This window comes from Bactrocera latifrons, unplaced genomic scaffold, assembly GCF_001853355.1.
Source record: "Bactrocera latifrons isolate USDA-ARS-PBARC rearing strain unplaced genomic scaffold, ASM185335v1 scaffold_277, whole genome shotgun sequence".
Taxonomy (NCBI): domain Eukaryota; kingdom Metazoa; phylum Arthropoda; class Insecta; order Diptera; family Tephritidae; genus Bactrocera; species Bactrocera latifrons.
In genome coordinates this window covers 56,531-128,619 of record NW_017536374.1, presented here as the reverse complement: position 1 = coordinate 128,619, position 72,089 = coordinate 56,531, and the positions used below count along the sequence as shown (strand labels likewise).

Genomic DNA, 72,089 nt, shown 5'->3' with positions numbered 1-72,089 from the left:
CTTTTGGTTTAATCGAAAATATCTTAAAGCTTCATGAAAGTTTTATGAATGTGTCCTGGTTATCTTAAAGCTTCATAAAAGTTTTATGAATTTGTCCTGGTTTTCTTAAAAATTTCATAAAGCTCCATGGAAGCTCTGTGAAAGCTTCAGCTTTCCTTAGAAATTTGTTAACGCTTCATGAAAGCTAAGTGAAAGCTTCCGATTTTCTCAAAAAATTCTCAAAGCTCAGTGAGTCAACGAAAGTTCAGTGAAAGCTTCTGGTTTGCTTAAAAAAATTTAAAGCGCTAAGAAAGCTCTGTGAAAAAAGTCTTTAAAAATTATGAAATACATTCATATTTATTTATCTCATTATATCTATGAGTTGGTGATTAAGTTAACTATTCACATTACTTCTTTTCAGAGTTTGCATTCTAAATATAGGAGTCATGATCATCTACAAAGCTTCACATGTCAATACACCTTAGGCGTGTCTCTCATAAATCTCATAAATCACTCATCTGAACCCAACAAATTTTAATTTTTGAATTTCGGACAAAACTCACAAGAAGTAATGTAATATTGCATTTTTAAGGTAAGTAAGAATTAAAAGAAAGCCTCAATACTTTAAGTAAAAACGATCGAGATTTAATTTATCTATAATATTTTGGCATAACACAGCTAACACGCTTCATGTGTATTGTGCCTTACACTGATTTTGGTCTCTGCGTGACTTTTTGAGTATTTTTAAATCCAAGACGATCCTAGCTACATAGGTCTCATATAGGTCTAGGTCTTACATTGAGATTTTTCATGGAGAACCGCGTCTCTAGACAACACATGTATTTTTCTTCAATTCCTAGTAAAACGTGTAAAGTTAATACTTGTTGTTAGGAAAAATGCTCGATATTCTTCTAGCAGCTCATTTGAAAAGCCCATCCTACCATATCAAACCATGTTTGTTTGGCAAAATTCATATTTTTTTGTCCAACACAGTTCACTTCAAGGGTGATACACTGCTTTTAGCGACCCTTCAAATTTTCGGTATAATTTTTGCAGTACGATTTGTCCTTTGTAGCAAAATAGACCGTCTTGGTGACCAGTTTTGGTGTTCTCCTCTTCTTTCGATGACAATTTTTTCTCAGCGAACATGCTTTTTAGATTTGAGAACAGAAAATAGTCGCAGCGTTTCAGATCTAAAGAATACGGTGGATGCGGAAGCTATACGAAGTTTAATTAATGGAACTTTTGCCATTATTTTTCACTGATTTCTTGGAAGGCGCAAGGGTTAGTGAAAATGCGCTTTCATTTTCTTGAAACGCAGGCGTTTTCAGCGTCGTCGTCCTGAAAATGGTCTAATAACGATATGTGAAAAAAGTGTTAAGGGGTTAAGTTAGAAGAATTTTTTACAGGGATACCTAAAATTAAATAAAATAGTAATTGCTTCACTTAACACAGTAAAATTGAATATTCCTAAACTTCAACTCATATCCACAATAAATGCCTTAAGACACATTGAAACCGATTTATGCCATTTCAAGTATTAGTGCATATGTTGCCTACATTTGTGCGCGCCGTAAATTCCTGCACTTGCAGACGTCAAGCGACGCGCAGCCTGAGTACAAGGCGAACCGTTGACCAAGAGCGCTAATGCTCATTTATTCATTTCACTCTGCAAGCGCCAGCGCGGCCTTGATTCGAGAACGCTAACGCTGTTGGGGGGAAATGAAGTAATATGCGAAAAAGTAAACATGCAAAGCGGCAAACGCCGAAACGAGGTTAACACAATCAAAGCGCAAATAGCAAAAGTGAAAATGCAACGCGCAACCGTGGAATACGGAAAGAGGGTGAGACCGGAGGCGCGGCAAAAAGCAGCAAATGTTTGTCAAACAAAAAGCAAACGAAGCACTGCAATGTAACAAATGTGCACGTTTTATGGAAATTTCAATTTAAAAAAAAAAAAAAAAAACAGAAAACGAAACAACAATCCTACAAAAAAAGTCGACCATTTTGCATTTGCGCGGCGTTTGCACCAGAAATGTGCGGAGAGCGCCAAAAAACCCGGGTACGCAGAAATCGTTCAAACAATTTGAAAATGATAGAAATAACGGCGCATACACGCGAAAGAGCGACGAGAAATGGCAAGCCGCTGTAGCATATGCGCTGGCGCCTGGAGATAGGCAAAGCAGAAAATGAAAACGCTTTCATCTAACGACGAAATCGGTGTTTTTTGTGCGGTGCTGCAACTTTTTCTGCAGTTTTGTGCGAAAAAATTATTACTTTTTTGCACTTCGAAGTAAAAAAGAAAATTGCTTAAAAATTGAAGTGCGCGCCAGCCCATACACAAAGTATTTGAAAGAAAGGCCAACAAACTGCCAACGAAAGCGAAATGCGCTGTCCCAATTTCGGCCCATGCAGCGCTGACTGGCTAAGTGCCCAGCTGTATGGGGTGGCTGTTGACCGGCCAGTTTGTTGGCAGCGTGCGGGCACATAAATACATCGCTGTATTTAGTAGTGGTAGTCTTTCTGGCATACGTGCCCCACTTATATATATATGTGTGTGTTTGTGTGTGCGTGAAAGTAATGCGCGCGCGCTTGATAAGCGGCATGCCGTCTTTGCCGCTGTCCATTCCGTTGCTGTTGTATCGCTGGCAATTTACATTTTATTTCGGTGCGCATTTTTTATTGCTTTGCATACAATTTCCTTTCTCTCCACTCTTTTGTAGTGCGCGCATAGATATGCTGCAGTTTTTTGCCACACAGCGCCTGCTTCACATCTGCCACTGAATGGTTTGCTTTCATTTATTTGAATATGATGGATTGTTTTATGATTTATACTTCTGATGCGGCGGGGAGTGCGCCACAGCGTGTGCCAAGTCCGTTTCGAGTGCTGCGATTAAGCTGAAAATGCCGTTGTTGAGTTGCTGGGCCAAGCGCAGATTGATGGAAGTTCAGCAAAACAATGCTGCCTTCAATCGTGACTTTCTCGTGAGCTTATCAACTTTAGTAAGGCAAATTTAATTTTAGCGACTTTAAATTTTTGTTTTCCCTTCTTAGTGACTTAGGAATTGAACTTGAAAATTTCTGTTGACATTACGAAGACAGTTTCAATCGAAGTGTCTCAGCTTTGGCTCAAAGCACTTTGTCGAACTGTTAGTAGCTTCTGATCCAGTTTAGAGCGACGGAATGGCCAATGCTGATCTCAGTCCGCTAAAGCTATCATGTCTCTCACGGATGTCCATTCGCCTACCTTCATATAGTTGACTGGCTCCTAGATATTAGATTTACAATTTCCTGTGAGCCTAAGTGGAACATGAAGCCTCAATAAAAAATGTAAAATCTGATTTTTTTCAAGGTAGTAATTTGATTTCTCTCCTCTATGTGTACGCTGGTCTCGTGCGTCTGCGGTTTTCTTCAGGATTCCAGTCTAGTGGGGTTTTTAAGTAGTCAATTTTTTGGTCAAAACCCCCTTTAGTAACGGAGAATTGAGTGTCGTAAAATACTTAAACCATCCCTTTCTAATGTGATCCCAGTTTTAATTAGTTTCGACATAAATGAGAAGTCTCTGATATGTAAGAGAGGGAGAGAGAGAGTGAGAAAGAGAGAGAGAGATATAAAAAACGATTTTTTCGTGACCTTTTTTTTTATCACAAAATAGACCATTCTTGAGAAGCTTTAGTCATATCTTACCGGTTCATTCATTATTTACCCCCAAGTACCAGCCTCTATATAGTCTCCCGTGCCATAGAGAGAGAGAGAGCAATTTTTCTTGGTTTGGCACAGTCTTAAGTCGGATTATATCGATTCATTACTCATTTACAGATACCAGCCTACATATCTTCTCCCATATGTTAGATAGAGAGAGAGAGAGAGAGTGAGCGATTTTCTTTGGCTTATTCTACCATAAATTAGTTTTTTAGAGACTTCATTCATATTTTAGCAACCTATATATGGCCTTTCATATCATAGAGATACAAAGAAAGAGAGAATGAAGTAGAGCGATGTTTGGTGGCTTTTGAGAGACTTAAGTTATACGCGTTAATCCATTATTTATTTGCTGTTACTAGACAATATAAGGCATCTCATATGCTAGAGAGAAAGGGAGAGACAGTATGACAGAAAAAGAGGGCAGGAAAGCGCTTTTTGAGGGCTTTTCACTTTCATAAAAGAGAGCGTTTTGAGCGGCCTTCGTCGGTACTTACCGATCATCCCTCGCAAACTTTTTTGAGTATTTTGTGAGCTTTTTATATTCGAGGAAAAAACGAAATGACTTTTTACAGATCCCGAATTAACACCTCACGTAACAACGGCATTCATATGCACAATATTCTTATTATAATGCTAAGTGGAGTAAATTTTTGTTCCGCAAACAATTCTTTGATTTCAAAATTGCTAGTGGAGTAAACAAAAATTAAATTTTAATATAATGCCACCAATTTCGAAGTTGTCAAGCAATTTGCTAGAGCTTACCTAATTTGAGTCCACGTAAACAAATTTCTCATCCAAATGGCTCTTCAAAACCAAAGCGCATAGAGAACGAATTCTTTCGCGAGGCAATATTATTTCAATAAATTTTTGAGTTCTCCCTGCAATCGAGTTAAGAACTGTGGCATCAATATAACATTTGGCAATCGCCCGGACGACAGCTGTAAAAGGCGAAATGAGATCTTCGAAACTGCGGCGCTTCAAACTGTCAGCTGCGTGCATCAAATACAAGTAGGTGAGCAAGTGTGCGCGTGTGTGTGTGTGCTTGCGCGTAACCAAGGCAACGCGATTGCCAATTTTCTATTTATTTACAATCTCCCGCTTTATTTGCAATTGAATGCGCACACAAAATGTCCGCCCTTTTTGTTGGTGTTGTTCGCTTTTCTTCATTTTTGCTAGCAAATACACGAGCACTATGTATGTACTTAGTGTGGCGGAGTATTGAGCTCACAGCGAAATTTTAAGAGTACACGAGCACAGAGCAAATTGTCAAACAAAGTATCAACTTGCAACATCAGCAATGCCAGGGGCAAGTAAGCAATGCAAATAACAACAAAAGCTGCAAGCATAAGCATGCAAATGTGTGTGTGTGAGCAATGCAACGAAATTGGAAAAAGCCAACAAGAGTCAACGTTTCAAAATTTCAAAAAGTGCTCTACATACACATAAATGTATGCGTGTGTGTGTGTTTGGGCGCCTTCGTTGCAGCAACAAATGCGCAGCGCTACCAACTATGCACTTGCACTTGCAACACGACACTTGACGATGGGCGCTTTTAGCGACAAATTCAAATATCAGTTTTGTGATGAAAGCGCCAATGGCGGTGTGAGCGGTGTGAGCGGTGGTGGGGTGTGGGGGGCTGCTGAGTGAGCGGTTGAGCTAGCTGCGGCGCAGGAAGCACATTTCCGTTGTTGGGTTTGGGTAAATGCATATTAAAGTAAGCGCTCATATTGCAGCTTTATGCGTTTGTATGTGCAAATATTTGAAATTCGTTGTTGTTGCTGTTGTTGTAGTTGCAAAAATAAATTGACATCTTACAAATCACATACTGTTGCACGGAGAACAACAACGATTTTGTTTAAGTTATTGCAACACATGCACACACATACAGGCATGCACACAGACAAGTATTTACTCGTCAATGTATTTGTATTGCTTGTTGCAAGTTGTTGAAGACTTTATGCACTTCAGTGATTTTGTTGCAACAGTAGCTGCGGCAGTTGCAATCATAAAATGACACAAGTGGCTGCCACATAGCTCACAAGTGCAAGCGGAAAGATGGCATCTAAATAAATAAATAAATGTATACATACATACATATGTTGCAATGTACATAGTTGCAACACATGCAACAAGAAGAAAAATTATTTGCTGTTGCGCTCCCAGCAGCCATCTTCGTAATTCCATATGTCCTTCATCACTCCAATTCGCTTTCCATCTCTCTTATTTAACAATCAGTTTACCGTTAGCTGGCACTCCCTTGCCATGACACAATTATTGTACAAACATACATCCTTGCATAGTTCTTGTAATTATTTTACAATTTTGAAATGCGATATTTGTATTGTGGATCAAAATGAAAAGCTTTGCGGCAAGGAGTGGTAAGCAATGTCTCATAGAGACGAAGCTCTCTATATAGTCGATCAAAAATGTTGCAACAAAATAAAAAAAAGCTTCATTCTTGGCATTTTGAACTCTTCGAAAGCTTTTGAGTCTAGGGCTTAAAAAGCTCAAAAGCTTAGAAATGGAAATGTGTACTCATATCTACCGTGTGGCACTTTCAGCATTTCGTGCTCTCCGAAAGCTTTTGACTCTATACCTCAAAAAGCTCGAAAGCTTAGAAACGGTGGGGTATACGCATAACCGCTGTGCCATCTTCAGAGTTTTGATCTCTCGAAAAGCTTTTGAGTCCATGGCTTAAAAACCTAGAAAGCTTAGGAACTAGGTTGAATGTATTCATATTAGAAGATTAGAAGTTGTAGAATGCTTACATCTAACTCACTCAGAATTAAGAATTCTATAAAGTATTCACAGCAAGAGTTAGACAATTACGTTTTATTTGAAGCCTCGTAACCTTAAAGAGTGATTTTGTGCTCGGCTTAAGAGAAGTTATAGAAAAGCTTTCCCGAAGCCTTGATATGGACGGTTCCTTGAATAAGTGATGAATAGTTCTTCAGTTCTCCAAAAGGTTTGATCCCTAAATTCGAAAATTCAAGGCTTAATCCAGCCGTCTGGATATAAATTTTGAAAAGCAAAGCTATGCTGAGTTTCAAGCCTTTATTTAGTATGGTCGTAAGTGAACCCAGAAGAATTTCGGGTATTCTTCGTGAACGCTTTATCAATCTGATACTTCATTATTCAAATTGTTAACACATCCTTAATGTCTTGGCTTCACAACTGACCCTGACAATCTGTAAACATTAAATAAACGCTATTGAAACTCTTCTGATATACTCTCTTTCTCACTTTCGTAGAGGTCAGAATTCTCTTTGTAACACTTTCCCTGCCCGCCAACACAATCACTAACCCTTTCACTCCTGCATCAAAGTTCGTAATCCAACCGTTGCGCATTGTTTCATCCTGCATCTTCCAAACACTTTGCTGCTGACCTTTAAGCAAATACACTCACCTGCAAATTGCTCCTTAACTGAGTAGCCTTTCAGACCACTTCTTTGCTGTGGTAACGTTGCTTAATTAACAATTTAAAAAGTAAATAAATTGTTTGAAGAAATTTCACTTTGTACAGGCTGTTTGCAGCTATTTATTGGCTGCTTATTTGTTTGCGGTTTGTTTGTCGTCTGGACCGTCTGGTCGGCAAAGAGTCGTCGTCTGTTCTGCTTCGTTTATCTTTTGCTTTGTATGCAGATTCTATTTGCCAGGGAAAGACGTCAATAACTAGATTTGTATTTAAGTTTATATAATATATATATTTGAAGTATTGAGTGATTTTTAGTTTAATGAGTAAAGGCGGTGGTTAAGCATAGATCCTTCAATAAAATCCTTCTCCATGCTTTAATTTATTTGAAATTATTGCACTTTTTCCCAGAACGAATAGAACAGATGACGTAAGAAAGATGTCGTAGATATGCAAGCTTCTAAAGTAGTGAAATTCTCCATCCCACTGACTATGAGTTCGGTTACATAGAGATCGCGATCTCAGCTACTGCTTGGAGTCTCGTAGGTCATCGTGCTGAAACGAATTGCTTTTTAGCGAATTTTACCCTTGATGGCTGTTAATGACGGAGCTGTATGTTCTTCATTTTTACATAGAGTTCGAACATACAACACTTCACTAATGCCTCCTCTCAATTTCTTGTCATTGTTGCATTATCTTTTTGCCAGCGTTTCTGTGGATTCTTTCCTTATAAACAACAGGATCGCATCGTGGTACTTCTCGCCACTATGCCAGAGTTCTCGACTCCGCTGACGAATCGCCATCCCTCAGTTGGCAGATTGGGATTGCAGGCTCTGGTGAGCTGCATTGTCTGATCCATCTGCGATATTGTAGGCGGCATTCATACCTTCGTCTTTGGTCGACTTCTTGCCAACCGCTGGCAGCCTGGTTCCGGGGTATACCTGCCCAACTTTGGCTATTGCGTACCTTTATGATAGATGGATTGATAGTCATCACCGGCTACCATCTTGATCTGATCCTGGTGCCATTTGGCGTCCGGGCATGACGGTGGCGCAACGTAGTGGCTTAATAGCACTTCCGCCACCACATTTGCCGGAGCAGTTTGCACCCATTTCCATTAGGTTCTGGGGATTTTTCTTTCGGCATCTTTCTTAACTAGCAAGCAAATGGTAGTGGCGTTCCGGTCTTTTGACCGACAGCTTAGCATCTCCAGCTTCAATGCACTTCGAAGTGCTAGCCCCTGCACCTAGACACACTTCGCACTTGCTTTTGCGCAGGATGTTTTTGAACTCGATGCAAACGCTGCTCCCTTCTGGGAACAACTAGTTCCCTACGGCTTTTTTTACACGAAATCGGGACTTTTTAATTCGGACCGGAAGTCGCCAGTAAGTACCCACATTCAAAAGGTAGTCATTAGTTTATTCGCTAAAGAGTTTCGCGAGCCAGGTTTCATCGATATTCTTCTTCTCTGTAAGACTCGTTGAAGTTCGTCGAGGCGTGCTTTGTTGGGGTTTCGGGGTCAATTTGCGATGGAGATAGGATGGGATCGACAACAACCAAGCAAGCTTCTGAAGTTAACCAAAGCTAAGCTTTTAGAAAGAATCGAAGTTTTAATTGGTATTAGTGGCAAAGTCCACCGAACATTCCCATTATCCTCCTCTATTTTATCGATATCCTGCTCTAAGTTTACCCCACAGAAACGTGTCTATGCCCTATTCATACAATACTTCACACTAAGTTATCACAGCCGTGTATTAAAGCTGCTTTTGATCGCTTTCTCCAACTCTCGTAACACAAATCAATTTAACCGCAGGCATTGCGTTGTGCATTTACCACAGAATTTCAATTATACGCCTGCCGTTATGTGTATTTATGAGCAAAAGAATGGAAAACTTTCACCGAACCGCTCGAATAACCCAACAACAAATATGCGCGACAGCACTTGTTGCAACTATGCTGCAACTGCCAACGTTAAATGCATTTTTTCAATCTGCGGAAAAAAACTGTGAAGAAAAGAAATGAAATGCGAATAAAAAGAAACTACATTTTCCATTAAGACATTTCTCGAATTCGCGCAATTTCAATTTCTTTGCTTTGCGCCGCTGCATTTGACATGCCCACGCGCGCCCTGCCACCATGTTGCATGCATCCTTGAAGAAGTTGAAACAATAGAAAAATTCCTTGCGGCCATGCAACACAATGCGAGCGCGCAATATGGCAACATAACGGCGAATGAAATAAATGGATTTTTGCAGTTGCATGTGGCTGGTGGCGCCACACCAGGTGCCATGCGGGTGCGGGTAGGCGCGCGCGTGCTTTCACTGCTTTCACTGGCAGCTGCCACCTGTGTGCCCTACAATCGCTGCCACAAAATCGGAGCAAACAAGCAGTGTCGTCGTCGTCGTCGTCGTCGTCATGGTGCGGCGTCAGTAACGGCATTGTAAAGCATTGTTCGCGTTCACTATACGCTCTTGATTTCATAAACTTGTAATTCGCTTTCGTTGTCGCAAGTCCGTCGCACCGCCCACCGCGCTGCGGCATAGTTGTATTCTACCTCAGCGCGCAGTTTCAGCATCTTAGTTTTGTGCCACTTTTACTTTTGTCTCGCGCCGCTTCCTGCAAGGCCCTCGCACCGCTACTATTTTTCCGCTCAGCGCATTTTTATACTTTTCAAGTTTTTTATGTTTTATTTTTTTATAAAAAAGAAATAGATTAATATGGTTTTTCCGCCTGCTCTTACGTATGCGCCCTTCACTGTCTTAATTTCACCCATTTCTCATTTTCCACATTTTGTTGCAAGCATAGGCGTTAGGTTTGTTACTGTATTCGCTGATTGCCGTTGCAACTCTGTACGAAGGGACGACAATTGGCGTCGGCGAAAGTATGCCATTGAAAGTGAAACCATTAAAAATGCACTCGACACAATCGACGCCGCGGCTTTCATTTTCAACTGCGTCAACAAAAGAAACTATTTGTTTGCTCTCCATATTTACCTTTATATTGCATTTGTTAACAACGCCATTATTTGCTCGTGACGCCCCCATTGTGCCCCATTGTTCTCATCAATATTAACGTCCTTGCCGAAGTTCAAAAACTATTTCTCTTCACTTCCTGCTCTCTCAACAATCGATACTCACAGAAACTTGTGCGATTTTTCATTCCGAACTTTGTCGTATTTGTCAAAGCGCTTCTGGTTTTCAAGTGCTTGCGGTAATGGAACTTGCTGCATATTTATAATGGGTTAATGAGCTGTTGAGAAATGGTGCAACTGTGTTCTACAAGAAAGAAAATAGTTTTTACACTTCAAAGTTGAATGTGGAAGGGCATAATCAACGTCACTTTGTGATTTATTTTTCCTCTTTTCTGCATGTTAGGGACGGATCCAACAACTGTGGGTCCGTTCCCCGTGCTAACTGTGTCCGAGATGTTAGAGTTCTGCAGAGCTTACGGAAGTTACGGCAAATCAAATTCAACCTCAACTCCGCGGTATTTTGTTCAAGCCTTACATTAAATTCATCCACTGGTCAGTCGTATACGGTCTGGACGCATATGCCGGTAATAAAGTTATAGGTGAAAGCTTTGCCCTGAGCTTTTACGATTGCAAAATATATTTCACTCTTTTGCTCTTGCATATAATCTCCTTCATATCTCTTTTGTGCATGTTTTGCAGTAAAATCCTCCTGTAGTCGTATATTTATAGTCAGCCCTACATTTTTTTCGACAAACTGAGATTTTCCACGTGGAATCTGTATTTTCGAAAATTCAATTAATTTTGACGATAACGAAGCCTAGGGGACACCTTCTTCAGGAGAATAAGACTTCAGATTCTCTACTGTCCCTGCTAACAAATGCTTTGGAAAAAGCAAGAGCGGTAACCTATCTATTGGGTAGTCGAAAAAGTTTTTTCGTATTTTGTCAATAGATGCCAATCACATTTGTCATACCATATAGTATTGGAAAGCTGAGACTATAAGCTTCACTTCATTAATTGAAAAAAAAAACAAAAAAAAAAAGTTACAGCTGTTCAAAAATGAGTGAAAATAGTTAAGGTTAGATTAGAAATACATAAAGACATTTCGACTACTTTATATATAGTACATAAGTGTGGTGGAGTTGTAACTGTGAGCCTACAGTAATGTTCGCGCTTAGCTTTTGTGCCGCAAAACTCAGTAATTGCATCCATTGTCCTTACAAATTAATTAAGCACTTGCACTTAAACTAATTGCTATATGAAACACAATAATTTAAGCTTTACGTTTTCTTAATTCCACTTCTCCAACATTTTATATTTATTTTTATACACCAAAGCGCCATTGTTTACAAATTAAGAACTCAAGCGGCTAAAGCAAATGGGAAATATGCTTAAAATTATGCGCTAGCAAAATGAATAAAATATTCTGCTGATTAAAAAAATATTTCGCGCACTAAACGCATAACCTTTTTGCGCCCACTCCCCTCTCGACATTTAGTGAAAGAAAGCACATGAAGTCATGCGTGTAAAATATTTTAGCGTTCCAGCAAAGACGCTTTGCACTAAGCAAGCCAAGCACGGCAGGACTTTGCTGTGGCAACAGACAAATCTTCTCAAGCAGCGGCGGGGCTTATACATAAGTATAAAGTATATATGTACGTTCCACCAGCCGCAACAAACCCACTCATATTTGCCGCTTCACAGCTGCCACTAAGCGCTCCGTTTTCAAGTTAGTCGTCCAGCTACTGGTCAACGGCCTGTCTGTGGAAGAAATTTACTACGAGTATATATATACATATCGGTACATATATATTTTGTATAGTCTAGATTGCACTTGAAATTTGGCCGACGTCCTCATCAAGTTTCACCGCTGCCATATTTTTTTTGCTCATTTTTGTTTGGTCTCTCGTCGAGTCTGAAGCAGGACACGTCGAAAAGCAGCCAGCCAAATAAGCTGTAGCTCAAGTTCAAGCACCACTTCAAGCGTAAGTCGTGTGCACTTAATTCAATTAAGTTAAAAAATTTTATTTGAAAAAAAGAGCGCAGCCATAATAACAATAATAGTAAAGCAATGCAAGAAAATTGGAGAGTAGGAGCCTTTATTAGGGTGTTGAACATTCGGTGAGTGGCCGAAAAGATGCAACTATCTGCAGATGTCTAAAAATGTGGGCAGCGTTTGTAAACATACTAAAAGAAGTCTTTCGTAGAAACGGCGATAAGCAGGAATTTTTAATATTATTGTAAATAACTCAAGTATAAATAATTAAACGAAAAGCGCTTAAAAACGCTATAGCTTTGTGAAATAAAGATTTAGTGTAGCGGAATTAAGATTTGTATAGGCAGCCTGGTTTCAAACCACAAGCAAACAGCTGTTTATATGTAGTAAAGACTCACACCGCGCGGGGTTTGGCTCGTCTGCACGGAATTTGAATTCCTATGGATTATTCAAATCTATCGAGTATTTGCTCTTAATATTTCGATATCTCCCACGAAAGAAGTCTGAAAGGATCCTTGATTAAAATGTATCAGATGAACACTGATTTTCGATTATTTCTCTTACCTAACCTTTTGAGATACAAAATTAAACCGCTTCTACTAATTTAGCTAAGGTTAGCCTTATGGAAACTGATATTACCAACGGAACTTAAAAGCTATAGAAACTAGATACGCGCTAGATAGTGAGAGAAATTGCATCAGTCCACCACGGCACTCTATAGCGTTAAGTATTGTCTGCTAAAACCATTTAGCTCTTGAAAAGTCGCCCAAGCTGCGAAAAACTAATTGGTATGTGATCAAATTTGACCCGGACTGACAAAAAAACAACTTTAGATATACCATTTGAGTCCATAATTTTGCAACCTTGAATATTATTTTGCAACTTTAGATCCACTTTCCCTTTGGAGACTCTAGGGAGCTCCCCTCCTTTTCTTATATTGCTCATTAGAAGATAACAATGACAGTATTGTGTACTGACAACCGTTTAGCCCCCAAAGTCATCCCAGGTGAGAAAAGAAAATATGTACCATCTGATGAAATTTGATGCGGACTGTTAAAAATCATAAAATTTTGGGTATAGCATTGCAGACCATCGCTCCTCGTATGTTGAATATTACTACACATCTTTTACCCCCAATTGACTCAGGAGATTACACAGAGCTCATCTCTTTTTCTTATTTTGTTCATTTTAAAGTAACCACGAACCTTTTACAGGAATTCTGAGCGATAGTTGTAATAATTCGTTTAGCATTCAAAAGGTCGCCCAAGCTGAGAAAAAAAATATTTACCATCTGATCAAATTTAAACCGGACTGATAAAAAATTTGTTAATATACCGCATAACAACATAATTACTCACATACTGAAAAACTGCAAAGTACTTCCTCTACTTCGGCTTCGGAGGTTCTACCAACTTCGCTCTCATTTACTTATTACATCCATGCGAACGCTTTGCTCGCAGAAAACTTTATTTCTCTACCAATATATAGATGTATATATATTCTTAAGTCTATCCGTCATGTACACACATTACTTCATACACTTTTCTTTAGCTTGTTATCTACCTTTCGAAAAGCTTTAGCCAATTAAGCAAAATCGACAATTTCTCTCATGGCAATTAATGCATTTTCAATTGAACTCATAATACCACGCCTCCAACTGCAACATAATTATTTCTTATGGCAACAATAAATACCTGACAATGGCATTATACAATGTAATTATAGCCTTAGGACTAGATCAGCAACAAACTGGCAATTAGTTGATAATCTGTTTGGCCAATGCGATAGAGGCGCTAGGCTGACTTATGTATTAACCCTTGAAACACTAATAACAAGAGGGGTGTATGTGAAGGGGATGCTAACAAATAAGACAGACATATATGAGTATAAGGCTTAAGTACATATTTACGGATATTGTTGGTGGTTATGAGGGATGATACCCCGCGGGAAATTGTTTTCCCTAATTTACTGTAGACCCAGGTTTTTGGGTGAAATATTTGTTCGCTAGCTGAGACTCAAACCGTGAAGTAAGCTTAATTTCCATAAATTTGCATGAAATTCATTGCTCAAAATCAACTGTATTTTAATCTGTTATCGGCCATTGACTAGTTTTCTACAATCTGTAAGGCAATACTTGTGTGCTCCACAATCTTTAGCTTCACCGCGTGAGGGCCAATGGGACAGTGTCTAGTTAGTCGCATTTTTTGAGCCCTTTTTGTAGTTAAGCTACCAACTACTGACTATTATGAGATTCATCTGAGTAGTACGCTTTCCGTTCAGTATATGCAATTAGTTGCTGGTAGCAGGACAGTTTGGAAGCCTTCTGTTTATGGCAGCTCCAATTGAGACCCCGATTCTGCCAAAGATCAAATGTGGCGGTCAAAGTGTAGCCCTGAGGTTCCCACAGTGAATGTATGTTGAGTATGTTGGAACTAAACTCTTTTCAATCACATTTGGTTTTTGCTTTGTTGGTTGGGGTATTTGTGGGTGTCTGATATTAAGATTATGGATATGGATTGGATATTAGCATATTTAATTAAGCTTTTTAAAATTCGCCATAAGTTCCTACAGGGCACGCCAGTTGCGACAGCAATACTTTACAGTGATGAGTGGCTTCGGTTATATGTCTAGATTTGTAGGTAGTTATGTTCTCCAAACCCAGTCAGTTTGATCGCTTAATCCCGCTGCTTGGCAATGTTGCTGCCTTATGCATTGTAACTCAATTAAAATTTAGTATCTAAGCAAATAATTTCGGCAACTGCACACACTTACACAAAGATATACATGTAATTGTATACGAGACTCAGCTCTCACAGCCCAGACCAAGGGTTGCACACGGCAGGCGGTAGACGGTCGCTCTAAAACTGATCAACTGGTATAGGCACATTTTGATGAATTGCGCAGCACAAGCTAATCTGCAACACGGCAAAAAAGCAGTACACTGAAAAACACCGAATGTATGTTGTACGGCTGTGCGCGCCCGTGGGGTGAAGGTTGCATGTTGAGAGCGGCGCGCAAAAAAAGGAAAACAGAAAATCATTCGTAGGCATATTTGAGTTTTATTTGCTGACGCAGTGTAAACGAATGTACGATGAGGCAGCGCATGCAACGTTGTAAACTTGAGGCATGAAGCAGCTATGTATGTATGTGCGGTGGCGGCAGTACGCCAGCTCAGCCGTTCGCAATTGCAGTTTAGCCAGAACAACAATGTTGCAAGGGCTTGGGCGCGCATCAAAAATTAAACAGGCGAAGTGCGCTGCCATGTAGGCTATGAATTTTGTTGCAATAACAGCCGCAACAACAGTTGTAAGTAGTTGTTGCAGGGAAACAATAACGACAAAACTGATGGTAGGACCTGGCAACAGTCAAACAATGCACACACAGCGACGAACTGCAAATCAAAGCTTGCATAAAAACATAAATCGACCGCAGTTTGAAATACAAGCATGCCCCTTGCAGCATGTACACAATTGTTGTGGCATGTTGCAACAGCCTCACAAAGCGCATCAGCCTTAACATCACACTCGTCATCATGCTCAACATTACTCCCGTCATCATCATCATCCTCATCCTCCTGCTCAACCTCATCAGAGAACTCATCAGCGGCATCATCAGCATGCAACATTTCGTGTACCTTGCGGTGCAGCGCTCTCTGTTGTTGTTTATTTGTATTTGTTTTTAATTTGCAACATAAAATACCGCTGTAGTCAGCAGTGCTCACTGCAACAACAAAAACTGTACACATTACTCTGCTCAGGCCGGCTGTCAGCTTAACGCAAATACTCCTGCAGCTAAGCTAAGCTCGCGCTAATTATCCGCGTAACTGCTGATTGCAGTATAACTTAGAGCTTTGCCTGCCACAAACACACGCATATATCTACACAAGTGCTGAGCAGAAATGCGCTGACATATGCAAAAGTATGAAGCAGCAGTGTTGCAATTGCAGCTATGCATTTTAACTAATATTCATAGCTTGTCGGCTGAGTGGGGTTTGGGTCGCGTTGTGCTGCGCTGACGACCGATTAACCTTGCGCCTAATGAGTTCCTAGAATATATGTGTGTATGTGTAGATATTTGCAAGCGCAGTTCATCATTATAGCGTATTGCGTCAGCAGAAAATTTATCAGCGCCGATTGATGTAATAACAAGCAAAAGTTGTTGCATTGGATGGATGTGAGGCAAATTGAAAATCTGCATTACTGGAAAATAAAATTTATAATGTTTGAGAATTGATCGAACCCGATATTTCTGAGCTGCATCAGTTACTCTTATTCAAATGTCTACATATAAATATCGGTCCACGGAAAGTGGTACTGAGGTTCAAAGCAAACAGCTGCTCCTTACTTGGCCCAGCTTACATTATTCAGAAGAGCATATAGTAGAATTTTGTTTAAATTTAGCCAATACAACAACCCTCTTTAAGATATAGAGTCAACGACACCTTTGTATATATTTTATGAAGTCAAAGACGCTATTGTTTACATTTTGTCAAGGTCAGTGATCACTTTTTAACATTTGAGGTCAATGGACGCTTTTTAACATTTAGCGAAGTTCACAACCTTTGTTTACATTTAGGCTAGACAACAACCTTTGTTTACATTTGGTAATTTTGTTGCAAAACCGTTGACTGTGTATGAATGGTTTTCTGTTATACATACTCCTCTACTATTGCTAATTCTTGAGTTGCGCTAAATTTTCTAGGCGCAAGATCATTTTGTGACTTTTCTGTTGAGGTTTGATATGAGGTTTACCTCTACCATCCAAATAAAGTTAATGGATTTCAAAGGCCTTCAGCTATTTTATTCCAACAGACTCTTGAAACACCGCAAATTTAACAGAAAATGGTGGCTCTCGGGTGTACTTGCGGAACAGTTTCAATGGCTTCGCCTACCTTGGCCTTTGAGTTAATTTCTAGCAGCACGATCGCTCTTCTCTCACACAAATATATTCAACTTAAAGTGGATTTATGAAGAAAGAATTTATTTCACTGCTTAGCCAAGCGATTTTTCTACAAATCGGCCATGCAGCAAGGTTAATGATGCTACTCAACCTTCATTCAGTTGTTGCTATTTACTGGTATGTGCTGCTTTGCATTGCTGAATTTTATGACTTTTTGAGTAGCCAGTCGAGTTTGCAAGAGTCAAGTGGCTGCATCAGCGCTGCCAGCTGAAATGCACACGCACACATGCTTGGAAACATACGATATGGAAGAATTGGTGTGCACGTGTACCAATGTAGAAGCGTGAAAGCAGATCAACAACTCAACAAGCTGCAGCAACAGCTAAGAAATAAGCACTAACAACAAGTATCCTTCAAAAGTAGCTATTCGCTCTGTATTAGTTGCATGCAGCTCTATTCAGCTTCGCACCAAAGCTTAGACATTCAGGATTTTCCAGGCGTGTGTGTGTATGTGTTAGTGTGTACATTGTGGAAGTTCACTTGTCCGTGGGCACTTGCTTGAAAGGTTAAGTACTACTTGTATGAAGGCATAGTGTTGCAAGCGAATGACCTTGTAGAGAGTAGTTGAGAGTTTAGCCAGGGGCTTTCGGTGTCCCTGTAGTCGGTGAAAAGATCATTGCTAAATTGAGGAATATTTTCAAGTATTCTTAGATGTTGCTTTCTGCTTTTCAAAACGATCGTGACCAAATCTGTGTGTCTTGGTCTTCTCTACTTACTTTCAGTGAAGTTAGATCAGTTTCTTTACAGACTAAGCAGACCACCAAACGCTTAACTTAAACATTCATTATTTTAACATTCAGTTGAGATATCAAATGACTGCTTTACTAACCTATAAACCGGTTAGTTGTTTGAATCCTTCTTAATTGAGCTTTCTGTTGCTGCCAGTACTTAATATATGATATCGGTACTGAATTACTCTGCCGAGAGTACCGTTAGATATGAGGTGGTGAAAATCCACGAGTTATGAAAATCTTACTTGCTTATTATGTCATTAGCAGGTCTCACTATTATGATCTAGGTTGGAAATTCTTTAATTTTAGGAAGCTTTCGGTGGAGCTCGTATTTCAAAAAAAAGAATGTGAAGTTTTCAAAACCCGGTCTTTACTAACAGGCATTTGTGGTTAAATGTGTCATTTTAAAAGCCTGATATTGAGACACAGTTTGTTTGGATTACTAGGAACTGGTTAGACTTTCTGTAGTTGAGTATAAAGACTCAACAGAGTTGCAATCCACGCTTGTATGGTGTTGACGCCACTTCTGTGCTGCAAAATCTGTGACCACCAAAGCAAATAGTTTATCAAGTTTCACCCGAAAATCGATTCATCATCGAGAGGGAACGATCTTCTTGAGGCTGCGTAGCCTTTAGGTATTCTTAGCAGATTTTAAATAAGTGGCGACTTTCATTTAAAAGTTCTAGCTCCAGAGCTTGAAGTTAGTAAAAGGGTAGCGTCAAAGCTAACATACCGAAAGTTGAACTCGGGTTGTAGTCCATCATTGAACTTACAGCTTAAGTACTTAATGCATACGGGATAATCGGTGTATTGACTAGCAAAGGGAATTATTTCTCAAGTTTCACCGGTAAATCGATTTAGCATAAAAAGCAAAAGGCTGAGTCTTTGAATGTTTTGGGTCTTCTCAGTCTCCGGCAGTAGAATGAAGGTCGATCTCCATTTAAAAGATCTAGGTTTCTAGCTTGACGTTAGAAAAGAGGCAACAGCAGTGCCAATGGACCGAAGATCGATTCACCCCGGCGGTTCGTGCTTGAATTACTCTTAAAAATCCAAACCTGTTTGCAAAAAATGTGTATCGATTCCGTTATTTCGTGACCTCGTAAGCGCATAAGAGGGAGTAAAAGGGAATGGATGCACTTAACTACAAGATAGTTGTTTTTCTTGTTGTTGTAACCCATTTACTTCTGTGCGCAACGAAATTAAAATGGCTCTTGGCTATATTCTTAACTCGCAAAGCGAATACCGTTACTCAACACTTGTATGTGGGAAGCATAAAAGCTACAAAAGCTTGAACACAAATACTACAAGCCCGAAACAACAACAACAACAACAACAAGGGATAACATGGTAACAAAGTACCAACGATTACCCTTAAGCACAGCGGCAAGCAAGCATTGCCATGTGGCATGTGGCAGGAAACTACTAAAACGGGGAGCACAACACAACTCAACTGCAACTCACACCCACACACATGCTTACATAAGTGTGTTGCATAAACACCGACATGGTAGCGCTGACGATTTGCATCAGCCTTTGGCCGCATTGCAATGTTGCACAAGGCTCGAATGCGGCAAGTGTTGTTGCCGCTGCTGTGGCAAGTGTGAATCAACGCCGAAACAGTGAGTGTGGCACATAGTGTTGTATAAATTGTAAGTGTATGTGTGCGGCGTGCATGTCAAGTGGCTCCACGTCGAGTGTGTATGTGCGTGTGTGTGCATGTTGCAACTGAGTTAAACTTTCGCACCATTCAATGGCTAACAACTGCATAACTGCGCGCACTTGCAACACTGCAACATTCCTCTGGGAGTCTGGCTGCCATAAATACAGATGTAAGCTTGACTGTGTATATGTGTGTGCACTTGCAGCTAAATAACTGTTTTATGCAAAGCTCTGCAGTTGTGTTCTTCTTTGCTTTCTTTGCTTTCCGAGCTTTTCTTACTGCTTTTGTTGTTGTCGTTTGCCTGCTGTTGCTTAATAACTCAGACGCACTCGCTTTGGCCTCTTCAACTCAAACACACACACTCACACACATTTCTTGCACTTGTCCTCGTTGCATATTATGACTGCAAAAATAATTGCCCATCGTTATGTTGCTGTACTTTGTGGCCCGCTTTGCTCTTGCAACAATAATAACTACTTAATTGTGGATGCTACACTTTTTGTGGCAATGTAATGGGGTGAAATGAATTATCTGGCTTTGTTGCAGTGTCTCTGTCTGGATTAGCTTCGTTTTGGCGCTAATAAATCATAAAAGAAAGTCTATTAGAATTGAAATTCGAGTTATGATACCGTTAGAGGGCGAATACTGGTTGAATAATTATGTTGTTGATGCATTGTTTTGTGAGTAGTGTTTAGTTAGTTGCCCTCCGATGTTGCTAAGCTGAGTTAGCGAGTTCAAACATTCCATCGTAAACTCCATTTTATAAGGCTAAGCTTCCTTGCTGACCCGATCAAGTCTTCGTTTCACAAAAACTTGTGCTCGAAATGTTGTCCGGATGGAAGAGAACACCGCACCTTTGAAGGTTTTCGATTCAGTACCCTCCGATGGAAGCTGAGTAAGCCAAATATCTAAAAGAAGAAACGACTGGCGCGCTGCAGTTAACTCGGCAACAATGGCTTACGCGACGTAGTTTGAACATCCCACAAATTTTTTGAGGCGGTGAGTCTCAATTCAAGTTACTTCGTTAGATTTGTCGAACTTGTGTCTACCGCGATATATCAAACTAAAGCAGTCGAAAGCTGGGATAGCTTAGGTTATTTAGGTCGTGGGGTTGATACAAAATCGATGGATCTCACATGGATAAGGATTCGTTCTTTGTGTTGCCCCAGAACTCTAAAATCGCATAATCTCGAAAATCGATGAAGTGTCACTTCGCGATGTTCCCCTAAGATGTGTCTACCGAATTGTCAAGATATTCTAATCTCAGTCTAGTTTCGAAGACCTCTTAGGTTTCTCTTCGGTGCAGAAGGATTTCATGGTCGCACAGCTCTCGAGAGGTCCGTAGGTCCAGTGCTAAAGCGTAAGAGAACAATAGTGTATCGATTCATTTCCAATCGAATAAAATGGGAATAAGCTCCCGCCGCTTTCTGCGATTCAACTGTGGCCAGACAACCTAATATGGCTTATACGGAAGACGCGTGATGTTATTGCTGCTCAGGTCATTCTTTCCTTTGCTAGTTCCGAGCACGCACACTCACCGATTAATTTCTTTAGACTCATTCGATTTTAACGTTGGACAAATAGTTGTATCATACTTTAACCTTGTTACTTCCTGTGTAAACAGATCAAATAAACTATAAGGTTCCTCCTCCGAATACAATTCAGTAATCGAGTTTCTTGCAATACCACATGTTTAACTATATATTGCAGGGATATGGGTCAAACAACTACGATATTAACTTCCGTTTTTCCCTCACCCACAAAGTATTTGTACTCCCCTTTTCTTTGGTTTACTTTGACCCAAATATGTTTGCATTAAAATGACTGCTACTGACATGTCTTTAATTCAAGCGCGTCAACTATATAAGCTCACTGTCGTCTTTTTTAGCTACCTGTGTATGTGTGCGTGCAGGTATGCTGTATGTAACTGCTATTAACCTTTTATTGACCATGACATATTATTAATTTTTTCTTTGCTTTGCGCCAGACAAGCAACATTTGACCCCAAAAGGACGTTGAGACGTACTAGGAAGCGCAGGAAGGCGGTAGGGCATATAAAGGCCACCAAGTCAGCAGTGGATAGCAAGCAGCCACCACCAACAATCTGCTGACCCCAGTGACAGCTAGCGAAAGTGAGTGAGTAGGTGTGCGGCGCTATTGCACTTTGGGGAGCTATAAAATCTGCTGATATATACATACTATATAAACTTATCAGCAATATTGGCTGCCGAAACTAGCACACCCACTCGGCTGTCCCTTAGCTGGCGCATTCATGGCATTGGACCAACGTTTTGCGTCCTGACGCTGAGCGTGATTTAATGCATTCGCTGTAATGAACATGTCCGTCGCGCAATTGACCTCATCCCATAAGCTGACTATCGTTCCCCTTATAAATTTTGGTATATGTAACGGTGAAAACTGTTCAACGCACTGACGCTTAGTCGCCTAAAAGTAGACAAACACACACATAAAAACGTAAAAATAAATCAGTTTACAGAAGTAGCAACAAAATGGTGGTTCAGTCTCGTCGCAGATAGACACACCTACACAGGGCACCTACAGACACAGTGCCACAGAATGCCACATAAATTTTGAAAGTGCCAAAATGCAGCGCTTGCCAAAAAACTATGAGTAGACAGCAGCAACAAAAGCGAAAAACATTTCTCATCATCTAAAAGCCAAGCGTTGGCGAGCAGCAATAGCGACAGAACAAAATAACAGCAGCAATGATGTTAACTATCAGCCGAAGAAAAACTGAAAATAAATTTGAAATGACAAAATATATCTCCGGTCCTTTGCTGAGAGGAAAATTAAGAAAATAGTTTTCCTTTCATTATTTGACGCCATTTGACAAGGCTGTATTTCACATCACTTGTGCGTAATTTCATACTGACTGAGAGAGGCTGAAGTAAATAGTTTTTATAAAGAATTAAAAAATAGGGAAAAATGTTAACTTCGGTTGCACCGAAACTTTAAAACCCTTCACATCTGCATTTTTTTTGGCTTAAAGGGCCATAAAGAGATTTCTATCTTCATTTTTATGGGTTAGTTCCTATGACTGCATATATTGGTTCGATCTCAACAATTTCTTCGTAGGTTAAGGGGTTCTCTTCAGTAATATTCACAGTTAAATTTTTTGTCCTCAAATGAAAAAGTTTTCTTTACAAGGACTTTGTTCGGATCGTGTATATTGTATGGTAGCTATAATGCCGTTTCCAACGAATGAGCAGCGTTTTAGAGCGGAAAGTTCCTTTACAAAATTTCCGATACACTTCTCAAAAGCTCGGGGACTAGTTCACGTATCTGCAGATAGACAGATATGCCTGAATGAACTAATTTTTCATCAGAAGCGTGCCATAACTTTCAAAAAGAATAACACAGACTTAGACTTCGCGATGGGCGCGGTACGCTTTTTGAATGAGAGTCAGTCACGGACATTTGCATCAACTTTGAATTTCCGAAATGAGGGTCTACAACACTGCGCGACCTTCTTTTTACATTTTGTGGACAAATGGCCGTTAGTTTTTATATAGCCAGTACAACAACCCAAGGTTAATGACCTTTGGTGAGGTCAATGATTTCTTTGTTTACATTTAGCGAGGTCAAAACCCTGAGATCAATGACCATTTATCTTAGCTGGGACCACAACCATGACCTTTTTGTTTACATTCAGCTAGAACAACGAATTGAGATCAATAAATTCGAAGAGTTTTATATCGCACGTCTGCTTGTATATCACGTTCAAAGTTCAATAATCAATCCTGCATGTTGCTGAAAAATTTACGGTTGTTGTATTCTGCAACTCCTCAAAAAACAGTTAGAGTCAATAACCAGCCGAAAATTTGAAAAAAATTTAAGCTGCAATCTATTAACAGCAAAATCAACACACATAACGCAAACCACATAGCTAACGATTACAGCATTGCTGCCATGTCGCACTGGCCTGCGGTATTAAACCCCCAACTATTTTCACACAAACTTTCGATATTCTCTTTACTGAAGTTTTCCATAATTTTTTCAGCACCCCAGAAACTCAGTTGTTGTTCTTGTTGTTGTTAGTAATGTCTGCAATGTTGAGACTGCATATTGCTGCCAGCCTTTTCATAGCCCCACTGCTAACGCATAAGCTCAGTCTGTCAGCTTTGCCAGCTCTTCGTATGCCTTGATTGTCTTTGTCTGTCGAGCAGGTTATGAGTACCACATTTTTGTTGTTGCTATCTGTAAGTTTTTTTTTTGTTTCGCAAAAACTCATGTGTGAATCTTATCGCCATCACCATGAAGGTGTTTCAAGAATTTGCTGCATTCCACGCCCGCCTCCTGGAGTCTTCAATACACACAAATATTTGTTGGTAGACATTTTTTCTAAACTTCCTTGATACTGCTGCTGCTGCTCGGCAGTAATTTCTGCAGCTTCGGCAAATTACGCTTTAGGGCGAAGTTTACGGTTAATTTGTGGCCATGGCTCCCAAAAACGAAGAACAAAACAAGCGTGATAAGAGCTGGCGGGTGGCGTTGGTTAATGGCAAATGGAGTTGGTATACGGCAAACATTTTTTGGCTATTGTTTGTTGCTGCTATGCATTGTATGCGTTGTTGCAGTTATTGTTGTTGTTTTTTTGTTGTTGTCGCATCGTAACGTAACAGAGTAAATTGCAAAGTGCGAGTTAATTAAGGAAGCTTTGTTATGGCCATAAGTTTATACCGGAGGTGGTGCTTCCTGCCTGGCGGGTTTATTAAGCGATATAGCTGTGGAAGTCCCGTTGTGCTTTGAGTACTCATAGTGACTACAGTGTGTATAAGTTTTTTGTGGTAATTTAGCAGTTATCTGCAAGGATTAATATTGTTGGTGGTAAATTTGTTGAAGATGGGAAAGTTGCAAGGTCCCTTCAAAGTATACTAAAATTGCTTAAGAAACCTGAACATGAGTTAACAGTTGTGGTGCAGAATTTCTTAGTTTTGTTACTGCATTACTTAATAATGCGTTTCTACAGAACAGACTCCAGAATAAGCCACTTTCAAGAAGTAATTTGTTGATATCAAGAGCTTTGACCATTATTTTTTTGGTCTCTTCAAATTCAAGGCAAGTGGAAGTACTGCATTCAGAAATCTAGCGATTCAGTTGATTCGAAAGACCTCCGATGACAAATAACGAATGCTTTTTAACAAAAGGTACTACAGAAAAGAAATATGCTTATTCCTACTTTATCTTTTCGAAGCGGGATCATGCAGGACCAACGAAGTTTTTAATCTTTTAGAAGATCCTAATAGAAATAAAAAGACCATACTATAGTGGAATGAGCTATGTATTCGTAATTGAGTGGTATGGTATAGTTACGACTGAAACTCGCTCATTTACTTTATATACCAAAATCGACTTTATCTTTAGAACTTTTTCCACGAATTGTTGTTGGGGCAATTTGTTAAAAAATTGAGAAATCGATTTAGATACTTCGATATTTCGGCATTTATCATAACGCCCTTCATAAATTGTCAACTTGGCGCTGGAATAAAAGATTTTGCCTCGCTATTGCTTGCCCATGTGACTTATTATCGGCATTTAAGTGGCGATTATGGATTTACACTGCCATGGCTTATGTAATTTATTTTCATTTATTACAACTAATTGAAATGTTTATGATGTCTGCGCGACGAAAACAGACAGACATTAGCAGATATGATATTATTTATGGTTATAAGTCTGATAAATGTATTAAAGGTTTTCAAATTTAATGCCAAAGCTGGTTTCATGAAAAGTATTCACATTTTTCATTAGAAGCGTGCCATAGCTCTCAAAAAGTGTTTTGCAGATTTGGACTTCGATTTGGGTGAGATACGCTTTTTGAATGAAAGACTGCCAATATCACTTACATCTATCTGGAATCCCCGAAATGAGTGCCGATAACCATAGGCAACGTTCTTTTTGCATTTTGTGGTCGATGACTATTAGTTTAGGTTTAGTCAGGATAACAACCTGAGGCCAATAACCTTTAGCGAGGTTAATGAATCCTTTGTTACAATTAGCGAGGTTATTAACCCAGTTCAACGATAATTTTTATCTTTAGCTGGTACACCTACCTTGATTGAGGTGCATGACCATTTTGCTTACAATTAGGGAGATCAGCGAACCGAGATCAGCAGCTTTTGTTGAGGTCAATGACTACTTTGTTCACATTCAACCAGGACAATAACCCTACCTCAGGTCAAAGACCCTTTTCTTTACATTTAAATAAGTCAACAACCCTTAATTAGGTTATGGTTTTTGATTTCGCTAAAGGTTTAACTTTTCCGACTTTTTTTCAAACGCTTTTCATTTAGCACAGTATTTTGGCTTAAATATTTTCCAAGATAATCAGATATGAGGTTAGTTCAAAAAACTTTTTGGCGAACTTTACTCTGATAAATAGTCCTTAAAATAGGCTTCCTTTGAGTAGAAGGTTAGTCTGACTAAGTAAGTCTAGAATAGAGACTTTTTCCATATGAAAATTTGATTTTCCACATTTCTAAATCTTAGCAGAAGAGCTTAGAACTCCCACACGTGCGCATAAAATTGTAAATACTTCCTGCACAGATAATCACACAACTTACACGCGTACACTTGGCACCCTCGCAAATGCTTGAACATGTAAATAACGGTACATGCTGAGTGTCACTTGTCACTTGCCACACTCAGAGTACCGTAAATGCAGTCAAATCCACTCATAAGTTGTTTTAGTGCAAATAACAGTACACTATTTATGCAACATCAATGTTAAGCGCCTTAAAATATGCAACATAATTTCACAAGCACACAAACACGCATGTGTGTATGTGGCCATAAGCTAGCAGCTAAGCGATTGCGAAAAATGTAAACAGATTTGCGAATATTTCAAAGATTTTATGCACTTAAGCATATGTAGCTGTAAGAGTGTATGTATGTATATGTATGTGTAATCAAAGTGGGAATAACCGTGTAAATATGTGGAAAGTAAATAGCGAGGATGTTGGCGAAGACAGCATGCCACTGCAAGCATCCAAACACTTTTGCATAACAAATGATGTGACAACAACAAAAAGAAGGACAGCAACAAAACAGCACTACAAAGCTTACAACAACAAAAAGATTTAAAGCAATGGCAGCAACAAAAACAATTTCTATTACAACAAAAACAAAAATAAAAAGTACAACAACAACTACAACAACAATAACAAAAACAGTTTCACAACAACAACAACAACAACAACAGCAAGCATATAGGAAACTCATTTTTGTTGTTGTTATTGTCGTTTTCTCTCTTTGCAAAATTGCGCACCGTACCATTGATGTCCTTTCTATTTCCTTCGGCGCTTACTACAACGCGCGCACTCGCCCGGCCGGCCCGTTTGTCACCGGCAGCTGCCATAAAAATACCAGACCAATGACGATTGCCACATTGCCAACGAATGCGACGACATTTGTAATGTGGCTGGCGAAAGTGTTCGCGTACACATTCACACATTCGCCTCCTTTTTGCTCTTGCTGTGTTGATTGTGGTATACTCGCCGACTACGAGACCCCACTCTCTCGTTTGCCGCATGAATGCTGTAAAAGGGTAAATATAATTGAATTGCATGGAGCGTCTGATTCGGTTAGAGGCAGATGTTAGTGCAATGACTTGACAACTAATAAAGGGAAAGCTGCGACGCCGACGTCCGTACATAGACGCAGCGCAATAAGGAAGCGCATGTTGGCGATGCCAAAGGACATGCGACGGAAATACTTGTGTTTCAGTGACTGTGTTGGTAGTGGCGCTTACCCTTTCTGCCGCAAGGCCTGTGCAATAAATAAGCGTTGGCTGGCTGGCTGCAAGCAAAATGTACCGCCGAAAATATTCAAATTTTGGGGTGGAGTGTCAAAAATGAGCTAAAAGCGAGTAAAACGAAGAACAAATTTACTCCGTCCACTGCTAACGGCTAATGGTAATACATTTGGCAAATGTCTGTGACGAAGTTACTTAGTACTTTCGGTAGTTTTGGTATTGTCAAGCACACTATTTGCATAGAACCTGCTTTATCAGCCATGTGGGGCTCTCCATTTGTTTTGCACTAGCGGATTTATTGCTCTGGGTTCAGTGGCTGAGGGTTGGAATTCGCAACGCTTGCTGTTTGGGGGGACCACTATTTTGCATTGGGTATCTAATTTGATTTGTTAAAGAGTAACACACAAGCGCTGCCATGCCATCTGTTAGAAAAAGTGAAACCGGAAACCGAAATGTGGGAAATCGTGCTAATAAAGAAGTTGGATGGAGAAACAAAAAATACTGCAGGAAAATTTTAATAATAATAAAATATTAGAGGCTAAGTGATTAGATTAATACAGCTTTTTACATTCTTTTTAAAATTTTTTCCTTTTTTTTTTTTGGAAATGGGGAATTCTGAAAAGCTTTGTTTGAATCATAGGTACTGAGTGACTGTAAGCCTCCTTTTTTTTCTACTGGCCCTTTCCTCTTTTCGGTTCCGACCCTATCGGATCTCTTGATTGTATAGGAGGGCTTATTATCTCTGATGAGTTCCACGGAAATAGATCTCTCTTTCGATGTGAGCGGTTCCAGAAATTCACGGTTTTCGACATCATCGGTTTCTGGTGTGCGTGTGGTGTCCCACTCCGTTACCTTGGATTGTTTTAAAGTGCCTGGAAGTTTGGTTTTACCTCTTCTTTTTCTATTTTCTTGTTTTTGTTGTGTTTTTCTTGTTCCTCCTACCAGTTGGTAGATGACAGAAGCATCCGGTTTCGAATTGGTTACCAGGGTAACTCATAGCTCGCCTCAAGAGACCCACATCCCACAAAGGCCATTGTTACTTCGCAAAGCGGTACGGTATTGGGAAGGCGCCATTCAAATACAACCGATTTTATATCCTGGCTGCAAATCAGTCCGACAAGCATGGTACGCCTAATACCCTGAATTAGGTGGTAGCAGCTCTTGGTCGCTGGCTGGGTCATGTCGTCTGAATGGATGAAAATAATTCAGCTCTGAAAGTATTTGACGCAGTACACGCCGGGGGAAGCAGAGTAGGGGGGTACTGAGATCTCCACTCAGAAAAGGTCATGTGGAGAAGGACATGGCTACACTTGGAATCTCCAATTAGCTTCAAACAGGGAAAAGGAAGAACGACTGGAGCTCTGTTGCAAACTTGGCTCGTAAGATGTGTTTATGGCTATAAAGAAGAAGAAGCACTTGGTATGCATACTGCTGCACAGGACCACTTGTACCACTTGTAACCGAAAGACGCTACGATCAAGCCCTTGTTTATGTGCTTATGCTTGTAAACTTAAGGGCCACATGAAATGGGCCATGAGCTGTTGGAGAAGAAGCGAACATGCTTTGTGTCGGAAAAGTCAACTGAAGACGAACTTGGTCTCTATATGTTATATCGAACATGAATCCAATCAAGTGGTGAAAAGAGACTGGATTTCTGTTGTTTTCGAAGGCAACGAAGTGGACTACTGGAAAAGTGGCTACCCTGGACAAGCAATTTCGAAGTAGAAACCAGCTCCAATCCAAATAGCAATACATAACGGAATTATAAACCCCGAAAGCAAATTTTCATGCATTTAATACATATGGATGTGTACTGTTATCTTGATGGCCCATTAATTTTATGTTATGCATAAATGTTCCGTTTGCTTTTACTTATATGCGATGCTACCAACAAAGTGTTTACTATCGCTTTCACAACTTAACTGCCTTGCATGTGACAAACGCATAGCGGAAATGGTGTTGATGATGGCGCTGATACGATTACAATACTGCAAACATATTGCATTACTTTGCTGCAATTGCTCGTCGCACACGTACACACGCACACACACATGTACGCTAGCAAATTGGACCACCGGCTGATGGCGACGATAAAACGTTTCCCAACACTCGCTGCGACATTTACTTAGAACGCGCGTGTGCCGGCGATGGCCATCAGGCGCTCGCAAACAATTCCAGCAAATAGTCGGTTGAATGGCTGGCTGGCGTGCATTTGAAATGTTAAATAACAGTTTTTCAGGCGCAGCGCGGGGCTTTCCCACTTTTTCATCTAATTTTTTTTCTGACGCGCTGCTTGTTGTTATCAGCAGGGGCACAGCTACCGCGTTGTTCAGTAGACGCTGGCATGTAACGCCGCGCTGCCTGCAATCATGCAACATTGTGGCATGTGGGCTTGTTCGGCTGTGGGTGTGGAAATTGCTGGCAGCGAGTGGCGGCGGCGACGTGTGCGCGCGACATAACCGGCAATTGTGCGGGTATTTCTAGGTTGTGTATGTGGGCGCGCGCGCGCGAAATTCAATTAAACAAATGTCACACGCGCGGGTGAGGGTAGACGGCGCGCGGCTTACACGCACCGTTTGCACACAATCAACCACTAGCTAGCAAACAGAAAACATGTCTATACATATATGTATCTGTGTATGGGTGCTTGGTAAAAAGCACACTAGTGCTTAAGTAGCATAGTAAACAACAACAACAACAGCAAAAAATTTTTGCATTTTGTAAACTAATTTTCACCTACGCGCTATAAAAAGCACACACAGCCACATACGTACAACAGCGCTTGCCACTCGCAACATTGCTGGTGGCATGGTGGTACGGCGGTTCGCTTTGATGTTGGCTGCGTCGCTAAGGGTTGCGCTTTTTTATAGAATTTAAGCGCGCATACAAGCAATTTGGTTCATACAGGCACATAGTGTATTTTATATTCACTCACATAAACACACACACATATGTATGTGCCTTCGCCTTATTTAAATTGCCACACTCGAGTGTGGCGCGCGGGCGTTTAGTTGCAGCATGCAATGCAATTCATTATTGTGGCACAGTGTAAATTATTTTTATGCGCTGTCTCTTGGGTGTCTTCATCGCTCCGCGTCCACTTGAAGCGCTCGCCATTATTGTCATAATAGAAAGTCCGCTTTTCTTCATATATTTATATGCGGGTTTATTAGCAATAATAATAACAATAAAGCGGATTATGCGTTATATGGTAATGCGCTGAGTGGGGTGTGTGGATTGGCGTGTGTCGCATAGCAAGCGCTAAAGTGGCTTAAGTGTGGCAATACATCGGCATTAGCATACAAATTGTGCTATGTATATGTAAAGTTATCTTAATTTTAGAAAAATTGCTTAACTATGTGCTTCGAAAAGTTCATTTTTTTTTTTTAATTTAGAGAATAGATCGGATATAGCTACCATATAAGTTACTTACTACAAAACAAGTTCTTGTAGGAAAATCTTTTTTATTATTAGATAAACTCGCCAAATTTACCACATATTATTGTTCGCGGCAAGGCTGCAATTTCCGAAGAAATCGTTCAGATAGGCTCACTACAGCATGTAGCTGCCATACAAACTGAACGATCGGAATCAAGTTTTGTAAGGAAAACTTTTTTGTTTATGAGAAAACTTTAGGAAATTTGGCAAGAGTCTTTTATTCTATGACAATACTATAATCTCCGAAGAAATTATTCAGATCGAGTTACTATAGCAAATAGCTGGCATACAAATTGAACTATCAAAATCAAGTTCTTGTTTGGAAAAATTTTTATTTGACAAGATATATTCACAAAATTTGGCATAAGTTATTGCCTGAGGTAGTAATGTAATATCCGAAAATTTTTTTCAAATTGAGTAACAATAGCATACAGCTGCCATACAAACTGAACGATACGAACCAGGTTCTTGTGTAGAAAACTTTTTTGTTTTAGGAGGTAACTTCAGCAAATTTGGCATGAAGCCTTTCTTATGACAATACTACAACCTCCGAAGAAATTAATAAGATCGAGCTACTATAGCATATAGCTGCCATATAAACTGACCGATGAAAATAAAAGCTTCACACAAAATCTTTTTTATTTGGCAGAATATCTTAACTAAATTTGGTTTGGGTTATCGCCTAAGCCAATGAAGCAACCTCCAAGGAAATTGTTCAGATCGAAACGCTTTAGCATATAGCTGTCATAGAAACTGTTCGATGAACTTCAAGTTAAAGGTCTTTTATGTCATAAGAAATGCAACTGTGAAAAGTATTTTTGCTTAATTATCTTACTTTTGGTTGCAAAGTGTTCTTATTTCAATGATATATATATTATATATAATTTATATGTGTAATTAATTTATTGTTTAAAGAAGCTAATAAATTACCAGCAAGCCACCATCTGACGTTAGGCCATAATTGAACCATAACAGTAATCGTATATGGATATTAAACAATTTAGAAATCAACACGCCCACATTTACATATACTTTTATATATCTTAAGACGCACAATAATAATTATATATATTAATTTCACACTAGCAACCATTTTCATGCACCATATCCGATTGCCAATTGCGCACTTTGACTTTCTGCCGCGCTTATGGGACAAATACGAATAAATAAGCGCTTATATAGTGCTGTGTCTTGGGTTGGCTAGCACTTTGGCTAATCGGCTTAAGTAATTGTAATACGTTATGTTTGCAACGCTTGATTAGCGTTTAATTAATTGCATTGGGTATAAACAGCAGCGCGCAAGCCAACACGCATACACAGATATGCGCACACATATGCATTATTGTATATAGTTATGATATATAGTGAGTATATGTATATATATACGGCGCAAACACTACTATTAGCTTAACATAACCAGCAGCTAACGAACACTAATTGCTGCTACAAAGCGAGAATACAGTGATACCGGCTAGTAGATGTACATAGACATATGCTAATATATATATGTAAATATATAAGCATAAATGTGTTATTATTCACATAACAACTATTTAATAGAAATATATGTCTATTATTTTCCCAGGCAACGCAGCAACATGCGCCCTTTATGCTACTTCCTGTCTTATATTCCGGTTCCGCTTCTGTACTCAGCACACATATATGCACACATACATATATATTTGCGTCTAATTTAGTAATCAGCTATGTATGCTAATATAATTACTGGCTTGACGCCACGAAAAGCGTAATAATTCAAATTTCAGTCAATTAAGTAAGAAATACCCCAATTATTTGCATATTTGTGTGTATGTGTGTATGTGTTCCTAACATATCAACTAAATTATTATTATTAATACAACGGTGTGAACAATGCGCCATTAGTGCTTATTATAATATATTCTTAATAATATGAATTCTTAATAAATGAATGCATTATTAATTAAATCGAAAGTATTTGCATTGTGAGAGCCAATGTGAGGTTAGACGACGTGCAGAACAGCGCTGATCTCAAGAAAATGCACTCAAAACAAATTAATTTTGTATATCAAACATTAAGTTAATACTTTTTAACCTCATTGGGAGAAATTTTTATTTCTTCATAAGAAAAAGAGTCTACCTTGGACTATTGGACTACATTTTCTAGTAGAGAAACAAAAAGCTCGTAAGCACAACCTACAAAACTTTCAATAAGCGGTCTTTCAAAAGCTAGTGAAATGAATACCTTTATTGTTAACATAAGAATATCTATTTCATCGTCATCGATTGAAAATTTGGATTCACCGTCTTCCGATGTTATACCCTCACTGCCATTCAACGGGTTGAAGAAGTGTTGCTATCATAAATTCAGCGTGTTGTGGACATCAGACACCAGATCACCTTTTGGGGTTCAACAAGATTATGTTCTCATCTTCCCTGCCGGCCAACTTCTCAAGCTCTCATTTCCTTTTATTCCTTTTTGTGTTTGCATATATGAGCCAATCTTCCCTCTTTAACGCTTCCACTACCGCTGGTGTTATTTTTATCTATATTGCGACACGACAGCCCTTCTAGTACCAGCTGTTCTGAGTATAGGATGCAAGTTGAGTAGAAAACCATTTAACAGTTAGTTGTGATTGTAGCTTCGCGATGCCGTTTGTGATAGTGATCCGGGACGCTGCTAGGCCACCGAAGCGTATGCACGTCAAGAATATATGGTCTACCGATTGTGAATTCATAATAAGCTTGTTAAAAGATTTACAAAGTGCGAAAGTTCAAAACTTGATGGCTTATTCATAAACATTTTGCAGACTAAGGAATATACTTCAAAGGACAGGCCGTAGCAATCTTAAGGAACATTAACATTACCAACTATCTACTCTGAAATGTTAGCTAGGCTTGGTTAGGTTAAGAGGTCGATCCTAATAGGGATCTCCACTTGGACAGATCACTTAATGCTTCTTTAAAATAGTTCACTATAATAACTGAGTTTTTGGTGAAAGGTACTTCAAAGATTAGTTAAAGTTTATGAGATGGCATAGAATAACTATCATAAAACTTGAAATAATTTAAAAGTTGAGCAGTAAAGAATATTAATTTTCAAATAAGTGTCAGGAGCTGTTTTCAATAAGGTCTCCGTGCTTCAGGAAGTGAGAAAGTGAGCACGCCTTTTTTAAACTCTCGCAACATATTGGTATATAGTGTAATAGATTTGTTCATATATTGTCTATGTAGAAAGACAATTAAAGCTCAACCAATAACTCGAAGGTGCTAGGGCTGGAAATATACCACGTTGCTGACTTCGAAAAACAAAGAAAGAGACAAACTTCTCTCGTAAATATCTGTCGCTGAGATTATGCCCCTTTTTCATCCAACAACAACACATTTTCCCTTCCTCACAATTATTTTTTCAAATATTTTCTACACAAGCGGGTTTTCGGTTAATGAAATGTCAATAGCTGTTAGTAAATCAATCCGAAACTCTCGCTCTCTGCTTCTTCAACCTTTGAGCCTAACTCCATTCATACATACATATATATTTACATCTGTTTATAATTTGACTTTTGTTGTTTTTGCACGTTGTAAGGGATTAACAAGATTATTATTATTGTAATAATTTTCTTTATTCCGCTTAATCCTCTCCTGCCTGCTGGGTATTGAACAACAACAATTACTGACTGCTTGACATATATTTCAAATTTAGTTTCGTTGCCCTGGCGCTGCTTCCTGTTATTGTTTTTGTTACCCTATTTCTCCCATTTGTCATTGGCAAGCATTGTTATTGTTGCCAGGTAAGTGAAGTTGGTCAATAGGATTTACGTTTACATAGAAAATTGTGCGTAAAATTTTGAAACTCAATTGAATTTGTGTCGCTTTTGTTGGCGAAAATCATTGCAGTGTGGAGTATAATGCTACTCTTGTTACTCTTCTAATTGAAAAGGAATGGCATAAATTGCAGTTAAGTGTGTTTTGGCAGTTCGACCTATTGGCGTAGTTTAGCCATATCCGGTTTGCTTGTTGTCGCTTGAATTTTCGAGTATATTGTTGACTTTGAGTTTGCAGCTGCTGCAATAAACTCAAAATATTTCTTCAGATTTTGATGTCTTAATCCTGATTTGAATGGCGAAAATTCGGAAGAAACCCATTGGTTGTAAAGTCAGTTAAAAAAAAAAAATTAAGGAAATATTAAAAGGAAAATAGTACGACGGAAGTCTTTGTGAAAGTGTTTGGTTTAGGTGGACTTTTTGATTGTAAGAACCGCACACGAACAAGAATTTTAACCATAAGTGCATTATCCATTCTTATAGATTAAAAAACTTTGTTACAACATAGACTAGAAGCCACTAGAATTGGAGTTTCTACTTAAAATGAACTCTGAAAACTACTTGCTAGCTTCGGAACTGCCAAATACGTTAAAATTTATCTCCGAGATGGTATGAGAAGGCTTTATGGGAGCCGGGGAAAAAATTGTTCGATGGGCCTGGAACCGCCCACTTTTTGATGAAATCACATATCTCGGCATCGACTAAATAGTATGTGGCATTATTTTCATATGCCATATCACAGTGTTAAAATTAGTGAAATCGGAATACAACCATGCCTACTTCTTATATATTATATATATATGTGAAGTTTAGGAACAGGCTGCAATACCCGGTTAAGACTTCTTCCTATTTAGAGAAACATATTGTTTAGACGTGTTGACCAAAATAGTATGTTCTAACCGAAAAGGTTACTTAAAAATACTCACTACTGTACGTATAGTACATGGAAGATCGGGTTTCTACTTTAAGAAAACATATGCATATACAGGGTTTGTGCGGAAAGTAATAAGACTGAGTCGATTTAAAAAAATTTATGGAACCAATCGTTAGAGGTCTTTAAATACTTTCAAAAAAGGCATTTCTCCGTCGTTGCGGCGCTGCCAAGCATTGAAGGCGTCATGGAAGGTATTCTCCGGAATAGAATTGAGAACCGACGTGTATGCTGCTTGAATCCGCTCTGTCGCTTCAAAATGCTTGCCTTTCATCGGCCTTTTCAGGCAAGTAAACAAAAAAACGTCCGGGGGCTACATCTGGGGCGGCTGCGGAAGCGTTGATCGGTATGAGCCGGGGCGTTGTCGTGGTGCAACTTCCAATCGGCTGCGAAGTCTTGTCGGACCCGATGGAACCTTTGTTTGAGTCTCTAGAGGACTTGCACGTAATACTTGGCGTTGATGGTTTGTCCAGGAGGAACAAATTCATGGTGGATGATGCCACTCCCAGGCTACGCTCATTCGTTAGCTAGGAACGCCCTCTACCGAATTCAATCAGTGCGCGCAAGCTACGAAGTACAGATGCGGCGGAAGAAAATCAGTCCAATTACTTTCAGGACAAACCCTGTATAAGGCTGAGCGTTACGATAACAGTCCTTAGAAGTCACTATAGAAAAGTATGGAATTATAGTAATTCGACGATCAGGTTTCAATCTTAAGAAAACATATCAAGAAAGCTAAACCTTACGTTAGGAGACTTTAGGTAGAGGACTTTATAGAAAAGAATTCAGCTTCAATAGACGTAAAGCTCTGCAGCTGAGAGCTTATCTCGAATGTGGTCAAACAAAGACAGCAATGCTCTTTTGTGAACCAAAGAACCAAAATTTTGGAAAAGTAACGTAAAAAACAGAAATGAAGAACAAATTTAAAGCAGATATCTTTACAATTTTCGACTAACGGTAACAATCAATCATTTATATCGAGAAGCGTACTGAGAAAGGACTGCATTTTCTGCATAAAACCTCTTCGCAACATATGGCAAGCAGAATCCCAAAATTCTTACACTATTGTCAATTCTTGCCAGTCACGCCACTGCTCCGCCACACACACACAGACACACTTTTCTGCATGCACCGATTTTTGTGTTTTTCGTAAAACTCTGAGCCTATCAAGTGACAGCTGCCAGATTGCTGACAGTGGCAACCTGGCCCAGTTGGCCTGATTGACAGGTTGGCCAGCGTGTAGATAAACACAAGCACAGGCACATACACACAAAACTTACGTTGCAACACAACTGCTGCACTGCACAGTAAGGATGCACGAAACCAATGCTTGTTGTTGTTTTGAAAATTCGGTCTACAACAAATATTTGCTTAAATGCTTTTGTTGCAATTGGAAATTGGAAATTCTCTGTTGCTTTAATTGTTGTACTAATTTGTATGTCAACAAGGCTTTTGTTGCAAGTACATGTGTACTTAGGTCGATGGCTTGTTCAACAAATGGTTTTGCGCATTCAAATTAATTTAGCAAAAGTGGGAAAACGAAGAGGAAATGAGTACAGGCGAAACATACAAATGAAAGCAATAACAACAACAACAACTGTTACCTTTATTTTGCTGATTATTACCTTACCAACCTCTGCTTAAGCCGCTCTCACAAATTTCGAAATGCAAACAAATGCACACACTTCAAGCATACGCATACAATCAAACAATTATACATACCTTCACACAACCACACAAAAACTGCACCACCATCACCAATCCCTGCTCGCAAGCAGCTTAAACCGTAACGTCGCAGCGCTGCCTCGGCTCAGGCGGGTCTTAATCCGCTTAAGTGCATTTAATTTTCATAGCTGCACCCAGTCACCAGCTCACCAGCTCACCAACTGTCGCCGAGTGTGGGATTACTGTGGCAGCGCATTCGCCAAGCGTCGCAAATGCACGTGTGCACGCATACAGACACAGTGGTGCGCATGTCCTTTCATTATTTTGCTTCACTAAGTGTGTCACCCGAACGCTGGCAGGTTGTCCATGCAACTATTTCAATTTTTCCTGCTTTGCTACACCACCAGAAGAAAAGCGTACTAAGTAATTCCCATTTGTGCGCATGCTTGGCATAATAGTTATCCTTGTATCCTGCTGTGACCTATTATTCGCCCTATTACTTGTTCTTTTGTTGACGTCATAAATGTTGTTTTCTCTCCATGTCCTATCTCGTATATCTTTGTCCGCAACGCATATCCACATTTTTAATTAGTAAGAACTTTTTTTAGTAAGAATGCGATTATATTAAGTATTGGCAATTAGTCTCTAGCGACTTAGTTGATATAGTTTTGTAGCTTTTTCAGCTGCTTAAGCAGCTTAACGTTTCAACAAGCTAGCAAAGCTATATAGGATATATTACCACGCAAAAGCATGGTGAAGTTTTTGAAACCAAATTAACTTAGATATTGTGCCTTTTAAAGCTAAGGACTAAAAGCTGCCCACGATCTATCATCAAAGCCTGTCTTAGAAATTTTGACCCACGATCTATCACCAAAGTCTGCCTGGATCTGGATAGAAACTTTGACTTGTTATTAGATTGAAGAGAATCAAGAAGATTTCACCTTACTAACACGGAAACAAACGCCACTTTGCCTCCCGGACAACCACCAACGCTAGTATACCATTAAATTCTCCATTTCAGAGTATGCTAAAAGGTTTTGAGTTAAGGCTCTAAAGTTTCAACAGCCACCTTACTAGACCCAATCGTTTGACTATGCTGTGTATATGAATTTTAAAGAAGATTAACTTTTGATACCTTCTTTTTATAACAAGCACCGAAAAAGATAAATTATTTTTCTTATTCATAGATCAGTTTTTATTAAAAACTCTGAAAAGAGATCACTTTCTTCGTTTTCTTTGACCTATTTCCTCCTGTTGGACAGAATGATAGTATTTGGTGTGGTAGTTCTCCTCCACGGCAAATATATGAAGTACAAGTCCTCGATAAACTCCATCTTTCCTCAGCTCTTACCCTGCGCATTGATTACGCTGATAGTAGGTATTGAATAGTATATGAGTTCAGTCTGCCAAAAGCTTCTTCTGTAGTAAGATATTAGAAAATACCTTACCTTTGCATAAATCACAAGCAATTATGGGGTCTTCTGCGAATTAGCATACGCCATTTCATTGTAGTCGAGCTTCGCTCATTGTGCTAGTTCACATGAAACAAGATAGATGTCGTAGTTAGTCTCTCTTGTGAATCTCTGCTGTCGACGACAGTGAAGACGTAAAGCTTGTACTCACGAGAGATCATTTTCTCGCAGAGAAAGTACGCAGGTTATTTATCAGCTATTCATAGACATCTTGCCCTCATTCGCGTGAATCGGGGTCATATTTTGGGCAACGTAAATAAAAGGTTGTCAAAAAATACCACAATAGATCCCACTCTAACTCTTAGAAAAACAGCCACGGAATATATGTGAGTTGTGGAATCAGCCAGAACACAAAAGCTAAGCGGTAATCCCTAGATTCTTGTTACTTTGCACCTCCGCCAATTCTTTCAGTTAGGGGCTTTAGTAATTCCTCTATTTCTCTGAATTCGCTCTATTGAGTGATAAGGGCGGGAGATGTCTTAGACATGTCTACGTTTAAAACCTTCCAATAAGTCTAAGTTAGGTTAGTTTAGATGACTAATGTCTCGGCATGGTGATGGCAGCACACTTAAAATGTATGTTTATACAGTGCGTTGTGAAACGTGACGAAGAACTTTTGTAATTGGATGTCAGCTATTGGCAAAACGCTCTTCTTTCCCAAATCTGCTTAGGTGTTTCATTTTCTATCGCTGTTTCAGTTGGATATCTTAAAACATAAGATCTGAAATGTTCTTAGCTTTAATCTGGTAAAAGCAGAACAAACGAGAACATCATCTTCTTCCAGACAGCTGTTGCAGTTGGAATCCGATAAGATATTCAATCTGAATAATGTCCGTTTAGAACTCCTACAACCTCACAAAATCTTTTTCGATTTATCCCGAGCCAAAAGGGTTTTGTAACTAATTGAGGCTGAACGATATATGTAGTAGAAAACTCCAGGAAGCGAGCGAAGCTCCCACCCACTCTCATTGCGCAGTTTTGAGACTGTAGTCTACAGCTCATCAGTTTAAGAATTCAGTATCGTAGTTCTTGTTCAAAACCAGTCTAATTATAAAGTAACTTGTTGGTAAAGATAAAATGAATACACACCCCTTCACTGTTCTTGAGCGCATAGTCAGCGAGCGCAGGACTGATATCGTTATCCTACTAACCTAGTGTATTGTAACCACTCTGAGGGAGGCTGCGCTATGGCCAAGAGGCCTAATACTTTAGATGATGGAAAATTCCTGCGAATGGACTACCCCAACAACCCTCCCCTACAGAAAAAAGAGTTCAAAGGGGGAATGAGCCTAATTTTAGAATACAATACATACTATTACATATATAATAGTTGTATCTGTTTGGAGTATATTAACTTTGCCTTGATGTTTGTAACCAGCTACACACCTATTAAGTATATAATAATCAGCGTGAAGGGTTTAGTCTATTCAGCTTTGTGGTTGTATTTGTCAGTCTGTCTGTATCCAAACGAGTCCGTCAGTTTTTGAGATATCGATCTGAAATTTTGTACAGCTCCTTTTCTTTCAAAGGAGCTGCTCATTCGTTGGAACCGCCAGGTATATAGCTAAAAACTGATCGATACAGTTCTTTTATGGGTATATTGAAGATGAATAAAAGCAGTAGTAGTGATATATTTATATACATCTTCAGTATACTCATATAAAGACTGGACAACCTATAATATGGGGTAAAATATGATATCTCAAAATTTAGAGTATTTAGTTTAAGCAATTATAAGCAGAAATACGTGTATGAATTTGAATATGAGTATTTTTTGCAGCAGCTATTTGCCAACAATAAAATTATAAAAATTAATTCATACTTGTAGAATTTCCGGAGAAAGTGATTGATCGAAATAACGTTTTCCGAAAATCTTCGCGTCTGTCAAATTTTAAATCTAAGCTCTGCTGACTTGAGCATTTACATGTGCATTTCGAATCATAATACGTTCATTAATAATTTTCAGCCTTAATATTGACAAAGTCCCTGCAGACGTGAGTACGGGTGTACCGAATAATATTACTACGAATACAATCTACCAATCTGCATGCACTTACTTAAAAAGTCATTTTCCTCCCCACCGCGTGGCAAAGCACCTCGACAATTGTCATGCAACTAAATAAGTAAACAAATCCCTAAGGTATGTTATTCATTATAAATACTCGTACTTGTCACTTCAACTTCAACAGACAGAAACGTATTACTTATTTATTTATAGACATGCATACACACACATACAAACAGACGCCTGTAAGTGCATAGATTTGTCGTTTATACGATTTCCTAAAATATTCATTGCCAACACAAAAATATTTGCTTTCATTTGCTTTGAAGCGAGCTGAAAACTATTTGAAATCAACACGCACAAACACACATACATATACACGGACGCATGTGCATTGACACATCATTTATAAATATATGCATGTGGAGTTTGTACGCGTAAGCCCGGGGGACATGCCGCCAATGAGTTGCTTAAGCGCGTCAAATTTCATTGCTGACTGCTTCCGACGCCGTCGACGGCCAATGTGAAATCGCGCTCTGCCCTGCCCTTCCCTTTTGCCGTGCTTTGTTGTCATGCAGACGTTTGAAGACGCGCGTGTCCTTTGTATATTCAACGAGATCTTACGCTTTGCTTACTCTGGCTTGACGCTGTTGTTGCTGTGCTTTGACAACACCCAACTACTTTGCATGATTGATGATGGCTATGATAAGAAGATCCCCGAATATTGACAACAGCCACAACAACAGCAACTACGTAAAGCATGAGAGAAGTCAATGCAGGCAGCGCAAAGACTTTTTCTAGCTCGTAGACGCGGAAGGAAGCGTATGCCTTGTCATGCCTCAAAGGCCAGCAGGGGGTGTTGCGCAGCGCGAAAAGTCAATTTGATTAGACGCGTCAGCAAAGCAAATGGTCATGCCACAGTTGAAGTTAAATACAATAAGAATGACGTAGTAACTAGTGGCAAGGCACCGGCAGTTGTGTGCGCACATGTGTGGGTGGTGGCAAGTGTCTGACGCAGCATTCCAGCTCGCCTGGACTGCTGTTAAGCGCCGCACTTCAATTCCGCACAAACAAATATTGATGAAATGAAACTTTTGTTGCTTTTAATTTACAAATATTTAGAAAGCCGTTATTGGCGGCACTCCTTTGTCGTAGCAAACCATTGCATGCCACTTACACACATGTGTTGGGTGTGTAGCAAGCCCACAGTTCTTCTATCCGCTTTGGCTGTCATGTCGACGCATCTCGTGCAGGATTTCCTGCAACTGTGGCAGCAAAATGCCTTCGAGGGGATTATTATTTGTAAGCACATTATTATTTCCTTTGGGCGCAGTGAAATGTCTGAATGCAGCCGCAGCGGGTAGTGGGGGCTGCGCTCTTGTAGTTAGGGGAGAAAGTGCGCATTTATGGAAAAAAAGTGTTCAGTCATTGCCAGCGCCTTGAAAAGCAAAAATCCATTAATACCGCTTTGTTATTGTTGTCCAATACATTCAAAAGGGAATTGATTTTTCTCCGGATAAACGTAAAAATAAAATATATCTAAATTCAAAAATTCGATTAATATATTTTTTAAATTACAAATATTTTTTCTTCCATTTTAAAAGACAGTTTTATTATTCTACATAGCAGAAATTCGTTTGGGAAGTGTCAGTATTCCTTGCGTCCCTTGTAGTTAATCAGCTTGTGAAAGAAGTTTGAAAAGAAATCACCCAAAAAGATAGCTTCTTTCAAGAAATATAACTTTTTACTTGATTTGAGGATTCCACTTTCGCCCTTTTAGCCTCATAAACTGAGCACAAAGCAGTTACAGACGAGTAGGGTTCTTGATAACTGATGATTCGCGATTCACTCCAACCAAAACAACCTTACAACCATGAAAGTACTGACAGCTGTCCAACGCTCGCTTAGCTAAGTTGGGATCCAGCCGTTCAAGAATATATCTTAGGTAGACAAATCAGCTCCCAGCAGTCTACGGTGCTGAAATACGTGATAAATGGCTTATTTTTCAAGCTTGTAAGTCTCTGTAATAAACTGTATGAGTCAAGGAGTACGCTTTAAGCGAAATCTCCACAAGGCCCTCCTCAGCCATGGCTCAATAAGCACAACGGAATGATGGTTTTATTCACACTAAAGGCAGTTTAATGGCGTAGGACCATGCGACTCATCAGCGGAACTTACAACATCTGTAACTGTAGAATGATCAAAGATGGCTAAACCGGAATCCAATGGACACTCAATGCTACCGGAGTACTGCAGTGTTTTGCAGGCGGTCGTCTTTGTGACCAAGAAAGCGTAAACAACATAAAAAGGATTCAATATATACTATAGGCCGACGGCAATTAAGACAATAATCTCACATCGCATTACGTCTGAGAGTGTTTTCAGCAGCAAGGAAGCAGTGGATATAGCGACTGTTAGAAAACGATTCCATTTGTACTTCGTTCCAGATCACAAGGCCGACATTCGCTGGGACATTCGCTGGGTGCCGCACGAGTACAAAAAATATGAGAGCTCCTTAATTGATATGTAAATCTCCGAAAGGGCTGAAGACAGCGTAAGGGAAAGATGGAATGCCATAAGAATATCTTATGCAAGAATCCAGCAGAAAAATGCTCATGCTTTTTACTCACACTTTCTCGAAAAGACTTCAAGACGGTTGTTGGCCAGTACAATCTAATCTAACCTAACTTTACAGCCTTTTTGAAATCTCCAACAGAATACCCCTCTCTCTTTTTTATATGGCTTTATCATTTTGGAATGAAATACATAATTTATACCCGAACCTCATCTATTCTTTATGTACCATATTAGAGTGAATGAAGTTTAGGATACAAAAAATACTGATATTTTTTCAGAAAGAGAGAGAGCATCGTTGAGCATCTACCGGTTCCCCAGATATATATCCTTTAATCAAAGTCTAATCATAATATAATATATAATAATAAGCCTCAAATTTAGTCCACGGTTCGGTAGTTTCGAGCAGCAGGCTGAGTTTAGTAGAAGAACTCTCTACGACGAATATCGGATCTTAAAATCATGTATCGAAAGTCTCAACCTAACTCCATGGTGTGATAATTTCGAGGAGCAGCTCGATTTTTGTAGAGGAAGTCTCTGTGTATTTTTGATATTTCGGAGCAATATCGAATCTTTGGATTAAAAAGTTAAAGCCATCATCCTAAGATACTTAATTTGTATGGACTTAAAAAAAAGTATAATGCTTGTATTAAGCGTGTCTCAAGCCTATACGTCATTTCTTGAATTTAGTTTCTGAAATTGTAAGAAGTCTTCATAACTTCAGAAGAAATTGCACTTTCACTTGCTCTCTGTATATGTACCGAGTGCTTATCTAGACACGTACTCTCATAAAGATAATTTTGAGGCGCATACATATTGCGTAATGATTTCATGTAAGGGATGCTTTGTGGCAAGTGAAGCTTGAACATAAAGTTACCAAAGCGCAAGCAAGAAATTCAAGAAATGTCTATAAAGAAGGCAGGGCAGCGCTGCTGGTAAAATACGGTGTCGGTTTTCAGGCTTTTTGGGGGAGTATATGCATATCATATATACATATGTATAGAAAGATAAGCATACCAACAAAAGACAAGCCATTTCATGATTATTTGTTTGCCACTGAAGAGCGAGTAAGTCTCGAAAAGTGGTTGGAGTGTGTTCAAGATGTCTAGTCGCCCCTCACAGTGGCAAAACGACAAGAAAGGGGCCCAAAGTTCTTATTAGTTGGCTTACTGCCGACAAACCACCATAGTGCTGTAAAGCTATTTGGCATATCTGTAAATATATATAATAATATATGTATGTAGTTGTATGTGTATATGTGGCATGTTGCAAGCATGCTGTGCTAGTTGATGGCATGGCTAATGTTTCGGCTGATGAGGCTCGTGGGGAACTCCCAACAACTTCGTCTGCCACTACTTACTGTCTGGGGAGTTGCTCGTTTGTTGGGTTAGCTATGTGACCATGCCACGTATGTGGCATGATTACGCATACAGCTGTCGGTTTTGTCTGACTATGCCGTTGTTATTGTTGCTGATGCTGTTGGTGGTGGCGGTATTGGTTGCTGTGCCGCCGTCTCGCCGCTGCAAGTACATATATGGCAGTGTTTGTCTGGTAACTGCCACAAAAATTACTAACTGTGCTGGCATTTTGACTTCCAGCGGCAGACACCATGCCACTAAATAAGATTATTGGCGCGCTTTGCACCCCAGCAACTCACACTCCAATCGTTTGCTCGCCTCACACCGCGCGGCATACACAACTACAATTTGTTATAATAAATTTTTTATTAGTTATGTGGCTTAGTTGTTGTTAAACATTCCCTTTTTTTCTGCGCCGCTGTTATGTAATGCGCTAAATTGTTGTATATTTATGGCCTGTTCAATAACCGTTACACATACTGGCGCACACACACATACGCAATTCTTCATATGTGGAAGTGTATGTATAGAATATTTAGTGCTCATAGCAATAACCAGTCAAGCACCCACATTGATTATTTACACCCTAAAAAGTAATACAATTACAATAACAAAAGCAACTGCCAGCACTTATTGTCATTGTATATGCGGCAATAACAACAAAAAATGTCATACAATTGCTCTGCCAATAAATCATAAATCATTTGTGTTTTTTCGCTAAATGTTTAAGAGCACTGAAATAAATGTGTATGCGCGTTAAGGTCGTTCTTGATAAGTAAGAAAGTTAAATTAATATTTTTTTTTGGGTATTTCAACTTCTAAAATCATTTTAAAGACAACAGAAAAAAAAATGTGTAGCAAAAATTTGTTTAAGAACCACCCTAATGATAAATATTAGTATCTTAAAGTTGAGGGATACTATACCTACGCCTGTCTAACTATAGCTGGAAGTTAACATTTTCAAAATCTGTTGGAAAATTTTTTGGAACCACCCTAATGATAAAATATTTTTAATAAAGATTAGGAATGCTATTCCTATAACTGTCTAACTACAGCTGTAAGAGTTAACAATTTCGATATCTTTCTCAAAAATGTTCTTTAAGAACCACCCTAATGACAATATATTTGTAAAATATTACGAATATTATACCTACGATTGTCTAACTGAATCTGTAAAAGTTAAAATTTTAGAAATATGTTTAAAAAAATTCTTTAAGAACCACCCTAATGCCATACATAACCACACATATAAACCGCTTATATGCACGTACTACATTTATTTATGTTTATGCACTAATGCCATATTTTATTGATATTTATGACTGTTTACACTCGCCATTTGTGTACCGTTACACATATTAATTTCTGTAAATTTTTAGGCGTGTTGCTGAGAGAATTGCAAAATTTTTAGTTAAAATTTGCAAAACGCTTGTTGTTGGCACGTCGCTTTAAGTGGAATTTTAATACTAAAGCTGTTAGTGAAATAAGGGAAAATTGTGTAAAGCTGTTGATAAAATGTGAGGATAGGCACGACTCAAAGTATTCTAGATAAGTTCGTAATCTCTTTCTCACTTTTCGTTGGACACTTTTCTTGTTGTTATTCTGAGTTGGTCTCTTGACTCCAATGGAACTTAGCTATGGCAGGTATAATATTCTGTAACTTTAGGAAATAACTGAGAGGCTTACCAGTTTAAAATCATAGCCTAGAGATCCTCTTTTGTCATACTATGTTTTCTTCGAGCATTAGTTCAAAAATTATCGTATTATTAATCGTAATTTTATTCTTTAAGCTTGACTACACTAAAAATATATAAATTATCGACAGGAATTCGATTGTTTTTTTTTTACAAATTATAGAAAAAAATTTTTGCAGAATGCAACTCATTCTGCACTTCTCTCTCATCGAAGTTTGGGGATAAATTAAAGTGACCTCTCATTTCAGTTTTTCCCACGTTCCAAATTGCATTGTATTGCTTGGTTGAAGGTGGAGGCGCATGAGCTCCGGACCGTATTCAACCGCACTTAGGCCAATTTATGCCTTATCTCGGATAGTAACCAATTTATGGGTTACTCAGTGGAATTGGGGGGAAAAATTGATTACTTTTCCCTCTAGCTGGTCAAGCTCTCTAAAGTTGGAGTATTGTGAGTCGTGGAGTAAGTGCATTCTCATCCGATGGAAGGCTTCGCATAAATCATATTCCAAATTATGAGCCGGCTGGCTGTATGCATTGCCTCATACTTCATAATATCATTAACATTCGATTCACTGTAGCTTCGAAAGTTTCAGTAATATTCTTTATCCTCCGACACAGAACTATTATTGGTTGCAAAATATTAATTTTATTAGAATCAAAATGTTAATCGGCTATTTCAATTAACTATGGATTCCCTAACTTTGCTCTGAGTTCAAATATGGCAAATGGTCTCATCCTAAGGATATTCTAGAAACGAAAACTTTGTCTTGTGTATTCAAAATTCTCTCTAAAAGCTCGTCCAAACCTATTTGCTTATCATTCAGTTAACTATTTTTCCAAGCTTATTCTTTTATTTGGCTGCCAACAGCATGTAATGACTGCGTGATTGGATTTCGCTAATTTATTTATATGTGCTGTCGACCACAAAAAATAAAATTGCAAAACTTGCCGACTTTTTACAACACTACCATGTGTGTATATTCTGTACTGTGCTCTGACGCTTTTTAATTAGAAAATCCTATTTTATGACTTTGGTTGTGTTGTGGCGTCAACACGAGGAAACAGACGTGCCCAAAGACTAGGCTGTTGGTGAGCTTGTTTTGTTGGCAGTTTGCAAAATAGATTCCGTGCAACAGCTGTTGTCGCATAACCGCGAAACAGTAAAAGGAAGAAAATACATGTGCAGGAAAGCAGTGGCAGAGGAATAAATGTAGCGAAATTTAAATCGAGAATTTTTTATAGAACTTGAAATCTTGAATATATAAAGATTTTAGAGTAAGGTTAAGCTCGTAATGGTGGGGCTTGCTAAAGCTATATCTTCAGTTGGATCTAATATTATCTATATCTTTAGTATTATCTTCTGTAGTAGAAATTTCGTGTGACCTAGTGATTGTGATTAAAATTAAGGCTGTCAGCCTTCTACGGCCAGTTAACAAAAGGCTGGGTAACACGCTAGTCAGAAACACAGGTAAATCATGTATATATGCACTTATGTCCAACTAACGGCGAATGGCTATGTAAGTCAAGCACATTTACGAAACGCCACCACAGTTGGCTGCTCAACGCCTAAAAGCGCTCTATAAATTTGCATGTGTACATTCATTGTCTCAATTCTATTTCACTTTGCTTTCACGAAAATGCAACAAATGGCAGGTAAAAAGCAAACAATAATCATAAATGCAAAGAAACCGAAAAGATAACCTTTCTTGCTGTTAAAGTTCGAGAGAAAGTCGCAGACGAAACGTGAGGGCTGGTGCACATGGCAGTACACAGCACTGAACTTGAGCCAGCAGAAGACATTTTGACGGCGCATCGGATCTTCGTGCTGCGCGCTGGTTGTCTGGTTGCACGCTCGGCTGCTCACCTTAAACGGAAATAGCGTGAAATTGCGTCAATATTTTTTGTCTGCTTTATTATGCGGCACTGCGCTCACGTCCTCTACTAAGTGCGTCGTTTGTTTTGTGTGTATTTTTTTTATCTGAACGCCTTCTCTTGACTTCCAGTCAGCTATCTGCGCGCATCTCTGCACTTTCGTTTATCTCACCTGTCTGCCGTTATTTCTTTGTGCATTTCCCTTGCATTTCTATTTACATATTTATATTTCGAAATGCATTTCTTTACTTTTTATTTCATTTCCTTACTGCTTGCATATTCGTGAGCGTGAACTTTTTGATGTCACCTACGCTTCAATGCTTGCGCAAAGCCACCTTGGCTTTGTTGGCAATTGAGTTTCTGCTTGCTACAGTGAATAATATAAATTGTTTTAGGGTATAAAAGAATGACTGCGTCTTGGCTTTTGAGTGTTGATTGGGCAAAACGAGCACATTGTGTACTTGGTTAGCACTCAAGCTTGTCAAAATGCAAATGCAGAGAATTTTCAGAGAATGGAAACTAGAGGGACTAACACTTTTCTTAAGATTTGGTAAAATATGTTTAAGAACACGTTTATTATTTTTAAAATTTGGAAAATTTTGCTTAAGATCTCGTCCAGACTAGAGTCTAAAAGCTTTCATTAGTACATAAATCCTGATGATTACCTTTAAAAAAATAAAACTGGTCTTCTGAAGATACATTACAGACAAGTGTCCCGAATAAAGATACTAATATGTCTGAGCAATATTCGCTCGCTCTGAGCATTCATCCTTGCTTACATTTTATATATGGTTTCCAAGGTAACACCGTGCAAAACGCCAATTCAGCAGTTCGCGTAGCCATACCTGGAACAACCAGACATCTTGTATGAGGGAACTGAGGTTTGACGCGGTATGCGACCGATTACTCTTGCCTGAAGCAAGCAAGTTAAGCCAATTGGACTAATATTTTATTAAAAAGTCTAAACCTTACAACCCCGTCGATAGTTTGGTAAAGAATGAGTACTGGATGAAATACTTCGTTGAGGGGTTTGAGAGTGTCTGTATTGAATGTTCATACAATTCATTGCACTTTCTTGCTCTACCTCCTTTATTCAAAAACCACCCCGCACGCCGCACGTGATGCGCTTACAGCAGCGATAACAGTAAACTAATAGCTGTGGGTGTGTCAGACAAACGCGATGCACTCAACTGGCAACGATGACTTAATTGACACTACATAGGCTTGCCATTGTAATGCCTATGCGTGTGTATTCAAGGATACGGCGGCTTACGCATAGCTATCGGTAGAATAACACGAGTAACAATGGTATTGAATGCTGCAGGGTGGGTTAAGGTTCTTCAAATTTCGATTAAAAATAAATTAAAGTTGACTTGGTAAAGAAAAATTCCTAAGTTTTAAAGATTATTATTTTTTTTCGAACAATTTTTTAATCCAAGTTGTGAAAGTCTGCCGAATAGTTCTTAAAAGACTTTTTAATTTCCTCCGGAAACTCCACTATAACTTTCTCAGCTATTAAAATGATTACTTAGCAAGCTTGCATAACGCTGTAAAAGCTTAAAGCTCTGTGTAAGCTTTAATCGTCTACTGCAGAGTTTTGGCTGTCTGTGAGTTATAACAGTCTGCTTAAATAATTTTGCAGCTATTGACAATTTATGTTTTTTATCAATCAGCTGTTATTTTGTTAGCTAAGTGCAAAGTCTAATTATTTCTATTTGATTAAGTAATTTTTGGGCTATTTTTTCCTCATTTGCAAAGCATTGCTTAGAAAGCTTTCATTGTGCTAGTTAAGCTTAAAGCTATAAGAAAGTATTTAGGAAATTATTTACAGCCTAATTGTTACTGCTTCATACAGCAATTGTTTCGCTGTTGTTTCCTCAAGTTCTATTTGTTGAAATTACGCTCAAAGCTTAATGAAAGCTTTTACGATTTTCTCTACAGTCCGTTTGTTACTATTTCATCTAGCTCTCTTTTACGGCTATTTCTTATTTTGTTAGAAATTTTTAATGAAAGCTATCATTGAGCCATGTAAGCTTAAAGCTTCATAAAAGTTTTGTGATTTTCTTCTAACTACTCATCTAGTATTTTTATCCTTTTATTCCCTCATTTGTAAAATATTTTTCAACGAGCTTTCATTGTAAGCTTAAAGCTTTATGAAAGCTTTTAGGGTTTTCTTTAGTGACTATTTGTTAGTATTGCATGTAGCATTATTTAATGATATTTTCTTATTTTCAAAACCTTTCACAACAAGCATTCATTTTGCTAACAAAGCTTCGAACTTTATAAAATCGTTGTACATTTCTTCTGGAACCTAATTTTTCGCTACACTGTCATTGCTTTAGCTGCTTGCAATGCCATTAAGACACAAGACGTGTGTGTGCCCGCACCTCGTATCCGCTTGTGTGCACGCCAAAAATGGCTTGCCAACCGCTTATCGCTTTTGCTGCAATGCGCCGCAACTACAACCCAACGCCTTAGCGCACTTCCTGCCGTTCTTCCCACTCACCAACAAATTACTTTCCGAGTCACAACAACCCAGGCAGAGCCGTTTAAGCGCCGTCGCAGCCGCTTAGCTTGCGACTATGGCATCAATACTTATTACAGCGTAATGAGCGCTGCACGCGGGCTTTGCTGTGCTGTCACCGTCAAGTTCACTATCACGCTATCGCTGCACAGCGTCAAAGTGCATTTTCAAATGATTAATTCGAGTGGAAAATGAGATACAAATAGCTGACAACTGCTGATGTTTATTTATTGTTTTCGTCGACGACGAAATTGCTGCGTCTTCGACTGCAGCGTCGGCAATGATTTTCACTTCGCTTTCAGCGCATTTCTATGCAGTTGAATGAATTTGATTTTATCTTAGATAGTGGCGTGAGGAGGTAGAGTCAGTGGTGTGAGTAAGACGTAATGACAGCGCCAATTCCGTTGCAACTATTTGAGCGACAGCCATGACACAATAGTCTACGCCTTGAAATCCACTTGATGCCTCACACCTAAAATGGTCCTTTATGCACCGCCTTCAACTATTACGGCATGCTGATTGATTTAATACAATAATCAACGCCGATTGAAAGGATTTTCTAACGAATGCGTGACTTTGGCGTAACTGTCTGCATAACTGCTGAGCAGCTCTTTGGCTGTTTAAGCCTTAGACAAGAGTTTAAACTTTTGGTTTTTGTTTTGGTATTATTAAAGTTATTTTACACACTTTAAAAGGAAGAAAAAGTGTATTTCTTTATTAGAAACCTGCTATAAAAATTTACAAATAATAAATATTTGATTAAATAGAAGCTCTCTTATTGGGTTTGTGCAAATTCGAATGCCTTATTACAGAAATGATATCGGTTTAACATTTGATACTCTTACTGATAGCCGGCGGTGGGCTTAAGGGTCGGGAAATAAACTTTATATTCATGTAACCAGGCATTAAGAGATGGTGGACAGTATAATAGCTTTTATAATATTTTTTATTTTTATAATATTTTTTATTTTTATAATATTTTTTATTTCTTATATTGTTCTCGAGCTTTTAACACAGGCTTTAGGTACAAACAGTCATTCCACAGAGCATGTTCTGAGATCCATTCCATTCCATTGTTTTTTTTTTTTTTATTTAAAATTTTTTTTTTACAAAGTAACCCTGCAATGAGCAAACCTCTCTTATATCTGCTACACAAAAAAAAAAAAATTCAAAATTACATATGTCGTTTAAAATCCGAAGTATTGATAATGTTTTAATCAGATAAATGTCATGAAACTTGTGAAACCCATAATAGGGGAAGTTCTTTTAAATTGCTCTTCGTGTCTGAACAACATCGATTGTTGGAATTGTATTTAATTGTTTAAAATTGCCTGCAAAAAATTTCAAAACGTATTGATTCTTATTCTTATTCTCACTTTATACTATTTACTATTATTCTTCACAAAAAAATCCCAATGAATGCATTAATTCCAAGAGTTTGAGAGTAACATTAATTTTTTCATATATTTATTTACATATGTATGTATTTCCCCAGCATACGTATTACATCCAATATTAGTCCTACTCCTCTCTATTGACTCCACCTTCACTCTTTAATTAACTGCACTTCTGCAGCCTAAATGCTCTTCTTGCATTATAAGCGCCAAACTCTTCATTTTTAATCGCTTATTGCATACTTACACATTCCCACATTACAGCTTACATTCTTAAATATGTAACACACGCAGCGAGCACTAAAGAGCACTGCAAACATAGAGACACATTGGGAAACGAAAATGACCACCATCGCTTATGCTTAATCGCTGCGGCCACTGCTAAACTCTTACTCCTACTTAACTTCTCTTCTCTTTATGCGAATTTTGTTTTTTTATAAACTTTGATAATTCTCAAATTAACGTTTGCGGAGTGGTATTGGAATGAGAGCGCTTCAACTTAACAATGAAAAAAGGGGAGGTGAATGAATTTAGTCAGTTGTGTATGGAAAGTGGGTGCATATTTGCATATATACATACATATGTAAATCTTGATGCGCTGAATCAGTAGAGATTTTTCTCGAAAGTATGCAGTGTTAATCAAATTTCGTGTCTTTTTTTTATAAAAAATATTTAAACATGTGAAGCTTAATTGTATTTATTGTGTTATAAATATTTAGCAATCGCGCTTCAAGTGAATTGTTATGAAAATATAGTGAATTGTAGTGTGAAAAAGTCAATGAGCGGATAAAGTTATTGGCAGTGGACATCAGCAAGTGGTTTAATATACTCTTTGTATGTATATAAGCAGATATGTTTCGGGTTAATTCGTGTATTTTTGTACTAATGTTTTACGCTTTCTTGTCAAATTTGCTGCCCATATACATATGTGCATATGTATGTAGTATGAAGTAGAAGGTAGCGCATGTATGTAAGTAAAGACAACAAATTTACTGAACTGCTATTTATTTCTATTTTTACCAAAAACCTTTTTATCAGTGCATAATAAAAACATTTAGTTTTTGTCAACATTATATTATTGGACGAACCGAGTGTTGAGTTAAGTCTTATAGGATAGGGAAATTCTTTTGACTGGTTCTGATATATCGTACAATTTCCTTACATATTTTTAACAATCGGACACCATAGAGAAATCAAACCCTTATATTTGATGTAATATTCAGAATTTATTATTTAATTAAATTAAAGAAGACTCAATACGGATTTCTTTTCAAGTGATGTTCTCACGTAAACGGCTTAATACGGCCAAATAGCACTCCATATTGACCGTCTGTCCCTTCAGAACAAATTTATGAAACTCCAAACGCATATCAATAAATAAATAAATAAATAAATAAAATAAAATAAAATCAATGACCATCACCTAGATTTTTGATCGTCTTTGGCGTGTTTTTTTGGAATCGGCTCATTTTATCTCCTTAATGATGGTTTTTGACATTTTGTATGTCAAACTCATAAATCCATGTGTTATAGGTAGTTATAATGCCCTTCATGAATGTCTGATCGGAATTCACATGTTCAAACATGTCTAAAGAACCTCCTCTTTCTGGAAAAAATTCAGCTTATCGGAACGAGTCGAGTAAGAATGCGTTTCATAACCAAATTAATTCGAACGGTTACGCGAGAGATGTAGACCTCTTTTACCATCTCTCTAACACTGATTGATGATGATTATGAAGCACTTTTGAACACATTTTTTACTTTTTCTTAATTTTGATCAGTTGATTAGGTCGAAGGTCGTCGTAAGATTTTCCAGTATTCGCAACAAAATTCGGTTGGAAATACCAAATTTTAGACAAATTTTTTTTTTGATATCTCAACGCTCTACTGTGGTGTACCGACTTAAACAGCTCCTGTAAAAAAACTGGTTGACAGATTACTGTCATATTTGGTACAGCAATTAAGGACAGTTCTATCAACTTAGCCTGATATCGTGTATAAATAAAAGGAAAGAGATAACAGCTAATTCATACATGTATTCTCAACAAAATACTTCACCTTTCCTTGCACTGTACACTATAGAAACAATTAACACAAACAGCTTTTGAATTTTTATTGCCACAGTATTTCTATATAATTTTTTATAATATCTCACGTGAAAACCACATTTTATTGTTCACAAAAGAGCAGAATTCAGGTTATTTAATATGAAATAATCGTTGTACAATTGCATGTAGAAAAAGGTTCCATAAGGTAAATAAGCGAGCAGCGCAGCAATTCCGTGAACTATTACGGCGCAGAAACAAGGCACTTAAGCGGACCGCGCCTTGCATAATAAATGTATAAAAAACCAAATTCCTGCAAAATAAATTTTTCCTGCGTGCGTCTCTTCACTTTTACAACCAACACATAAATATTTTGTATGCTTTGCACCAATCCTTTCGCATTGTAATGCCTGGCACGCCCAGAATAATTTTGGTTTTCAGCTATTTATTTTTGATTTCTTTATGCTCATGCATAAAAACTAACAAATTTTATTGCCGCAATATCTATGTTACACGAGCATAGGCTTTCATAATAATGCTGCCTTGCGCTTTGCCTCCTCTTCTCCGTCAGCCACATATTGTGGTTGTAATATTGTTTTTTCTGCCGCCAACACTTATGATGTTTATTGGAAAATTATCAACCTAATCATCGCCGAACCAAACAAAGTTGACAGCTCAGTGGTAGGGGCCACTCCCGTCATGCTCCACAGCACATACCATGCAACTTAACTACGTACATTGGGAAAAAGTGAAATCAATGGAAAACATATCGGCGCGCAGCTACAGGTTGATTTTTCGTGCCGCATAAACATTTGACGCGCCCCAACACACCACTTGCCACAATGTTTCACGCACATCCGCAAACAGTTTACTTTTTCATTTCGCTTTTGCTTTTTATTACTTATCACCAATTCATTGCTTCGCTGGCTGTTGAACGTTTTACACAATCACATGCGCCTACGTGCCGATGTTGCATGCTCCATTAGTTGTGGTTAGGTGTAAGGCAGTCAGAAAAAAGTTGAAGATATTTTATTGTTGCTACTTTTATTACACTGACGGCTCCAGCGTTTTCGACATCAACTCATTTTTATGCTGCCAGTGTATTGAGGACATTTTTTGGAAATTCCCCACAATTTTGCTACGATTAAAGCAAAACAAATGGCGGCTTATTACTTTTCTGTTAATCTTGGAATTTCTATGCTGACAGAAGGGAAATAATTTGGGAAATTAATATTCAGTACAAATCGAATTTGAGGCACGTTGATTACGTCTTTTAACATAATTTGTCAGCGATTTTGTGGAAAAGTGGAAGGTAGTCGCTTAATGAGAAGTCATGCGGAAGTTGAACTCATTCAATACGCGGAAATATTATATCGGATTATCCTTAATGAGTTTTTCTTGGTATTTAAAGCGTTTATTACAACACATGGCCTGTTGGTTTTGATTTTAACCTGAAGAGCAGGCGCGTGTTGGCCACTGCAAACACATTCCGTTGAAAGATTGGATTTTTGGTCCATCTTCGTAATCATCTTAGGCTTTACAACGTTGTATGAAGCATACCTTTAGGAGATAAGTTCATAAAACAAATTATAGTTCGTAAAAGTAAACAAACTCTCAAAAATGCACTAACCAACCTTTTATTTGAGATATTAACCAATTGATCGGAATTGGTATTATAAAACAAGTTTTTCTCTCCTCTTATTTTCCTTAAACAACCTTCTCGAATAATCAACCGATATGCGTTCTTTATATAGCATATCTTTCAAAATCAACGCTAAACATTTCTGAGAAAAGATATCACCTACCCTAATCTCCCTTCACATAATTGTTTGATGTTCAAACGAAGTCCCTTCAAAGCTGTTGTGCTTGATTGTCCAGCTAGTACTCGTCGAAGATATTCACCGGTAACTAAACAGAGCCCTTAAACAAAGCAAAATTTATGTCACTATGCAAATAAGAAAGCGTCAAGCAAAGCCAAAAGCGCTTCGGAACTTGTATGCCCCAAAAAATCTACGGCCGGTAAATCGGCTCGCCCAGCACGTCAGCCCAACGACCATGACCGCAAATGATGTACGAGTTTTGTTAGCGACTACGCGACTGGCTGCAAGGACTAACAGCAAACAGAATTGATTAGTGGGAGTAAAAGTATATGCAAAATACATCAACTACCCCAAGTTGCAACAATAAATGCAAATGGCGCTAAAAGGCAGTGCAACTTTGGTTATAGTAACTCTAAGTAATGGCGATATTGCCAACAGCAGGGCAAAGCGACTTCCGCTTCTCGCTATAGCGAAGCGAATACGAGCCGGTGTGTCGCTTTGTTGTGGGGTTGCTCAGGAACACTTAAGACAATCGCGTCAACAGCATTCGGACAGCCAAATTGCACGCATAGTTGCAATCAGACAACTCAATTTTCATGGTACGCTGAAAAAAATTATTTTTCTTGTGGCTGACAATAATGCCTTTGCTTGGTGTTGAGACTTGTTTAGGGTTTTGATATGTTTTTCTTTACTTAATAAAGTATAAATGACTATTATGAGACATCAATGCTTCTTTGTTTGGTGAAGAACAGTTGTAAGCTTTGAATTTAATGACCTTTCATGTAATATTTCAGAACACTTTTCGATACAGTTGTAGTGTTCCATTTTAAAAGCAGTTACTATGTTTAAGGCGAACGGAAGAGGAGTAGATCATCCCAAGTCGTCATCGATCTATTTGCTTGTGCGCCTATGATAGCTCTCTTGTTAGAAACTCTATATACATATAGTGTGCTATATAAGTTATAGAACCCCAAAATCCAGATATTTTCTCTGTTAATAAAATTAATAATTGGTTATTTCATTTTTCCCACTCTAACCAGCGTTATACTAAGGTGCAAGTATGATGCCGAGAGAGAGAGAGAGAGAGAGAAATATTATATAATATGATATGCTCTACTGCTGTGTTCCATAAGTTCATAATTAGTTATATGTATTTATGAATTTATGGAACACAGCAGTAGTGCATACTGCTACGCTGACTAGAAGGTGAGATATAGGTATATGGTTCCAGCTTTAAGGGAGCTGGCAGAAGTCAACGGCAGAAAACATTACTATTGTCAGAGACCGCAGAAACAACTACGAACTGGATGCTGCTTATGACCTGAATAATAAAGCATAACAATTCTTCAGTTAAGAGCGTTTCATAGCTCGATATATTATGTCATTTGTTTATAATTAGCGTTAATTTTGTAGCAAGACATCCAAACAAAATAGTAACGTACCAAAATCCTTTAAAAATTTGCAATTATGCAATTATATTTCTCTAAGTGCACTAACTTACACCAGACTTTGCGCTCAGTGTCCTCGTTTTTATTATGTTGCGGCTTGATTTATTCCTGTGTTGTGTTAGCTGTCAGCGTTCTTGCCTCGTTAGTTATGTTACGCTTAGCAGCGTTATCTGCGCTAACGGTTGCGGTAGCCAGCCAAGTGACGCCAAACAAGCCAACATAAGCAGCAAATATGTGACGACAGTAAGCACCACAACAATGCCATATCATCGTATAGTATTAGGGTGGCATACTAGTAGTAAGAGGTAGAGTAGTATCACCTAAGGACCACTAAGAAAATGAGCTACTACCATGGCAAGTTGCAAATTGTAAATCTAAGTTGTGCTGCATAAACAGAATGTTGCACTTACCTGTTTACGTTCTGCCAACGCTACTGTTGCTGCGAAAATTTTTGTTGCAAGCAAAAGTTGCTCCAGCAAATTTTTCACTTGCAAGTTTCCTTTTTTTCCACCAGCATACTTTTACTTTTTCATTTCCCTCAAAAGGTTTTTTTTTTGCATTTTTTGTTGCTCATATTATGCAGTTCACCCCCCCATCAACTGCTGATTTTCATAATTTCACTTTTGTTTTATTGGCGCCTGGCGGCAGCAACCTTGTGTGTGGCGGTGTGTGCACAGGCTGCGCATCGACACGCCACTCGGGCTAAGTTGAATTGCAAAATATGCATTGGATAGCATACTTCAAGGCGGCAGCGGCACATCAACGCTCGCAATGCATTTGCAAGTTGCAACAACTCGTTTGCTTTTGATTTATACGCGAAGCGTGCTTTTTGCGCTGTCGCTTTGCCAGCTCACGCTGCCACCGTCTTGTTGTTTGTGTAGCCTTAGTCGATTTTATTTGGTTCGCAGCGGTAAGTTGGCCATTGCACGTAGCGTGTTGGTTGAATGCGATTTATCATCAACTTTCCAGTCAGAAATTGAGTTGTTGAAGGTGTAAGTTGCTGCTTTACGCCAGCGCGCTGCTTTTTGTTTTTGTAGTTGAGCACTTCCGGTCAGGCGCTTGCGAGTGAATGCTTTTGTAATTTGTGGTATGAATGCGTCTCCGCCCGTTACGTTCTGCGCCTCTGGAGGGTGTAAGAAAAATTTCTTCGCAATGGCAGTTTGCGAGAAAAATTATGTTGATACCGCTTTCCAATTTTGCATAACTGTTTCGTTTACATGAACTTGCCCAAGTGTGTGTAACCGTGTCTGTGTTTAAGTTAAAAGGGGATTTATTTAAATGGCATATTGCCGTTACAAAATTGTAAAGCGGTGACTGAAGGAAAACTTTTATTGGCTAGTAATTCCCGACATGCCACTGAAGAAGGTGAACTTTAAAAGCAACCAAAGACATTGTGGCTTACAAATTGGTGGTGGTTGGTAAGAGTTGTTTGGTATTTCTGCTGACGGAAAAGTAATAAACTGTCGATGGAAATTTTGGAAAAAAAAGCATTTAGTTGCTGAAGGTTGTGTGCTTTGTGGCTGCGAAAATTTATTAAAATTTGCTTGAAAATTGATCACAGCAAAGTTCTGGTCAATATAAGATTTCGGACCGAATATTTGCTTTGAAATAATTCTGTAAGAGTTGCTGGATTATAATTCTTGGTTAGATTCGTTCTGTCTAGAGATTTTCTGAACATATCTAATCATTCAAAATCTAAACACCGATACAATGACTTCGACTCGAGACCCATGGTTGGACAACGGAAGCATGGCCGCACAACGTAAGGCAAGGATAGAGGCAGTTCCCGTGAATGAACCTCATCGCTGAAGTTGATTTTTCGATGAGAAACCGGATCATTTTCAAATTGTTGCTCAGCCCAATTTACGAAAATAAGACGATTTTGGTGGTCAATTTGATTTTGTGAAAACGTTTGAGAACGACGTATGAGAGACTGATTTGAGTCTTCTTCAATTGATGCGCTGGGCGCTTTTTTGTCTTACTGGCAGAGGAAAAATATGGCGCATGCTGTCACTATCGGTCTATTTTTGTAGCGTCGCTGTGAAAAAACTTTTTTTTAGACAATGCTTACGGCCAGCCGGCTCATGTCTTTAGTCCATTGGAGCCAGGTTAATGTACTCGCGGTAAGCTGGCAATGCGACAGAGAAAAGGTGACCCAGAAGAAAATAAATACATCGTTTTCAATGCTATATTTTTAGTAGGTGATATAATTTCCATAAACTGTATCAGACCATTCATCCCCTTGAAGAGCTGTTTGAAGCAAAATGATCCCAGAAGAGAACAGAGGTATTGAAACATCAGCAACACCGGGCATAAACTAAATAAAAGAGGATTGCACCTCGATCTAAAGGCTATTTTGCCTGAACATGGGGCCTACCACAAAGTTTCTTTGGGCTAATGTTGATAGTGAGCAGACCTAAATGTTCATACTTATAGACCAAAGAGTGCTTCGTAGCATTATAGGCGTAATCACAGGTCATCTGCTCTCGAGATCTCACCTTCGGAAAATGGGAATAGTAGATTCGGCGGAGTGCAGAGCATTCCCGGAATCTGATGCGGCGCTAGAATTCTTTATCTATGCCTATTCACTGACTGAAAGCCCAGTCTGCGGCGCGTATAATACGACTTCCAATACTCCAACTTACGATGAATCGGCAGCTGGGGTAGAAAAAAATCAGGTCTTTCACTAAATCCACGAAGGAATAGCTGAAAAAGCATTACATTTTTAACCAGCGGGAGCTCAATGGGCTTAATTATGTCCTAATTGCGGTCGTCTAACTTTTTAGCCAAACAACCAACCAAATCTGAGTATGATTAAATCGAAATACTGTTCTTCTTTCAAACCAAGCTTTGTTAATGATCAAACTTGAAGTATTTCTATGCAAAAAACGAGTTGAATTCAATGTAAAAAATGGGAATACGTGAGTGTCCAATATGGTGCAGAAATGTTGTTGCTAATTCTCCGAATAACGAAAAGAAAACCTTACTGGTCGCAGATTTCAACAGATCTATGCCTAACCAGCAGAAGTTAAGTGGAGTTCAAATAAATTGCCGCAATTACGATTGCTTGTGATAGCTAGGTATTTCGTGAGGAGTGATATGAGTAGGCAATCAACTGATACTTCTGTGCAAAAATCCAAAAAATCTGGAAAGACCAATAGATATGCGGCAAAGCTGCTGGAAGCGTGATGTTAGCAGGAAGTCATGTCACGCCAAGAATGCATGTAGAGCACATTTCCATTTTTATCGCCACGATAATGGCTTTCCTTTCAAGAGCGTTCCGGCAGTAGACAAGCAAGTCGAAAAAATGCAAGGTTGTAACGATAATATCGAATACAAGGGATGTTAAAGCAAGTACAACAACACAGCAAGCTGTTATACAATTTTATGTTTTGTATATATACATATACATATGAACTAGGCTTGCAACATATATGGTATAAATATATACAAGCTCTCACTATAATTTTTTGGTCATACGTCCAAGCTTTTCAATAGACTCCTGTTATGCTTTTGTTGTCGCTCTGCACTGCTGATGTTATCCACGCACTAACTTCATTGTTCTAACGCCTGTTAATTTGCTTTTATTACACCGACTGCGCTTGTCTATGCCTGTTTGTATATATGTATAGCCACTGATCTTCTTCTTACTTGTTAATGCCATGTAACAGCTTGCATTTTAATCTGACCATCTTGATTACTAACTTTCTAATTCTCTTTTAGCTATTTTTTGGGTTATTTTTTTTAAGCAGCCGCAGGCCAGACTTCAATAAACTCCAAAAAAAAAAAAAACAAAAACAGAAAAAAAAAATAATAAAAACCTCCCTTTGCACTTTACCGAATGCGAAATATTCCCACAATTTCCTTTCAACCTCATTGCATGGCCATCGCCACTTTTTTCCTTATCACTCTTATTTTAGTTTCTCATTCTACACACACACATACACACTAAACACGTCAGTTCACTCAATACTGTTCGAAAAATACCTTACACCTTGCCACTCAGCGTTGGACACTTGCGTTGTATTTGTTTTGGTTGCTTTTGCATTTGTTGTTATTGTCAGTCTGTTATCGGTCCAGCCGCATCAGTATTAGTATGTATGCGTGTATGTGATTGCTGGTAAGGACAGTAGCTGTAGCTGTATCGACGGTAGCTGCCATTGCTGCTGCAGCCGAGTAGCACTGAGATTCTATCGATTATGTCCACAGCACTGCCACACCTTTGCCCTTTGCCTTGCTTTTCATTTCAACTCTGCTATGACTACCTCCGGTTCCTTTGTAGTGTTCACATTTCATGTCATATTTATGCTGTGTGCACGTATCTGATGGTACTTGCGCATATCTTGCCATCTCCATCCGCCTACTTTTCTCACATTGTCCGTCATACGTACTCTATAGGACTCCATAGCTGTGTTTGTTTTTATATGGGCTTGAAAGTGGTTGGGCTTGCTCATGCTGTTTCTTATCATTGATGACCATCACAGCTGATTTCCCTTCTTTAAATGTCTACTTCATAAACAGCTCACATGAATGGTTTAGCACAGCTAATGACTGCACCTTCTCTCCTCGCTGGTGTGCCAACTCTGAATGGTGTTACAGATTTGTCGTATTTCGAAGTGTCTCAGAATTTATTTAGTGTTTACATATATTGTGATGGATTAGTGAGAAACCGCCCCGAAGATAGTAGTATCGTATTGTGGAAACAGTTCTGTACGGAATTATACGAATACATTTATTTTTTTTTTATTAAAATGAAACATATGTTTTCAGAATTTTTTTTTTTTGGATGATAAAAAGTTTTCTCGAGCTTTTTATTATAATTTCATAAAAATCTCAAGGTCCAGCTGTAGATCAGTCTTCGATATGAAAACAATTAAAAAAAAATTCGATGACTCTTCACATAGTGGCCTTGTATCTTAACAGGGTTCTGAGTTGTAAAATGTATTTACGGTTTATTATTTATACTTGTTATGGAATATTCCCAGGAATGTTCATAGTGTAGTTTAAGAATTTTTCGATCCAGTGTTCAGTAATACAAGAAAGTCTCTTCCCCCTGTATTTTTGCAGGATGGACTATTTCGAATATTGACCGTGAAGGCCAATACTTTCTGTTTTTTTAAGTCTTTGGTAAAACCTAGAGACTCATATGTTGTACTTTTTCTAAAACTAACTAAGAGCTCCTTGCTTCTCCCATAATTGCCTTCCAATTACGTAATTTTGTATAATGTCAAACATGTAAGGAGCCTGAATATTTATACCATTTCCAAAAATGGATTCATTATAACCGGTAACGCTGTCACAATTGATTCTGAATTCTATGACTAATTTAAAATTTGCTGAATTTTTTCATAAATCTGACAGGGAATATATTAAGTAATAATATTTACCGACATATTAATAATATACTAACTACTTTCTTTCCTGACTAATATAATCAACAAAGTTTAATTTTAATAGAAAAAGGTAAGAAACTTTGCTAGCCCATGTTTCATACCAATATCTAATCAGTGATCTATCGACGGCTAATTTTAGGTTAAGAATTCGTAAAAGATACTTCTAAAAATTTCGAAAGTGGTTTCGTGATATCCGGTATCAATTTTTTTGAACTTTTTCATAAATCTGACAGAAAGTTCTATATATTTATATTTTAAGAGATATATATATAAAATGAATGGGGTTTCAGAGCTCAGAGTCAGAACTAGCACACTCCCGTATCATCTGTACGCCTTTCATAAGTCGTAGTTAAAGTTTATTGATAAAACACTTCTACCTGCTCAACCTCTCTTAATAAAACATCGCTTCCGCTGTTCACAAAACTATTTTTTATATAGATCTGGTTCGATTTGTTTTCAGCTTCAATTCTTTGTTTACTGCCGTTTCTGTTTAGATTTGTTTGTGTTATGTTTTGACAACTCCCAGTACATTTCGGCTCACATTACACAAATAGTATTTCCTTTGTAATCTAAGCTGATTTGGCTTATGTTTTGTTGTATTTTTTTCTGGTCTCTCACAAATCACATCGAATTCTGATTTCTATGATGTGATAAGCTCAGCACTCACCGTTGCAGTAGTTCGAAGTGCTACTCAACAACGATTATTCGGTAATCCATATCCGCCACTTGTTTTCGTTTCTATCCTTTGTGATCTCTTTTTCCATTTCGTATGTGTGTTTCCTAGTGCTTGTTATCTGATACGCTTATGCCCCCACTTTTGAAATTGCTTATTCCTTTCTGTGTGTCTTGTTTTCATTACCGTTTCAAAAGCAACGCATCGCCTCGGCTGCATCGCCAAAAAATGTCACACGACCTTTTGGCCTTTGTAATTGCCACTTCCCCAAGCTATGCCGTGGCCCCAGCTGAGCTTCAACCTATCAATTTCCATCTTCCCTCCAGCTCAAAGCAACATTTGTAGCCACTCGCTGGTACTTACTCCAATTACTCTTTTGCCGTCGCCTATTTGATCTCCAACGAATGTTATACATCTCTGCTCCCCTTTATTTTGCTTTCGTACAACTCGCCACCATTATTGCATTTTCCCATTTACACGCTAATATCATTTGCCGCAACTGACCCCATCTACCACCGCAAGCACTCGCTGTTTGAGAAGAAGTGTTTTGCTGTCTACTATGCTCTCCTATTCTTCGTTGCTGCTTCGAGTGGCTCCATTCATGGTTTGTTATTTTTGATTCCAGTTCGTTTCGTCGTGTATGTTTTCTTAATTTTTTGGCGTCTTAAAAAGTGGTTCGGTGGCAGCTAGTAGTACAAGCCACCAGCAGCCTCAAAGCAACATTTGTTTTCCACCTAAATTAATTAAATTAGTAGTATTTATCTGTCTCTTGCTAGACTAATTGAAATTTTGAAATCGCATCCTCATGTACAGCATGTCTTAAGTCTGAAATGGTGAAACAGTAAGGGGCTCTTGATACTATGTATTGGTGTCCAACATGTCTTTTTTAAGGGGGTGATGAATTGCAACTACTTTAGAGTTCCCAAAAAAGAGATTAGTTTAGCTTTTTTAATAAAAGGCTTTCCTTTGCTGAAGAAACCTTTTAGAGATTTGAGAAATGGTAAAAAGTAATTTTTTCATTTTGGAAGGGCAGCACACCCTCTGCAAGGGGTAATATACGGAAATTGGAGTTAAAACGCTTTTCTCTAAGTTTTCAAGCCATCAAACCAGGCTTTCCCTTTAGGGATCCGTGAAATGATGAAATCTATATTTTTCATTAAAGAAGGACATCCCACTCTCTTCAAGGAAACATAGACGGACGTTGATTCATGTTGACTGTTTTCTGTCCAGTAGAACCGGTTATAACTATACCGGGTAGATGGAAAGTCGTGAAAGAACGCCTTTGTTTAAGGCATCATGCTTGTCCCATGCCCAGTCTTTCCTAAGGTACAGACATATTCCATAGAAAAAGAAGTATCTAGCTGCAAGTCTTTGTGCCATAATTATTTTACTTTTCTTTGAAAATTTGGGAAAACTATATTATTTGTTTCTAATTTACATTCGCACAAAACTAATTTCTTCCCTGTCTAATATAATTAACTGATGTCTAATCGTAATAGAAAAAGGTGTGAAGCTTTGCTAGCCCATGTTTCATACCAATATTTATTCAATGATCTATCGACGCGTCAATTGTGGGTTATGAATTCGGAAAGAATTTATTGAAAAGTTGCCTATAGAGCTTTTCACAAGTTATGTAGGTAAAATTTTCTTTCTCTATTACTTCAGCGAATTTATGCAAATTTTGAACTTCCGTCTTAACAGTTGTTTTACATTGCTACAGTCGCTTTGATTTTTCCACGTATGAACAGATGTTCCGACTTCTTCCTTATTACCATTCGCTTTGTTTATTCAAACATTTTTATTATTCCTCGAATTGTTGTCATAATTTCGGGCTTGCTCTGTTTGTTAGTGTAAAGTCTTGTCTTGGAGCATGTATTGGGTGTTAAAGTTCTTGATTTTTGGATTGTGTCTTCGGTTGTTGGAATGTTTTTATTTATTTATTTATTTTTTTTTTTCACCAATAAGACTGAAATCATTATAAATTATAGCCTCAAATAATCAATGCCACGATTGTCTAATGCGTTACATTTGTGTACCCATTTCCTACTTGACAAACAAATTGGAAATTTGTGATTACAAGTGAATAAAGCAAATTAAAAGGCAAATTTTTTATTCTCCTCCTTGTTTGGTTGCCTGTTTTGGCGTTTACTTCCTTTATACTGATCATGAATAGGCTCTGTGCTAAAAGTACCCAGAAACAATAGGATTTCGTTACGTAAAATAATATGGAACAATGAAATTTCTTAAATTTGCCAAATCTATATAGAAATTAAGAGAAACTGAGGTGGACAAAAGATTCATTTATAACACAAAAACCCTTAGAATATGTGAGGAGTGTCGCTGAAAAAATACATGTAGAAGGTTTTTTCAGTATAAAACAGATTTCTCTTTACTTAACGCCCACGTAAGATCTATTGCTACTTGAAAGCTAACTTTTATATTTTTAATTTTTATGTACTTCAATCTCTTGCATTTGTTTGTAATTAACATTCGCACAAAACTACTTTCTCCCCTGTCTAATATATTCTGGTATGTCTGGTCTTAAAAGATAAAGGTACGAAACTTTGCTAACCCATGTTTCAAACCAATGTCTAATCAGTGGCCTATTTAACGGAGAAATGTTTTGGAAATCTTAATGACAATGTCACCTTAATACATCCACATCCTTGATTGAGTAACGCTTCCGTGTTCATAACATCTACACTTTGTTTCCTCATCTATAGGTTGCTTTTTCAGAAAAATAAGCATGTTCTGAAAAACAGGCTGGTGCCAAAATGCTGAATTTTCTAAAGAAACAAGCCTTCTTAACCTCAATCTGATGAAGTCCATATACCAAAGAGCGTATTAGAGAACTTTAAATCAAATATATATGTATGTTGTGACGTGTAACCCAGGTTATTCGAGTGCTCTCCTAAATGAGGATGGAACATTATTCCGCATTATGTTTCGAACATTTCTCATCGGAAATATTGCATTATGTACTTCTGTCTTCTTCAAAACCTGCCGAAGAACTTTTTGTTTTCTAATAGTCTAATTTAAAATACTAAACTGAAGGTTAATGTTAAGGTCTAGCTTAATTTTGATGCAATGTCGAGATCAAGAAAAAAATTTTCTTTTTCTATAATTGGCCTTAGCGGACTCGATACTATCTTTTCTGAACCTTAAATTCCCTGAACTTTTTGCACCGAATACAAATTCCCTGCGCGTAGTTGCCCACTCAGCTATTGGAGCACACGCTGTCAGGATATGTAAGCGCAGACAGGCGCCTACCAAACTGCCGCTACGTGACTCTTGCACTCGGACGGGCCTATTTGTATTTCAATTTTCTAACAGCAGGAAAAAGTGTTCGACGGCAAATAATGTTAAGGTCGAATAGCGCGTTGGGCCCGCAGTCCATCGTCGCTTCGGTTGGCTACGTGCGGTAGACAACGCATTCGGCCGGAAGGACGCCTACACGTTTAATTGCATAAGTGCCGGTAATGGGCGCGAGAGGAAATTAAAAATTCTGTCAACGCTTGCCAATGTAACGCACAAAATTGGAGGCAGAAATTTAAAGAAACAAAGAGAAAGAGCAACACAAAAACGAGCTAAAAAACGAATTAACGAATTGGGGAGGCGCTACCGCGATAAGATCGACATGAACGAAGACAAATAAAACGCGACGTGCAAACAAATGGTTAAATAACGTGTGCGGCGGGGGATGGGCGGCGTGGTTAAACAACAACAAAAAGCGTTAGACCACCAACACATTAACGGCATCTTAGTATGCGCGCGGCAAGTGTGGCTTGAGTGGCAAGTGCCATGTCGGCGCGCAAGTCAGTGGTGGCAGTTGCGGCAGGTGTTTAACTTGCTAATGTTTTCCCCTCTCTCTGTTTAATTTTTGTTTTTTTCGTATTGAAAACTCAACAAATTTCCAGCGTTGCCAGCTTGCTGCGCGCATCTTAAAGTTATGTCCCGCTAATATCCTTAATATCCTGTTGTGGTGAAAGTTGCTTGCCTCGCTGGCAAAGCAGGCGTGTTGTGCGTGCAATAAAATTGATTTATGCAAGATGTAGTTTGCCGCACAACCACAAAGCAACCAGCGTAACGGAATTCTCAACAAAGATATATATTTTCGCTCTCCACATTTTGTGGCACCACAAAACTTCTCAGCGGGTCTGCGACGTAAAAATTAAAATAACAAATGCGGTACAAGGCTGCAATATGTCTGTCCGTTTTGTTGTTTTTTCTCCTTTTTTTTTTGGTAATTTTGTGATTTATATCAGTTGCTCAGGAATTAAGACCCACCCTTTGTGAATTTATATGCAAGTGAGTTGGTTTATTAAAGTTTCGCTGAAAACTCGCTAAAAATTCGCCAGAAACTATTGCTTGGCGTGGAAACTAGCACGCGAAGTAATGAATTTTTATGTAAAAAGTTTGCCATTTTTTAATGCATAATATATTTACTGGCATGCGCTTGCAACAACACTTTTTGCAAAGTAATCAAACCGGTAAACTACGTGGTATCTGCATAATAGCAGAAATTTTACTAACTTACACCAAATCGAGCAGAGAATGCAGGGATAAAGTGAAAGTTGCAAGCAAAGCTTTCGGACATCATAAATATCGAAGAAATTGAAAGAAAAATGTTTTAAATCAAATTTATTTGCATGTATTTTAGGTTTGCAATGGCAAAATTTACCGGTAGTTTAAGTAGAATTAGGTTCAGTTAGAACAGGCTAGGATAGCTTAGATTAGGTTAGGTTTGGTAAATAGGCTGATTTATCGGGAATCCACGAACCATCCCACTTGGACTGCTAGCGACGCTTTTCCGTTGTAGTGACCACAAATCCTAGATATGGAACACAAATGCAGTCGCATGTCGACAAAATGCCTAGCGTCTGCCAGCCTATTTTCCGGGTTCTAAATATATGTATGGCAACCGAAGTTTGTCAACCTTAGACTGTCGCAAGCTGGACAGTGTAGGGGCTGTTTCCACCATATCTTCCTCATTGCAACTTTCACAAGGCAACCAGGGTTTTTCTCGCCCTCTCCTCAACTATCACTATTTCATTTTTTCGAGGGAGTGAAGTTGAGCACTCTCTAGTTAGAGATGGGGTGCAGCCGGGGTTTTATACCTACAAATATATAAAATTGATTCAGTTTGATTTGGATTGACAGCTAAGCCGCTATCTATCTTATCTCAAGCCACCTCTATCCGTCCAAGTTGCCATCACATTGAAGTACCCTTGAGTTAACTCGTAGACGGTGTTCAGGAATTTTCTTTCAACCATAAGAGCTACATAATCTGCACGGGCCTCGTCCCTACAGTTCTTTCAACAACTCATTTACTACTAAGATTCATAATAAAGGAGACGGAACCCTACCTGAAGGGGTGTCTCTATTGACCTTTCGTAATACATGTGCACTGCTCGCCAAGACAGTTCCGTCGCAGAGAAGCCAATACATGAGATAACTTAGGTTCGTTTGAAGCCCAAAGCGATTGCTACGCAACCTACCGGAGCATGGCGGCTGAATAGGAAACTGTGGACGAACTGTTGTGAATCAATTTCGACTAGTTCCAACTCATTCAATTCAAGATTCCAAGTGCAACCAGGTCCTTCTCCCCCTACACTTTCCAACGGAGTGGAGTTCTTCCTCTACCTCAACAGCATCCCAAAGGAATTTTCGAAATTCTGTTTACTTTCCTTTAGAGAAATGTTCTGCTGTTATCAAGAACACACCAACAATAATGTTAAACTTGAGAATTAAAGAGGTCAGCGTCTCAAACGGAGTGTACCTAGTTGCCATTTTGCTAATAAATATACAGATTTGTATTGCCACAGCGACTGACACAGACTACAAAGCCAATAAATAAAATAATTCGAGAATTCTAGCAAAATGAAATGAAAGCGCAAACGGAAATATCAAACGTATTGAGACAACACCATGCACCGAGCAACACAACGTTGGCAACACTCAACCACAGCCAGCTAGCAACAACAATTAGCAAAACAACAAACTGCAACATGACCGTGAACATGAATACAGTTTGTTTACAAAAAAATAAAATAAAAGCAGAAAACAAATAACGGAACAACTTGAAATATAACAGACAGCAAAATTTGCAATTGCTTTTGCTGTGTGCAGCGTTTGCCGTTAGCTAAGTGGGCGTGGCACACAACAGGAAAGACAAAAGCGCATGGTGTGAGCCGGAGTGTGAGCGTGTTTCCAGGCTAACAAGCAGCAAACGAGCGGTATTTGAGAGTGTTGCCGCCAGCAGCAGCTGTGGCACTAATAACATATGTGTGGCATACATATGTACATATATACGATAAACTCGGGATAGACGTTGCGTCAAACTGATGGATGACTACAAAAAGCAAAAGCATGGCTAAATGACAGGGCGGTGATGGAGTGATGTCGTTTGCAAAGTAACTAGATGACCGGTGAGTTCAAGGTTAGTGGAAAGGTAGCGGAGGGTGGCTTGAATGCATTGTGTACAACGGATTGATTTTTGAAATTAAATGGCAGCAGTAGAAAGTATTAGAATTGGTTGCCTGTGGCCAGTGGGAACAAAGAGACAGGTGGCGTGCCTGTAGGAAAATGTAACAGAAGTGTAGAAGTCATTAGTCGTTACGGAATTGGAAGCAAGACCTGTATGATTCAGTTGGTGATCCTTTCAACGAATTTTTTGCTGTCGTATAGAGATTTTCTTTGATGGAGCAATGAATCTAACTTTATACTATATCATACGGGACGAATTGCCGCTGACGATCAAACTCAATACACGTCGATATGAGGAATAACCGAGAAAGCTTTCTGATAGATTTCAGAAACTGTCCGAGTCATCCTCAAACATTACTGGACATTGCAAAATTCTGAACCAACACGAAACTCAGCTTAATGAATCAGACTATTCATCTCAAATTTGGACTTAAAAAGTGACTTCCAGTTGAGCATACCCTCTAGACATCATGATATCTCTCTAACAGCATCTGTCAAGTTGATGTTTTAAGCACTTACACATACTGCCAGCCGACACTCGTCGCCAAAGATCGACTCAAGTTCCAGGTCATCTCGGAATTTCCATAAATAGTGTTCCCGGTCACAGGAATATTTTCGGCAACGAAAAAGTAGACGAGTTGGGGAAATCAGAGGCAGAGACAAAACCATATACACAATTTGAACAAATAACGGAAAATTGATGGGAATCTGCAACCAAATGCGAGATAGCGAAACAGCTATGGTCAAAATATGACAAGATAAATATTAAGGACTTATTGCTTAAGTCCAGAAAAAGTATTTTCAGCCTTACATCTATCATAACGGGACACTGGTCATTTAGTGACTATGCGTTAATAATGGTAATACACCATAGCAACACTTGCCGCAGCTGAAAGCTCAAAACGAGCAAGGAAACACACATCATTTGATCTTTGAGTGCTTAGCTTTATCACAATCTTTATATAGAACTCTTAGAATCCGCCACTGAGGGCACCAAATGAAGTGACACATCAATGGTACGTGATATCAAGACATAAAGTGGCGCTTCCAGCGTGAATTCAGCCCAAGGGGGCTGCACCCTCACCTACCTACCATCCTCACATTGTACGAATCCTGCTGGGTCACTTAAGCAACACAATCTGTGTACCACAGTCCTGTTTGTGACATGAAAATGGCGTCTGCAATTCAAGCTTGCGCTAAAACATTTAATTCGAAACAAAATAACTGCGGAATCCATTGAATGCCGTCGAAGTTCGACGAAAAGCGGAAACCATTGCAACACGATATGTGTTTGCAATGTCCACCACGCCGCATACTACAGCAAATACGAGGGTATGGAGTGAAAATAAATGAATGCGTGCATTTAGCGCGCATTTTTCATTTATTTCAGTGCATTGCGCGTCCATTTTTAACATACACTCACCCACACACTTGCATTTTTATTACAAACTTTTCCACGCTTTTGCACAGCGAACTTGAACTTGACCGTTTTGAGTGGCTGACTAAACAAATACTATGCATGTAGATGTGTTTCTGTGGCTGCGAGCGAAAAATAGTGAAAGCGTGAGAAAATGAGGAGCAGAATGCACTGAGCAATACACCCATACTCATACCCACATACTGAGTATATTGTATAGAAAATTTCTATAAGCTGTAAAGCTAAACGAATTTATCACTCTTTTAGCGAAGTGTGCGTTCGCCGCACATTTGTATGTGTATGTGTATGTGTGCGTGTATGCGTCGCGCGCTAAAATGCAAGTGCAATATTCCAATTTATTTTACACTTTGAGCGCTCGTTTTGCGCCAAACACCCGTTATGCACGCGCGGAAGTGACCATTGACATTGAGCGTCGCTATGAGTGGCGAGGCTATCGGGTGACCCTTTTGCTAAAGCATTCCACACCAAAATGGTTGCACTCGTGTGTGTGTGTGTGTGAGTGCGAAAAATAAAAGTGCTGTCTATGCAGTTTCGTTGCTCCAGTAAAAGTTTGGCACTTTTTCCAAAGCGCACAATAGCAAATTTCCCACATTGCCCACTCTTGGAGTGGCAGCGCGTATCAAAGCGCCCGCTATCAGACACTTCGCTAATTTCTTTCATTTATTTTTTCTATTTTTTTTTGCGATTTTCTGTTCTATTTTTCGCTATATCCACTTGAAGTGCGAAAACAAAGAGCGGCAAATTAAAGTAATTGAAATTGCAGACATTCTCGCACAAAAGACCAGCATATTTGCAATGAATGCGCTCTAACAACAATTCCAAAATAGCGGTAATTTTAACAGTATTTGTCTCGTTGGCTGCTTGGACCT

General features: G+C 38.7%; 1 long non-coding RNA gene across 1 annotated transcript in view; it reads left to right on the top strand.

The window, feature by feature from the left end:
* Positions 1 to 565, top strand: part of LOC108970029 — a 147,736-nt gene extending 147,171 nt beyond the window's left edge. The window contains exon 5 of the long non-coding RNA XR_001993453.1: positions 401 to 565. This is a non-coding gene — a long non-coding RNA (uncharacterized LOC108970029). The remainder of the gene's footprint in view (positions 1 to 400) is intronic.
* Positions 566 to 72,089: the final 71,524 nt, after the last annotated feature.